The 72,089-nt window shown below is 34.3% G+C and overlaps 1 protein-coding gene across 1 annotated transcript; it reads left to right on the plus strand.

Annotated features, from left to right (window-relative positions):
• Nucleotides 1-6,551: 6,551 nt before the first annotated feature.
• On the plus strand, nucleotides 6,552-37,966 carry LOC131053800 (agamous-like MADS-box protein AGL11). Its single transcript, XM_059213640.1, has 6 exons — nucleotides 6,552-6,662; nucleotides 11,881-11,948; nucleotides 32,164-32,225; nucleotides 32,318-32,417; nucleotides 32,523-32,561; nucleotides 37,521-37,966. The coding sequence occupies exons 2-6, from the start codon at nucleotides 11,895-11,897 to the stop codon at nucleotides 37,524-37,526; spliced, it is 261 nt and encodes an 86-aa protein (XP_059069623.1). The 5' UTR covers nucleotides 6,552-6,662; nucleotides 11,881-11,894; the 3' UTR covers nucleotides 37,527-37,966.
• The last annotated feature ends 34,123 nt before the right edge of the window (nucleotides 37,967-72,089 follow it).

Below are 72,089 nucleotides of genomic sequence, written 5' to 3' on the forward strand. Positions count from 1 at the left end.
CTTTCGACACCATTTGTTCTTATGTGGTCCTAAGGGGTGCAGATGTGTCGTAAGGGGCCTTGTGTGGTCCTAAGGGGTCACCCATGTGTTAGAACACATGTGTGAACCCTTAGGACCAAATAAGACCCCTTGCGACACCATTTGGTCTTATGTGGTCCTAATAGGTCCTAAGGGGTGCACATGTGTCGTAAGGGGCCTTGTGTGGTCCTAAGGGGTCACCCATGTGTTAGAACACATGCGTGACCCCTTAGGACCACATAAGACCCCTTCCAACACCATTTGGTCTTATGTGGTTCTAATAGGTCCTAAGGGGTGCACATGTGTCGTAAGGGGCCTTGTGTGGTCCTAAGGGGTCACCCATGTGTTAGAACACTTGAGTGACCCCTTAGGACCACATAAGATGCCTTGTGACACCATTTGGTCTTATGTGGTCCTAATAGGTGCCAAGGGGTGCACATGTGTCATAAGGGGCCTTGTGTGGTCCTAAGGGGTCACCCATGTGTTAGAACACATGCATGACCCCTTAGGACCACATAATACCCCTTGCGACACCATTTGGTGTTATGTGGTCCTAATAGGTCCTAAGGGGTGCACATGTGTCGTAAGGGGCCTTGTGTGGTCCTAAGAGGTCATATAAAATAGTTATATACACCTTAGGATGTATACATACACATACATACATACATACATACACCTTAGGACATGGTATCAGGGGTTGTGTGTGGTCCTGAGGGGTCACACACATGTGAACATGTGTGTGACCCCTGATAGCATGTCCTGAGGTGTATGTATGTCCTAAGGCGTATATAATTATTTTATGTGTATTTATGTATGTATGTGTACATGTACATGTAGGTATGTACATGTATGTGTGTATGTATGTATGTAGACCTATGTATGTATTTTTATGTATGTGTATGTCCTAAGGTGTACATATAATTATTTTATATGTATGTATGTATATGTATGTATGTATGTATGTATGTATGTAGGCAAGAATGTATGTTTGTGTATGTTTGTATTTAGGTTTGTATGTATGTGTATGTATGTATGTAGGTATGTATGTATGTATGTATGTAGGTTTGTATGTATGTGTATGTATATGTGTAGGTATGTACGTACGTATGTATGTATGTATGTATGTATGTATGTATGTATGTATGTATGTATGTGTATGTTTGTGTATGTATTTGTATGTATGTGTGTATCTATGTACATATATGTATTTATTTTCTAATATTCTAAACTAATATGATAGAATAAATACAAAAAAAAATAAAAAATTTTAAAAACTTAAAAAAAACTAATTTGCTATCAAAAATTTCTATTTCTATTAAAAACTAAAACAAAAACAAAAACAATATAAATTAATATGATAAAATAAATACATTTAAAAAAATAAATAATAAAAAAGGTACTTACCACCGAAACCATTCTAGCTGGATCTCTGGGAATTTTTGCGCCCTCCTGCTCAACTCCAAGCTGCTCAATGCAAAATGAGGGGCTTAGGCGGATTTCGGCTCTTATATAGGGCAAGGGGGTTCCGACCCTTCCGACCGGAAATACCTTGCCATGCGAGCGCTATGTGGCTGCCAAATCAGTCCAGTCAGAAGTGTTCTAGTTGGAATAGGCATTGTTATCCTAAAGTGCGACACAAATCCGTACGATCACCCGTATGATAGCATCCGATCATCAAGTCAATACCAACTGACCAAAACATACTCCAAAAACATCAAATCAAACATATTTCATTGATCCAAACATGATGATAGTATCCAACTGATAGTCCCTTCTGTCAGCAACACTAGTTCTTCTACCGGTAACCAAAATCTGTATCGGTAACCAATCATAACAGCTAGTGTTAACATCAATGACAAAACATCAATGCAACACATAATCAATTCCTTCATATTGCCAACAAACACAACATGAAAAACACACACCACTCTTATGCCATGTGCAACCAGAGGGTGGTCCTAACCCACTATTGGTCACCCATCCATATGGGCAAAAACTATTCACTCCACTTATCATTGGAATTCATGTGGATGATTAGTTGAATATACGACAAAACTTATTTTTTTGTTTGTCATGAAACTATTGAGGTGGCAAGGATTTGTTTTAAGTCAATTCACATGGTACTCCATGTAGAGCCCCAATATTACCCCACTCCACTATGGGCTCCTCTCCCCTACCTTCAACATGTGAATGAAAATTTTCTCTTTACTCATATTCCCACTTTCATTTTTTTTTTAAATTTATCACATGTCAATAAGCCTTGAATGCGTGCCTAAGTTTCCTTTTTGATATATTTTTTCATATTTCCTTTCAAATAGGGCACTTGAATTTTATAAATAAACTGGGTGGTCGTCTTAAAATTATATGCTTATATATGTATATTTTCCTTCATTTTTTTAAGATGCATATGCATGGGTTTTATGGAATTGATGTTAGGAATAGTGGATATTTAGAATATTAAAATTTTGGGATAAATTTTCAAAGTATACAATTAATATTTTGAATATGAGATTTGGAATTATCATGAATTTGATGTTGCAACATCTTCTACAAATAGAAAACTTGAGGATATGATTGATCATGGTTTTTGTTACATTTTCCAATTATTCTTGCATGAATTTCCAATTGCTTTAGAAATATATGGATATCATCTATGATCATCATCCTTCATGTGCAAACAAATTAAGTACAAAGGACTTAGAAGCACATATGAAGTGAGAAAAGTATTATATCAAGGAACTCAATTTAGTTTAAAATTTACATAATTTAGAATTATCTTTCCTATTCATGACATATTCTATAAAACTACAAAAGTGTTCGCTAGTAAAAAAAACAATTATCTTTGGCTGGTTATTAACTAGACACACATATTTAAACTAGGATAGATAAATTTGGCATCCACAAGGTTTGATTGAAACGTTGCAAACATGGAGGTTAGGAAAAGGATGCTCCAATGTTTCAAGAAGACACTGGGTGTGTTGCACAAGTGTCAACACTAAATATTTAAGTCTATCTTAGAACCTTTAATTCCTTCACTAAAAGTGTTTGCTTGAGTTGGACTTTGTTGCCATGAAGTTTTTATGATGTTTTTATGAATCACACTCTCAACATCCATAAAATTTATATTTCATTCATCACATAATTTTTATCACTAGTCTAATGCTTGTACTATTAAAATTTTCTCTTTGTCACAATATCTCGTCTAATGAAAGTTTCATACAACCCTAACCCATCTTTGTCATTTCAACATTTTTTTTATACATTGATAAATCTCAATTCTCATCACTTAAGGGTTCGATATCTACAATGATAATATTATATTAAGCATAAGTTGAATTTTATTTTCTCACAAAATTAGCATTTAAAATTATCACACTTTTAATAAAAAGAAAGTACTTTTCAATTAAAAATTTCACACATAAAACATACTATGTGCATTGGTTAAAAATATAGAATTTGTCACAAACACTAAAAAACATATGAATAGATGACAAGATTTTAAATGTCCACAAGACTAAAGCCAACCCATAGAACGACCAACCCTTCAATTTCTACCTTTTAAAATGCTTTTGATGATGAATTCCCCCATTTTCAACCATCTCCCAAAACTTTTTTTTTATATATTAAACTACTTCTAAATTATTGTTGCTGTTTCTAGATTAGAATGTTCGAGAGATCTTTTTGCATCAATGTTCCAAACCACACTATGTGATCTATCATCAAGATGATAATATAGATTTTTTTTGCATCAATATTTTGGGCCACACTTTATCATTATCTGGATGATAATAGAATGTGTGATATTTTTTTGCATCAATGTTTCTGACCACATTTGGTAATCCATCATAGGATGGTAACTATCTCTTTGTGTGAGATTTTTTTTGCATGAAGGTTTCGAACCACACACTATGATCCATCATTAAGATTATAACTATCTCCTTGTGTTCTCTATCATCATTTGATAATGGATCACGAAACGTGGTTCTGATCCATCATCAGGATTATAACAATCCCCTTGAGCTCTCTATCATCATATGATGATGGATCTCCTAGTCCAAAACATTGATGCAAACAAATCTCACAGATTCTAGGGGAAAGGATCCAGTAGTTGAGTGTGTTCCAATTCTTGTGATAGAAGTTGTTGATTTAATGTCCAACTTTTGTACAACATTGCACCAATAGTTGTATGATAAGTGCCAATAATTGAATGAAATATACGATTTGTTGTGAAAAGTAACCAATCATGTGATGCCACATCAACTACACAAGTATTGGGGCTTTTTTGCACACCTATTGGTCTCACTTTTTTTTGGGGCTGTTTTGGACAACTTGACAAAAAACATGCTGATGTGGTATCATATTTGATGACGTGGCCCTGAAACCTTAGTAATAAGCAGGGGACTTGCCAAAGCTACTGTAAAAAAGTCGGAGTGATTTGAAATTTCCACGTAAGATTTTGAGAAGCGTGAAATTAGGGTGCACAACTAATGGATCCTCTCCCCTAATCTAAAAACATCAACAACAATCACAATAAATTGTAAAAATTTGATATCATTAGTTACTACAAGTTACTCATGCAGGGGAGAGGGACCAGTAGTCATTAAGACTAACTTCGTCAACATGTAGCCGTCACATGGAATATTGTAAGACCTCTTTTTTTTTTAGAAATGTAATATGGACACTATCTACAACTAAGGTTTGAAGGTGCGACTCATCATGCAAGTCGTCAAAATAACACGTCTAGTGCGAAGGGTAAAAAAAAATGACATTTTAAAGATTCAACCAAAACTTAATCTAAAAATCCTTAGTTGTTGAATAAAAAAATATCATTTGTAATTAATATAATATCATATTTTTATGTAAAATATAACTTATATGAAACTTAAATGGACCAAATACCTATTAGTAATCATAATTGTGTGTTATCTCTAACTTTTATATCCAACACTAAAGGACCAATAGTTGAACACAAAAATAACATATTATGATATAAAATAAAACTTATATGAACACAAAGGGACCAATTGTTGAACACTTAAATCTTTGGACAATCCCTCACATTTCATGGAGAAAAACAAGGTATTTATTGTGTTCACTTTTTATATTTGTGATAGGACAAATTAATAATATGAAATACTCCAATGCATATACATTGCTACCCCAATAGTTGTACACATAAGAATAATATTTTTACACTATGATAAGAGTACTTGTTTAAGTGAGCATCTTATTTTATAAATGACACACTTATAGTGGATAGCTATGATATTTTATTTGAAACAAAAAATGATCTATTTCACTTGTTAATTAATGTATTTATGTCTTTTTTATATACATTTATGGGTTCTCTTATGTTCAAGTATTGGTACATTTTGATCAACATTTGGTAATTTTTTTATTTGCTTGTGGATTGTTTATTTAGATTATATAGTGGAAGAGCATCACTAGTTGAGCACCCTAACTTCACGCTTCTCAAAATCTTACGTGGAAATTTCAAATCACTCTCAATTTTTTACAGTAGCTTACTTGGCAAGTCCTCTGCTTATAATTAAGCTTTCAACACCACATCATCAAGTATGATGCCACATCAACATGCTTTTTGCCAGGGTGTCCAAAACAACCCAAAAAAAAAGTGAGACCAATAGGCGTGTAAAAGAGGCCCCAATAGTTGTGCAGTTGATATGGCATCACCTGATTGGTTACTTTTTACAATATTAGTACATTTCTTAACAAAAAAGTGATATTTTTTGTTTCAAACAATAGGTTTTATTTGTTCAATTTTTGGAACAAAAGGTATCAACAACCCTCACAACAATTGGTACATGCTCAACTACTCGTGCTCTTCCCTTAGTATAAATGTGTGGCAAGACTAGATATTATATGCACAATTGCTATAATGACTATTGGAACCCGTACAACTACTCGTCCCTCTCCTCTATCTATTTGACACCCAAGAGAAGTGAAGTTTGTCACGTTATACGAGTAGTACTACCTACAGATGAACTGCAGCATCTACAGCAAATTCAAAATAATGAGCTAAGCTAGAAGCTGATCTGGCTTTAAAAACTGAACAAATTCTAACTACGCATGGGTTACTTTACAGGTGCAGTTTGTATTATTAGTTAAAAATTCCCACATGCTACGGAAGCACGATTATATATATATATATATATATATGTGGTTCTCACTGCTTCAAGATCTTAATGGAACACTGAGATTTATTGGTTGTTGGACAAATCTTTCAATAAGTACACGACATCATTTTACAGCTGTTGACTACTAGGAAAGGGTGAAGAGATGTGCATTGAATCTTCACATCCATATCCTACCAATAGATTTTGTGCACTTGAATTGCAGCATTGAAATCTGCAAAAGTCCTATTCACCTCATAAACATCGTGGTGCAAGGAATTGAATTATTGCTGTTGACAGGATTGCAGTTGTCACAGTCTTAAGACTAGACTAAAATGTACAATTTGTCGGTCCTCATTTCTCAACAAAAATCACTTTTTTTTGTAGAGACAATGCAAAAACTTTTATCCACTTATTTCATTTCAATCCATCTCTCCAATAGCGGCAGTCCTGCAGGAAAAAGAAGAATTCCCACTGTTAGAGCATTTGAGAACCGTTTCCATCATTTAACAGGTACCCATTTTTGTCCACTGCTAAATGAGTCTGATTATTATTATTTTTATATGGTTACCATTTTGGGCTTTCATTGATTCAGCAAAATAAGAGAATGTGATTGGAAGAATCAAATCGAGAAATTTTTATGTTTACCATTTTGGGCATTTTTTTTGATTCAGCAAAACAAGAAAAAATGATAGGAAGAACAAACCAAATCGAGATATTTTTATATGGTTACCAAAATAAGAAAAAATGATAGGAAGAACCAAATCGAGAGTATTTTTTGCACTTGAAATGAAATCAATAAATGCTAAATATAACAAGTTGAAATTTTTTTGATCTAAAACAGTTTCAAAAAGTATCTGGTTTGACTATTGTTATTTTGAAAAATGCTTCTGTTTGCTTTTCAAAATGATTGAAATCTTACCCTACAATCTCTGCTTAAACGTTCTTATTATTTCTGTTCTGGGTTATCATAGTTTACGAAAAGGGAAGGACTTGAAATGCAGCATGCTCTAGCGACGTTCATATTCCGTGAATATATTATAAGAGTATTTTTTTATCAATGTTTTGGATTAGATTTTATAATCTATTATCTGTATTTTTCTTTCTTGTTTATTCATTTGATACTTATAGTGAAATGTGATAAAAAATATTACTAAAAAGATATTCACATAATATAATCTTAAAACATTTAACTATAAAAATTTAATATCTTTAAATGTTTTAATATGATTTATTGCTATATGAGTTTTAGGCCAAGAATGTAGATTTTGTTATGGGAGCTTAACAACCAAGATAATCATATAATTTCTTTTGTAGTTTCTTAGAGCTTGAGATTGTTCTTTCATTTTATATATCGAATTAGAAGAATGTTTAAAAGTCAAAAGAGAATATATAATATGCTATTGTAAGGTCAAAAAACATATCTTCTGAAATTATCTAAAGTTAAATGAATAAATTAATTAAATCGAATTGATTTTAGATATTAAAAACTGAATTTGATAAATGGATTAAAGTGAATTAGTTGAGAATATAAATTGATATGTTTTGAAACTAATTGATACTTAGAGTTTTAAGTATCATGGAATTCAAACTTACATGATTGAAGTTGTGGTGGATGATAATAAAATAAATTTTAAGACTATCCATGATTAGAAGGCTAAGATAACAAAACCTAAGAAATTGGGAGTTGGGATAAAATTGCAATAGTGTTCCTACCTTGCAAAACTATAATCTTGTTTGATGACTGATTTTGTCCAAGGCCAAATTTGATCCTCAAACTTGAAAAAGTGTTTGCTTGGTGCTATCTAACTCAAAAATAATGGTGCTACTAAGAAGGTCATGTGAAATTCTATACAACTATATTACTTGGGGACACGTCCCCGGAATATTTTTCAGGTGTCCCTGTCTCGGGGACAGAGAACTCCTAGGGGACGTCCCCATAAATTCTGCATATATAGAGTGAATTTTGACAATGAATTTTAGAAGCAATTTGACTTTGACTATCAATTTAATACAAATTTGCAATAAGAACTTTGCTGGTTCTTATATGTTAAGGTTCTATGATGTATATGTGCATATTTTATCTATGATTTCATATGAATATTTTAATTTTCCCTATTTTTATATAGCCGTCCCCTAGCCATCCCCAAAATTGACAAAAAAAATCACCGTCTCGGAAATGCATACCCCTATCCCCTGTCGTCCCTGTTCCAGTCCCCGTCCCGGAAACTCGGGGTAACATAGCTATACAATGATGTCAAAGTATGCTAACCTCCCTTAGGCTTTGATATAGCTCCAAAGCGAGTCAACAATAAAGAGGTAAGATGATAATGGTGAATGTTGAGTGCATTTGTAGATAAAGATGTTCATTGTGAACCTACAAAATATTAGAGTTTGTTTGTTGTGTAGAGTTGTTTTCTTACTTTGATTTAGAGTGATTGTTTGATCTAATTGGCGTGTTCACGTAATTTTATAAAATGATCTAGGGATGATTTCTCTAAATACATGCTCTATATGCACAAATTAGGCCTTTTAGGTATCCCCTTGGAGAATAATCATGTTTGCAAGCTAGTTAATTTTAAGGATCCCTTCAAAATATAAACTTGTGTTCAATTTGGCTAATTCTAAATGGACCTCCTTAAGAAACATAAGGATGGGTGCAAAGTAGTGCAAAACAAGAGGGGAATATGTCATGATATGGCACTTTTTGTTTATATTTTATCGTTTGGTGCATGTGTAAAATTTAGTGATCATATATATTGAAGTAAAAATAAATAAAATAACAATGTCATAAAGCATGCGGGTCTTTTGGAAATTGATTTGCTTGATCAAATGTGTTTTCTCAACTTGTAACATATTTGCAAAGATTAAATATATGAAATTAGTAATAATACATCCTCTTTTATGTTTATTACTAAGAAATGCACATGAATTGAGGGCGTGATAGGGAAGTGATTTCATGTGTGAAAATAGTGTACAACAAAGTATGATACATAAATACAAAATTTGATTAGAGAATACATATATAAGATGTACTTCAAATATTTGTGTGATCAATGTGTATGACAATATGAATGAAAAGATGCCCCTTGCATTTTTTTCATTGTTGATTATGAACAAAATGTAGAATATTTTTAACGAGAAATAATTTCTTTCCCTTGATTGGTAATATGAAGTGAAATCATGAAAAGCACACAAACATAAATGGCATATGTAATAGAAGAGATTAACCAATATGTTTATCTATGTTGATATGAAGTGAAATCATGAAAACCACACAAACATAAATGGCATATGTAATAGAAGAGATTAACCAATATGTTTATCTATGTTGGGTGGGTGTAACTTGATGATGCCAAAAATTGTATTATTCAAAGTTATGCCCCACATGTGCTTATCCATTGGAACATCGCGTTACATATATAGGATGTTGTATGATCATAAATGATTTATCTATAAACTTAAATTTTGTAAAGTAATGCCAAGTGCGATCTTTACTTTGAAAAAAATGGTCTAGATGTTATGTTATGGATTTCAAACCATTTCTTTACAATATATTAGTATTGTAGTATTTGCTTGTATATGTTCCCATCATGTGTAGTATTTGCTTGTGTATGTTCTCATCATGAATATCGTTAAAACATGTGTCAATTTTTTTGATAAGATATTAGATTTTATGCTAAATGGTGTGATAAACCTACTTGTAGTGTGTCCATGAATGTGGTGATGAGAACATAAATGTTTAGTCTTGAAATATCGCAAGATAACCTTTGATATATAAATTATCTTAACATGAGGTAAACTGATGAGTTTTTGTCAAGTAAGAGATATATCAAAATGACATGTGAAGGATCCTCCAGTCTAGTGAACTCACTAAATTTTTTTAGTTTGATGGTTCCTTCATAATGATTACTATGGATGATGTTTGATCCATCCTTGTTGTCCTTATTAACTAAATTTATCTTTGATGACAACTCATGGTAATGAAGAGGCTTGCTAGATGATGTGAAAGATCACACATGTTCTAGTAAAAAAAGTTCCTACCTTTATAAGCTACAACACAACTCAAAACTAAATGATAATAATTCATAATAAAATCTTTGATATCTAAACTTTGAATCTCATTATCTAGTAATATGAAACTCATGTTAGAAATCATATCTTTGAGCCTTACTACATAACCCTTTAGTTTTGTCATGTTCTCCTTGGTTACATTGTGGTACTCGATCTATTGTTATCTTGGGATCGTTATTTTTTGAAAATTCTCAATAAAAGAATTTTTAAATCTACAAAAGAAGACATGAAGTGTGAAGTACAATAATATAATTGTGATAGATCTATGTAAGCGCATAATGACTCATGTTAAAAAATATTGAAATTAACTTGTTCATATAAAAGTATTCAAAACACATAGTTTTGAAGGACATTATGTGAAGCAACATGGATCACCCCTACCATCATATTATATGAAATTAGGTTACACAAACACAATTATTTAAGGATAATCCAATTTATGTTATACTAACATATTATATAACATCTAAATAGTATAATCCTTCTTTTGAGAACTTTGAAAAATACTAACATGATTTTCCACATATTACAACTTATCATGAAGATGCCTAGATGGTGTTAAATATATTGGTTTGTGTAGAAACGATAATGGGCTCAAAATACCATCATTATCATGTGATATATTTATGTGTATGAATACCATGTTAGTGGAGGAATATGTAAGAATTTGATCACTAAGTGTTTACACATTATCCTCACAAAAGCCCAAGGAAAATTGTATATCTTATTTCTGTTCTTCCAAATTTATTTGTAAGCGACAAATTTGTTTATGGTGACTTATAAGTGGGGAGTTATTATAAACAAGTATTAATAGTTTTCAAAAGATATATCATAAGAAGGCATAAAATGATTTGTAGGATGGTTTTAGAGTGAGAGCAATGCAAATGTTCTGATATATAACTTGAAGATGTGAGGAGAATTAATGCAAAATATCAGATGCGGTATTGGATGTGGTTGCCATTATTGAAACAATTATAAAACTGCATCAATTTGTGCATAACAAATGATTAGCAATGTGATAAATACCAACATTCCCCCCCTTTTTACATTGATCCTAAAACTTGCCCTAGGGACCCCCCCCTTAAGGCTTACACAACAAAACTTATTGATTACATTATATGAATACATATTTTAGAAGATCTTCTCGTGAAGAAGCAAATCCTGAACCAAGCGGGGCTCCATCAAGTTGTCTCTTGACGCTCAGAAAGGTGTAGCTTTGAGCTGTGTTCTTAAGCTCTCTGTCTCGAACTCTTGAACCATACAGTCTTGAATTATTCAACAATGATGACTCTTTAATATTTTTTGATAACACACTCACATCTCACTTCTTATTTTATTACCCCCCGTTCTCTCTCTCTCTCTCTCTCTCTCTCTATATATATATATATATATATATATATATATACATATACTCGGTTCCCTAAGAAAAAGTGAAATTTATTGTACAGATCGTGGAGTGTATATTCATATTCTTAGTTATGTATACATTTGAAGTCCAAAATGTTTGTCCTATCCTAAATAATACAACAATCTTACTATGTGGTTCTCTTTATATTTGAATTTTGTTAACTATATTTTGTTTTCTTTATAATTATTAAAAATTATGTTTTTGAAACATGGCGTTAATTTTAATGATTAATGTATTATTTTATGTTAGATTTTGTTTCAAGGATGTCTTCAAGCTACAATAGGCATTCCAATGCTCCAAACAATAATTGTAATGAGGTATGTATTATATATGCATTTTCTTAATATATTTTTTAATAATTAAAAAAAAGTTTTGATGATAATATAAAAATTAGAAGGGACATTATAATATTTGAATGTGTTTGTAAGGTATTAAAACTTAATTATAATTTTTGTACTTGTGTGTTTTTGAAAGGATTGCGAGATGGACCTTAAGTAGGTAAGGTTAGTTTTGTCTAAGTGTGATTGTGTGTCTCAAATAATGTATGCAAATGTTATTTAAGGTTAACTCTAGCCTAGCAATAATTATCAATCATTACACTTGTGTCCAATAGTATGACAACAAATTGGGAACACAAACTTAGAAAACCAGACTTAAGAGAAAAGAAAAATGATTTGTAATGTATGCACCTATGGTTGACTGTTGTCATTACATTGAGAATCAAGACATCTCAAGTAGTTGCAAAACCCATTTTTGTTAAACTATTAGTTTAGAACTTTGTTAAGCATTACAAGTGAGTCAACAACTTGGTCTTGCTTAGTGATTGAATCCTATATATTAGAAGCTTGTACAAATTTTTTAAATGCTTAGAAACATCCTCTTAAATAAAATTTGTAATACATGCATCTATGGTTGAGTGTTGTCATTACATTGAGAATCAAGACATCTCAAGTAGTTGCAAAACCTATTTTTGTTAAACTACTAGTTTAGAACTTTGTTGAGCATTACAAGTGAGTCAACAACTTGGTCTTGCTTAGTGATTGAATCCTATATATTAGAAGTTTGTAGAAAATCTTGAAATGCTTAGAAACATCCTCTTAAATAAAATTGGTATGAGAACATGGCCAGGACAAAACAAGAAAGTGGGATAAACTAGTAAAATATGTGGACAATGATCAAAAGTCACCCATCCCTTTTATTATATTTTAAATCACATTGAAAGATGACCAAAATGTTCTTTACACCTTTCCAAAGTTCCTTATCTAAATTTATAATTTTGTATCCACCTCCTATGTAAGAACTCATTAATTCTCTCTTGAATCTTTTCATTTGCAAGGATCTAATAATCTATAATTACAAGTTCTAAAAGAAAAGGGAGATAATCATCAATTTCTTTTTTTCTTGTTCAACACCATCTAACATTTTCATAGCATCATCTCTTATTCAGGTAATGGAATGTGTACAAGATCTATTATTAACAATCACAAAACTATTGATTTTAGCAATACACAACAGAAACAAAAATAATAACAAACACAGTGAGCCTAACCTGGAATAGAGGTACGACGAGGAACCTGGATCTATAATTTGGTACAGAAAGTGTTGGATATAGGTGTTGAGCACCCTATTCTAAAGGTGTCTGCAATTGGCAGAGGTTAGAAGGAATGCAATTAGGAGGCTTTGATATACATATATCCCATGAATCCAACCCAAAACATCAGGATAGGCGCATCCAATAGATTAGGCTTAGGTTTTTTGCCTGTTCAAAATATATCACAAACTATAAAAATTGACTCTGCATTGTTTTGACATTCATCATTAGATATAAACCTACAAGCACAAAAATGGGGGTAAAACATTTGTGTTGTATAGGTGGCATGGGAGGGGGAGTTTTCTCAATGGAAGAAGTTATATATTGTATAATTGGGGAAATAATGGTCTCTTGAGAATTGTAGGTATGTAGGTGGTTACGAGGAGAAGATTAATTTGGAATAATGCATGAAGGGGACAACAAAATTTAAGGACTTCTTGGTGCACAATTGTCATCGATTGTTAGAATCTTCAACCGTTTTGTTGGAAGCCCATGTTTTGCCTTCATATTGTTTAGCTACTTTTTTGTTCTCTAATACTATTTTTTTTCTTTGGTCAAATATTTTCACTTGTCTTTTCCCCCATTCTATTCTCAAGAGTGGCTTAGAATCAATTTGTTCATTTCTATAAATAAGATCATTATCATTTCCATCATCTCTTATGCATAGATTTTGTAGTTCGTACACGAAAATAGTGATAATTCATTCTCTCCTCTTATGTAGCATATATGATCTTTCTTTTAATTATGACTATTTATTAGCTAAACCACAACTATTCATTAAGATTTTTTTTTCAAGTTAGTCTAATTATAAAAATTGATAATGAACACATCCCAATTAAGTGTTTGTTCCATAACAATAATTAGTGTACAAACACACAAAAACCACACAAGGACCATATCATTTAGATATATCCCATGTTCATAGAATGATTGGCTCAGACATGTATTATTTAGAAGAAGGTGATGACTTTAGTTGCACATCATAATTACAAACAATGACTAGTTTAAGCATACACTGCATATAGATAGTGTGACTTATTTACATGCATCATGCATATACATAATATTTGTCATATAGTGTTACTAGTGCATGCACCCATCACATAAAATAATATAAATTACTTCAACATCACATGGTCTCATGAAGATCAATTGGAAAAATAGAAGTGGATGCAAACTGTCTCATGCATCATCCCATCACCTAGTTAATTAAAACATTGTTAAAATAATAATTCTATGTACTGTTAATGGTCAAATTAGTGTTGTTAGACATCTTAAATGTCTACAGTAGCAGTTAGTTAGTTTAATTAATAGCTATAATATTTTTCATTACTATAAATATAATCTTTCCTTCAGTTAATAAATAACTAAATTTTTTACTTGTTCACTTCTTGAACATGGTATCAGAGCTTGACGACTAAAAATTTGGTCTTTTAAAATTTCGAAAGGAATTTTTAAAGCTTTTGAAGATCATTTTTTTTTGCCCTAAAAATTGTGAATTTTTTTCTAAGGAAAATTCGAGGGTTTTTGTTTTTTGATTTTTGTGAGTCTTTCTCATGAAAAAATGAAACCCTTCTCTACAAACTCGTGGTTTTTTTTTTCTGAGGAAAAGCCAAAGGTTTTTTTCTAGCGTCAACTCTTCAAAAATCGTGATTTTTTGACGGGATTTTCTATGCGAAGGGTTTGTGTTTTTCGCGTCTGATTTTCTGGGTATCCTGAACAGGCCAGATTTTTTTTTGGGTTTTTTTTGTTGCGTGAAAAAGGTTTTTTTTTGCTGCTAGGGTTTTTTTTCAAAAATAAAAAATTTGTCACGTGTTTTTCTGGGTTTTCCAAAATCTCAACTGGGTCACTGTAAGGTTTTCTGGGTCTGCAGATTTTTTCGCCCAGGGTTTCTGCACATTCAACTAAGTTTTTAACCCTTCAATTCAAGTTGAAATTGTATTCTGATTGCAGATTCGTGGTGGGTTTTTTGAAACCTCAACTGGGTGACCATTAGATTTTTTTGGGTCTGCAGATTTTTTTCGCCTAGGGTTTTGACTCTCTTTCAAGGTGAAATTTTTTCCGGTTGCAGAATTGTTGTGGGTTTTTCGAGATGTGATTTGGGCTGCTTTCAGATTTTTCTAGGTTTATCGTTTTCTGTGCCTTGGTTTTTAAACCTGTGGATTTGACCCTTAAGTCGAAAAATTATTCTAATTACACATTCCTTGTGGGTTTTTCGAGAGCTTTTCTGGGTCTTCCGATTTTTTTTGCCTCGAAAACCGTGATAGGGTTTAAGTTTCTGCCTTCGAGTCTAACTTGCAGAATTTTTAAAACCCTTTGTTTTCATCTACTGGTTTTCGTGCCTTGGAATTTGTGCGTTCATTAGGTTTGACCTCGAGGTACGTGATGGCATCTTTGATGAATATAATGCTCGAAAGAAGCCAAAAATTCAACGGTCGCAACTACAACACTTGGAAGCAGCGTATGTAAACTATTTTTGCGTTTCGATATCTTGATGCAGTTGTTCTAGGCACGTCTCAATGCCCAACCACTGTCGGAAAAGATCAGGACAAATGGGATGAGCGCAACCATGAAGCAGTCATTCTCATCAAACTCTCTGTCATAGACGAGCAACTACCTCAGGTACTATCCGACAAAACAACAAAGGAGATATGGGATCATTTGAAGAGTCTCCATGAAACCTCTGACAAGAGCAGAGCATTCTTTCTGAAGAACATTCTCTTTTCGATTGTGATGGACAAAAGGACACCTGAGTAGGATCACTTGACCAAGATCAAGGACATCTGTGACCAACTTGAGGCGATTGGTCACACAATGGACGAAGAGGACATAGTCGTCATCACTCTGAAGAGTTTGCCACAATCTTATGAGCATTTCATTAAAACGATGAATATAACTTCCACTAATGTCGATTTGAAATTTTTCGAACTTTGTAACAGCTTTTACAACAAGATCAGTGGCACCAACAGTTTGGAAGCAATGTCAGTTCCACCTCCACCGAGCAAGCGTTCTCCGCCAAATCTTCTTTGGAGAACAAAGGGAAGACTTAATCTTCTCAGCCGAAAGGCTTTGGTTCTTCTCAGGACAACAACAACAAGAAGATCGTTGATTGCAATTATTGTTGTAAGTTTGGTCACATGAAGGCCGAGTGTTGAATTTGATTGGCTTTTGAACAAAAGAAGAAGGGAGGGTCTCAACAGAAAAGAAAGCAAATGTCGCCGAACACTTTGAACAGAAAGAATTTGCTTTCTATGCTTTTATGGCCAAGAGAACAACAGATCCAATACACTCTTCTGCTTGGTATATTGATTCAAGAGCTTTGCGGTATTTTACTCATCGTCTGGATTGGTTCACGAAATTTGAACCATTCTCGGATTCAGTAATCTTCAGAGAAGGAGAAGAGTACACAGTTGCTGGTAAGGGCACTATCCAGATTCACCAGGAAGTAGAAATTTAATTTTTCTTGATGTTTACTATGTTCCAGGCATGGAACATAATCTCCTCTAGGTTAGTCAGATCATGAGGCACTCTCCTAAATTAGATGTTGTCTTCAGTTCGTCCATCTGTAGCATCGTTGATAGGGAGACTCATACTAAAATCGCAATAGGACTTGAGGATCATGGTTTGTATAGACTTGCTGATTTCGGCGATTCTTAGGAGCACGCTTTGGTTGCTAGGAGTACATCCATCATAACACTTTGGCATCAACATTATGGGCACTTAAACGTGCACTATCTCTCTCAGTTATATCGGGAGGGTTTGATTGCTGGTCTACTTGAGAACCAACCTCAAAATCATGGAGTTTGTGCAACCTGTCAAGCTGGGAAGCAACATCAAACACCATTCTCGAATGGTGATTCTTGGCGAGCCTCCAAGGTCCTTCAGTTGGTTCACGCTGATGTATGTGGGCCAATGAACACTCCATCTATTACTAGTTGCAGGCACTTCTTGTTATTTGTTGACGATTTCAATCATAAAATGTGGATGCATTTTCTGAAAAATAAATCAGACGTGTTTAGTACATTTCAGCAATTTAAAGCCTTAGTTGAGAAAGAATCCGATTCTCAGATTGTCACTCTAATGTCAGATAACGCATAATCTCATAAGTAGATCATATTTGAAAAGTAATTTAAATGCATCTCACATAATGCACCATGTGGGTTCCATCATTTTCCCTATCTATTGCCACCTATGATGACATGTGAACATCCCGTACTGCTTGTTTATAACATTGGTAAGGGCATAAGCATAACAATATGCATAATACTTGAAGTTATTTACACAATTACATAATGATCAAATAACAATCAGAGGTAAATGTGACACTATTTTATTCATCTTTGTCAGCTATAAAAAGGAATGCTAGTGCACCCTATACTACATAATAGCTTCCATTCGTTTTCCTTAGTCTTTTGTATTGTAAAAAAATGGAAGAGCACAAGATTAAATAGAAGATCAAATAATTACCATAGATACAATAATATAGAAAATTTATTATTAATTGCTTTAGATGGTTTTCCAATACATTGCATTGGATTTTGAAAGACTTATTTTCCAACAAGCAGCTACCCTATGGGAATAACTTCCCCAAAACTATCTAAATAATTTTTTTTAAACTATAAAGTATAAACTACCCATATTAATGTAATATCCAACATTTCCCCTTTATTACATTAATCTAAAGAAACGTAGAGTATTGCAAGGTTGATCACAAAAACCCTTCTGGAGACTTTGACGAAGTGCCTTCACCAATCCTCCTCGCTGACCCAAGAAACATTGGATTTACCTCATCAATGGATCTCCTTACTGTAGAACTTGCAAACCTCTCCACAACAGGAGAGAACATAAAGTTTCCTCAACCTCCTACACAATGTGACAGCAACTTTTCTCCAAAAATCCACATCTCCTCTGAGTGTGTCAAAATGACTCCTCTAGAGCTACATATAAGAGAATAACTTTCCTCTAAGAGTCGACATTTCATCTGAGTGTGTCACATGCCTCCTTTGTTGTACAAAACCTCAACCAAATGTGAATACATTGAATGCATTCACAAGAATCTCGTGATGCTATGCTCCCTTTTTTTTCTTTTCTTTAGGAACACTCATAAGCAATTGTAAGATACTTGGCCTCCTCTTTTATTTAGGGACACAAATGATGTCGAGCCCCCTCTTTTCTTCAGAGACACAAACGTGAAAACTGAAAGGTGCTTCCCATATAATGAATCATCTCTCAGTGAGAAGCTAACTCGGGATGAGTGATGTCCTCTTGCCTCCATTTCCTCCAACCTCTGATTTACCATCTTTTCAAATCTAGCCATCAACAAGTATACCATAGATGGCCCCAACAATTGAAACAATATGTGTAGCCATAAAATTCATCACGATTTTCATTAGAAATTAAAATATATTTAATACATCTACGATAAGACTATCAAGAATTAATTCCCTTCACTTTATCTTGTAAAAAATATTCCTCTTATTTTCCTCCTATTTCAAAAATTCTTATTACACCTTTAATTTAAACATTGCATCTACTCTTTTTCAATGAACTATATATCAACACCTTCATTAGATTCATTTCCCCAACCAAACTGCGAAAGTTATTTCAAAACCCTAACTTCTATGCAACTCTTGCCTTCAAAAACAACTATCTGATTGTGATTAACCATCAAATCAATTAAGAAAAATAAAAGAAATTATGCAACCCGCGTGTAGGAAGAAGGATTTTAAAATATTAAATCCTGTAGATTAGAAATAGAAAAGGCACATAACGTTCGAAATAGAAAAGGTTATTGCAATTTTATTTCGACTGCAATCCGCAATTTAAAAAATGTTTCATCATATCTCCATTCTTCACAGCCACAAGACAGATAATTGCTCTGATACGTCACAAATAAAATGATATAAAAAATATATTATTGATTGTTTTAGATAGTTTTTCAGTACATAACATTGACAAGCAACTTACCTACAGGAGTAATCCCACATGTATTGGCTATAATGATACGAAAGCATGTTACATTAGTAATAATAATTAATAGATAAGGTGCAAGTGTAACACACCACATAAGACCATTTATACGATTCTCATGACTTGTTGAACTATCAAATTAGTGGATTTTGATTTTTTTTCACCCCAAATCCATTAACAAGTATTAGGCATCCTAGAAGGGGTAATTCTAAGTATTATCCATATCATAGAAGGGGTAATTCTAGACATATATCACATATGGCTTTGGTGATATGCAACTAAACCCTTCACAACATGGGTAGTACTTTGCATCGGCCACCTTTGAGATTCATGTGATAACCAACTAATGTCCCAATACAACGTTTAGGTGTTGGCTTCTGTTCCTTTCATGATACTAGTAACAATCGGTTAAACAACTTAAACTCCTCTTCTACCACAAATAGGATAGCTGGTAGCACTCTTCACCTTTGTGCTATTTGTGGAAGTTGGTTAATCTCGAAGATATGATGTTAGACCATGGCATCTATCGCTTACACTGACATTTTGTGTCAAACTTGGTTCCAATGTGGGGTTCATCTTATAGCCAGTATATATAATCTACACATCATAAGGGTTAACAAATGCTAGTCAAGTAGATCTAGATATATGTCACAATCAAATTATCAATGAATTTATATATAGAATTTTAAAGTTTTTGGATCAATTTTTTTGATTAAGTAAACATAGGAGAAGACTCAGACCCATTACATAGCAGCTGTCAAGACAAAAGAAATGAAACTCACAAACTGTAATACCAGAAACAACAACGAACACCAAAGAGACGTCCAGCTAAGGACCACCTGAGAAGCTACAGTTTATCTAACAGCTGGATGCCTTTAATGGCCTGCCACTCCTTGTTGACGAATTTCAACTTTGATTCAAAATTCGACTCTCCGAGAGGCAAACACATGTTAACACATTAAATCCACACAACTTAGTCTCTAAACAAGGCATATAAAAAAATAATACCAACTTAAAAAGTAATCAAATCTACTCAGGTATTTGAGAAGACATTACTATTTAGACAAATATTGACCAACTTTAGTAATATATACCAGTTTCCTATTTCAAATTATATAGTCTCGTTTATGGTACCAATCATAAATCATATCGTACTTTTTTTCAGTAAACAGATACAATTTGGTTTAAAAAACGTCATGATTTTCGTATAATAAGAGGATAAGTTGAAAATTACAGATCTCGGCCATGCTTGACAGAATTAACTACATCTTTCATTTTTAGGTCGGAGATATAACATGAAGGTTAATCAGTCGTTTTGAAGCAAGATTAGCTTCATTCAAAAATCAGACACACAGCTAGATTTTGTAGACCATCCGTACTCAATAAAAATAAACATTGTTTACACCATTAGATCCTAACTTGTATCATTATTAGGTGCAGGTTACCCTGATTTATTCAGTCATCTAATACAAATTCAATCTCAAATTGAAACAAGCTGAAAATGGAGAAACATAAAAGTTTAATAACGCCCCCCAAAACTTTGGAGCTATCCCTTATATACTCCTTACAGGCTTGTGTCATAGGGGGCATCCTTCACTTAAGGACTACCTACATATTCTATTCACTTCCAAATAGAATTGAAGTTCCATGTAGGTCTCCAAATATTTAAACTATTAGGACGGGAACATGGGCTTTCTCAAATTAATATAAATTTTACAAACATTAGACAATCATTTTTTTTCACATACATCAACAAGGTGTAACCCTCGAACATTCTCCACCTTGATAGATAGTTGACAACTCTATATCCATTACAAAGACATAATAATAACTATGGTAATAATATTATGAGCCTATTGATCTTGCTTACCATATTGTGCCACCAAATATTCATGCACAGCCCAATTCTCTAATTCACTGACTAGATAATGATCGCACTTGCTGGTTCTAACTAAATATGTTCATAACGATCATTAGTCAATGATTTCATGTGGCAGAAATAGGTCTGCAAATCAACCCCTAAATTTTGGTGGCCAGAAGATGCATAAATACCACAAATTCACAACACGTCTCCCCATATTCAACATTATTTGACCAGCTCGCAATTAGACACAAATGTAAGATCTCTGAATTCAATGGACAATCCTCACAATTTAAGAAAGCAATACTTCCTTGCCAAGGCCTGGAGACCCAAAATACTAGTAGACACATTAACAACTTTAAAAGGTTTAATACATCATCTGATCACCAAGGTACTTGAGCAGTTTAAAACCATAATTGCTAGGCAGTTATAATCTTCAGAAAGCTTCAAAAAGGAATAATAAAACTCAGAAAGGAAATAATAACAAGATGTGAGAGCAGTTTTTCCTGATACCAGTCTGATGTTTAGGGCAGCAGCCAAGATTGCCAATAGTGAACACAGTCAAATCCAACAGCATACTTATGCGAGGTACAGATCACCTAGATCACCTATATTGTTGTTCAAATGATTGTTTTGTCTCAGTCTATAACTTTCGTGATGGAATCATTCTCTGATTGTGTCAAGCAGGATCACTTATTCTTGGTTCTTTTCTGGCTTTGAGTTCTGTTTTCTTCAGAGCTTTGGACTCTTGTGGTGTATAGACAGGTTGGCTTTTGGGGTGATGGCACTGAATTTTGTTGGACATCTTTGGCTCCATCTTCAGATGCTCTCTTCTAGACTGATTCTCACAGCTTCCTTTATATCTAATGCGGGTGGCAATGTATTGCAATGTATCTGGGGGTTTGGAATGTCTATGGGCTTTTTGTAATGGGTAGATAGGTTTATGTTCTTTTGAGCAATACTGAAGGGTTTTCTTACTGGTTCTTTCCCTTCAGTGCTCTTTGAACCAGACACATGTAAAAATAAAAAAAAATCAATATAATTTTAATGGTCTCATCCACTTTTATCAAAAAAAAAAAGAAAAAAAAAGAAAAAGAAGTCATAGCCATAGTGTGAATAGGTGTGGGAACCATTCTATATTGACTTAAATCCTTGAACATTATTAATACCATATATCTTCAACATACTCAAACAAAAATCAGTTAAGCTTCAGATAACCCATATAAGTAATATAAGAACGTGTTTGAGTAAAAAATATAAATAATGTTTTGCCGACACTTAGAATACTACAGCAGTTTGTTGTAAGAGAGTATGACCATAAAATAATACCACATATTAGAGACTCGTCCTACAAATGTAGGAAAATTAGGCTCAAATAGTTTCCGTGACAAATAAACAGTGTAAATAAACCACTTAGATTTGAGCTGAGAATTTTGGGTGGCTGCTTGTCGAATTGCTTGAAGACAAAGTACCCAATGTCATGCCAACAATTGCAACATTTTGATCATCATTATTTAGAGGAAAACTAAAATGCCATGACAAAACATCCTAAACAGTTGCAATTCCATTGACCAAATGCTGAAAGAGATTCTATAAAAACTAGATGAGTATGCAAAACAATACTTTCTTGCAACGTAGTTTCTGCCAAATGTTAGTAGGACGGTTTTGACAGGATGCTGTCTGTATATACTTATCACTGGTCTGCAGCATAGTTCCTGCCAAATGATGCTATAATGCTGTCTTTATATAGTTCTCACTGGGCTGTAGCATAGTTCCTGTCAAATGCTGGCAGGGCGGTTTTGGCATGATGCTGTCTGTATATACTTATCAGTGCAATGTGTCTAGGATTGTATGTGGTTTGAAATCTTTGATGGCTTTCAACCAGTCATGCAGAATGAAATTTACAGAGTACAGTTTTTCATGTTCAGATGTTAAAAATTGATAGTAAACTGAATGGACCAATATTTTTATCAATTGCCTAACATTCTAAGTTATAGACCGTATATGCATCAAAGAATCTAAAATTCTGTGTTTTGTTTAAGCTTAAAAATCTTTAACACTGGGTAGTAGTAAAAGCCTTCTTCGATAAATTTTGTATCTGTTATGTTCGAGGTTCTTTTGTACATACTCGGCGGATCAGAGAACCTTCAGGGACGTGACCTATCTAGTAAGCTATGATTCCTGTCAATATTCCTCAGTTGGTCAACTTGGAGCAACTTCTTAGCTTGATAACCCTAAATTTAAACACGTTAACCCTAAATTTGGGGAGAAACATTGGTAATATCTCCTTAATCTGCAATCACCCCAACGGATCTTCATTAAGGAAAAACCTTGGAAACGTTTCCTTAATCTGCAAAATAAAGTCAGATAATTCTTGTATCTAAATTGAATTTTCCTTAACTCTCCCTATACAAAATGAAATTCACGTTTATACTGCGCCTAAAATCAAAATATTCTTTACCATTTCTTTCTTTCTGAGTGGGATTACTTATATGGTACCTCAGTCTGTAGTAGAGTGGCGCTCAGTTATGCGCTAAAAAATGGTACCATACTTTATATAAAACGAAGTCTATTGTGCGTCTCAGTTGGGCGATTTAAATCTCCATGGCCTCCCAACCAATGAACAAATTATCCTTCTTATCCATGACTGTGTTATCCAGTTTTAATGGCCGCAATAGTACAAACTGTAGTAAATGGCTTTTCAGGTCCTTTCTTTAGGGCTGTTTGTGCAGCTAGTGCCGTCCTCATTTATTTCTCTCTTTTCGTGCCTTTAGTATGACCTTTGATTCTATAAGAAGAGATGTTTGTTTTATACATTTTATAATGTTCTTCTTTATGAATTAATATATTAGACTTATAAAATAATTTATCAATAGATTTAAAATGAATTTGGATTCTTAAATAATGATTTTGAATTATAGTAATTTTGTATTATGGTGTAAGCATATCTCAATGTGTTCATGGAGTCTTCACTAAAATTGGTGGTGGCATTGGAAGCTTGTTATTTATGTCCTTATTATAGCATGGATCCACGATATTGACAAGCACCAATAATATTACTATTGAAGTGGGTATTAGAATACTCCCAAATGAATTATGAAACTTGCATCACCTTAAACCATGCCATCAACGAATTGCTTGATGTACCTATCATTGCCAATAATGGGATCCTTTAAGGGATGTGACAAGTATATATTTTTTTGAATAGTAGGAAGGGATCACTTAAATAATAAAATTTATAGCTCATCAACATTAAAGCAATGCTTTATTTTACCACATGATTCATCAACCTCCAATCCACATCACACTAAGCCGACCAACTCAAGCCCAAACTCCATAGCCACATGTATGTGTCACTAGCTTAGCTGTAAACATATGACATCTTGTTGTAATGTGACAACGTAGGAGCCAAATATTGAAGTCCCTAAAAACCAACAAACCATTGAGGAAGGTCATAAAACCTTAGGTAAGGTAGATCAATGGTTTTGACCCTATCAAGACTTCATAAGGTTGAAGATTTCTCTCAATAAACTAGGATTTATTCTCAGTCCTAGGTGTGACAATTGGCATTATGTGGACACCATCACATAGACCAATACAATAAAAACCCATAGAGCTTTTTGAAAACATAATTGGACCATTTCACAAGCTTCCTTGACTCTCCAAGCCTTAACGATGATGTCAAATCCCTCAAATTGCCCCTCTAGGATCCTAAAAACCCTATTGGACAAGTACACAGGACTAGGGCACCCACAAGGGACTATGCACACTAACATGATACATGCATGCGAGAGGGAAACTAGTGCAATGCGCCTTAGTCCTCTAGACATTCTAGTGTCCATTTAAGGCACTAGTGCCCCTAGTAACCCAATTTCACATTGTCTTCCTTTGTTCCACATTGGTGTCCTGACTAGTGAAAATATCGAAGTTGGGGATCAATCCCGCAAACACCACAGATGCATTGAGTATAAAAAGAACCTTGTGAATGCCCAAGAAACTAAAAAATGTTAGAAAAGGTAAGGGAACAAAGTAGGCAAACTACACCCTCAAATACTAGGCACTAACGACGTGCACAAGGAGAGATGGGGAGTGAGAGATGCACCTCCATAATACCCTAAACTCTTGCCCTAACAAAGAACCAAGAACTACCACACTTGGACACTTTACAAGACTACAAAACATGGTTTCATATTGTCTGAATCGGACCCAAATTGACTCTAATCCACTCCAACCTTTACAAGAACACTTGACAACATCATGAGGTGACTACAACACCTTCCTAGAGGGCACATGGCACCATTAAGTTTATTTTAACCAGAATTGGAAGGTTCATATACATGTAACCATGATACAATTTTGAAAGGTAAAGAAGGCATGCATACAACATGTGTTTGATAGCAATATCAAAACACACAAGCAACTATAATTTGTAGCATCGTAAGTTGCAATTTATTGCTTATCTAGGGCCTATTTTGGCATTCTTGACCTTTTGTGCTCGACATGCTTGATACAACCCAATTTAAAATCCCATTCCAACTTCTCCATCCCATTTTAGACCTCAGGTCCATATTTGGAACTATCTTGGAGGAAAAATTTCTCTTGAGCATGGGCCATTCAAGGTGCCATGCTCCCCCATGTTTAGCACCAAATTTGTACCACTTAATAGTTAGCAGGGTTAAGCGGGAAATCTCTACCTGTGATGGTTTGGTTTGTGTTTTGCACCCCAAAATTCTTTGGAGAAGTATATAAGCAAGGTATCCTCCCTCGTTTTGGGTAGCTAGACGATATAAAGACGAAAAAGGAGACAACAAAGGATAATTCAATTTCAAGGGCAAGAGAACAAGCATTAAGACATTGGAGATTAGGAGTAATTTGCAAATCTATGCATTTGTTCTAGATTTTATGATCTTTCATTCCTAAAGTCAAGTTCATTCAAGTCAACGTCGACATCTTCATGAGCATTTCAACATCAAGAAGGTTTATGATGGTACACGCATTCCATTTTCAGTTCTACCCTCTACTACATATCAACACACTTTCAATTCAAGTTCAATTCGATTCAATTTCAAGGTTAATTTCTAAAACTGGGGTTTGACTTAGGAAATTCACTTTCTAATCAATATTTCCTCTCTTTTTGTGTTGGAATAGATGACAAACCAATAAAAACAAGTGCAAAATGAGCAGGAGGAGAGCTACAATTTGCAATTCATTGGAGTTGAAATTGTTAGGAGTGGGCCAAGCAGACCGCCTTAGTCTCGAGGAAAGGTCAAGTATATTTCCTCACTCCTTCCACTTCTACCTAAAATTTAGATTGCATGTTAGTCATAGTCTACCATGCTAGTCCTTTTTCTAAAATTGGTCTCCCAGTTCTCTGTCTTCTCATACATGCTAAAAATTGTCATTTCCATCTATTTGGACCTACTTCTTGCATTCTTCAATTACAATTTGCATAGTCATATTCCAGTGACGGTGAAGGACCACTAAATTCACTCTGTGCTTAGATTATTTAGAGCCTAATGGATCATTCTCCTTCCAATATAATTGGTAGGTTGGAAAATAGATTCCTTGTTTGCTTGAATAGATTTGTAAATCCTATTTTCCCCACCTTACATAGTTCATTACCATTTTCATTTGATTACATCATCTTCCATGAGGAGTGTCTAATATACACATATATCAATATATATTGGATCCAAATATCCATAAGATTAAATTTATAAGAATTGATATGAACATAATAAGAGTGTAAGAGAAAAATGGTAGTAGAATGAACTTGATGTCATCCACGAAGCCATGACTTTTGGTCCTTGATGATGGTTATCAAAGCCACCTGACCATGTGGAACTTAGAGGTTCACCCCACCATGCTCATGGAGATAATTGCACGACCCAAATACTTAAACAATAATATGTTGAACTCAATCCAGACCTTAAGCTAGTTTAGCTGTAAGCCCTTAAACTTTAAAAGTACAATTATCTTATCTCTACAATAATGAAACATGAAAAGACAAAACAAGATACACAAGAGAACACTAGATTTATGTGGAATAATTGATTAAAATGTTTTAGACTCAAGGCCAAGGTAGCTCACTGCTCCTAATTTGAATTTGCACGACTAAGGTGCATAACCTTAGGAAAAGATACTATGGACTTGCATTACTAAGATGCACAATCCTAGGGCAAGATACAAATGGACATGCATTATTGAAGCTCACTTCTCTGGGGCAAAATACAAATTTGCACAAGATACCAAGAGGACATTTTGTCTTTCAGTGTGCACAAGCAAATGATGAAATGAAATGAACAAGATCTATGAATCATGAAATTCTCCTTGAACCACTTTGTCAAGCGAATAATATCATGGCAAATATAACTCATACATTCACTACATCAAAAATCTCTCACACTGATGAACATGATCATCAAAGCTCAACACAAATTGAAATTTTCACTTCTACTTCTTCACATATGTTTGTACATTATTCAATTCACATCAATCCATATCACAACAATACACACATTTACACATTTTTATTTATTAGCTTATCCATTGAAACCCTCAACTAGGTTGGTCAGAAACATAATCTATATGAATTACACAAAATTAGCCACAAATGGAAACTAAACCAAATACGGTCCCACTCCAAGATATAAAGGGGGCCAAATACATCACAACACGTCTGTCTAATTCGATTCCAATGAATTGCACACTCTAACACATCCTCCAAAGTCAACATCAAACGTACTATGTAGATAACCAATAAAGAAGGTTAACCAATCAACCCAAAAAAATCACTTGATGTGGATTTTCACATGTCTCAGTAAGACCCATACCAACATCTTAATTTAACATCTAAAACATCTGTAGATCAAAAGAGTATGATGCAAATAAGATAAATCAACTGAGTAGGCCAGAGTCACATAACTAATCACACTAAACAATAAACCAACACATGAAATTTGAACTAGAACACTACATGAACCATATTAATATGTCGTCCAAGCCACGTCATCGTTGTCATCTTTTGAAAACACCTCATACTCACTCAACATCGCCTCCAAACAACATACTAGCATCTTAATACTCATTTCCGAACCACATACCACAACCACACAATTGAATAATTGCAACTTCTTCACCTTTGTCACCACTACACACAATCACAGACAACACAAACTCATCTTTACTTATGACATCAATGAAAACACCAAACACGTTTGACATCAATTATAAGCGACACCAAACAAGTTCGACATCAAATGATAACACAACTATATTTGCAATAGAATACACACAAGAGTATAGGCTTACATGCAATCCATCTACAAAGTATAAACAATAAACATAATCAGAAAGTAAACATCTCCAAAGGAGAGAAAAACCAAACATCTCTACTGCAAACAAATATATGCAAGAGAATGGAGTACACACCATACAAGCATGCAAAACATAAAGCATTGAGGTAAGAATACCACTCATCATCAAATGCAAGGTGACATATAACGTTGTGAATTGACACACATTGTAACCATATGATTATCAATTAAACAACACCAACGAAAATATACAGGGCTAGGTATTAGAGAGTAAGAGAGTCGAGTGTTATCACATAGCTGAAAGGGATGGCTCACAAAAAATTGAGTAGTCCTCTCATATAGACGAGGTGACTCAATTTTTCCCAATTCAACGCTCCACGAGAGAGCATATCTTCCCAAGTCATCCTTAGCCTATACAAGCGCTCAAAGCATGCAAGGGGCATCCAATTATCTTAGTTAAGTTTTATTACCCATGTTTTAATTTAGTTATCACTTGATTAAGTAACTTCCCATACCATGATTGCTAGTGTGCAACTTTAGGTCGGGCACACATTGGGAGCCACTCCCATAATTGACTCTAGTACCTACCCTAGGTTCATTGAAACCAAAATTAAACCACATCAACTTTAGAATTTGATTATTTAACTAGAATGAGCAAAATTCATAAAATAGGAAATTTTTTTTGATACATGAAATCAATATGATACGATATTTGTAATGATTCAATTTTGAAATTTCATACAGAAATACCTTTGTTTATAACATAATTTAACACAAAATATTCCAAAATCCACTTTCAAACACATCACAAATTTTCCCAAAAATGACAAAATGGTACAAACCACCATTGAAAAGTAGGAATGCCTTTTTGAATCATATTTGCCCAACATTGCATTTCCACAATCAATTTCGTAAATTGTCCATTCAATTAAAAATTTGGCATGGTAGCATTTCGCAAAAATAGTTTCCTAAAATTTCCTCACAACAACTTAAATACTCAATGGAATGGAATAGTTAGCATAAGAAAAATGTTCTAAATCTTTCATTGATTCATTTACAAATAATTTAAATTGAAACGATCGAGCATAAAGAAAGTTGTGAGGTTCTTACCTCAATTTTGCACCAAAAATGAAAGATAAATATCTCTAAAATCTTGGAAAGAGATCTCGAATCCAAGGAGAAACCTAAATGATTTTCCATCCCTAATTCAATTAAACTACCTATAAAATTTCTCTAAGAATATACTCCAAAATCTTCTTTCCAAAATACAAGTGTTGGGAGGGTTTTGAGAGCTCGAAAATCCCCCAAAAAAGCCAAGTATTAAAATGACCTAATTTTCTCAAATGAAACCCCACTCACAAATTACTTTTGGAAAATAATAAAAAACATATAAAGGAAATAACATTTTAAATTCCTCAAAATCGTCCATATGCCCTATTTATGAAAACGTCAGTGAAATGAATACTCATAAGACATATTTAATTTTAAAATATTAAATTACAATTAAAATCATTAAAATTCATTTCAACAATTAGAATTGACAATAATATGCAATTAAACACAAATATGCATGCACTTTTTATTATTCGACCACAAGAGAATCTTAAGGTATTTCATAAATTACAAAACACAGTATTCGGGTTTGTATTGGTATTCACATGGGGAATTACACAATAAGGTTCGGTGATAATTTTGGCCAATGTGCTATCTACTATTAACCACCATTAGGAAGGGTACGCACAAACCTATGTAGCCAGGTAAAGTCGATACTTAATACCTACAACCACTCAAGAAGCATCAATAGTACTCATGTATACATATATAAAATAGTTGAGGCACATGCAATTTACCAGATGGGGTAAAAATATTACATAATATTAATTTATTATATCTAAATAATTTAACATACATCAACATTAAATTTCACATTAGTGTTAATATCTCAAAATATTGTAAATTAAATCACATGATTATTTCATTACATGATGCATTTTAAATGCCAACAACATACTTAATTAACATTTAATTAATATTAAAAAAACTACCAATGGCGCTCAACGACTCTCCTGCCCACCCTCGTTCAAAATGCTTGGCAGATTTTGTGTTGGTTGCGTCCACTGCGTTGGTCTTTGGTTGTGGCCCTCTCGAGGCTACTTCTGATCTAATGGGATCGCACCTCCATTCCCCCCTTGTTGCTATTGATTCTGGCCCCTCTTGACCCCCTTGTTGATCTAGGCGACTTTGTTGATGATGCATTGCCTAATGGTGTCGTTGATTCTCAAAAAGGGTGTTGTTTTTGGAGCTAGGGAGACTTTGGCCCCACCAAAACCTTCTTTTGTTGGGAAACATAGCTTTGCTCGAATTGTCAAATCTATTGCCCAACCCTCTAAGGGATTTCGTCCTCTTCCCTAGCTAAGTTCTCCCCTGTGGTGGTTTGTGGGCAGGACATTGGGGATAATATCGAGTTCTACTAGTGTGGTGCCCTGGTGTGTAGATTCTTTGTATTATGACCCTCTCTACTGGATGCCCATAGTTGGGTAAGTGACTCCTGGAAGCCTTTGGTTGCTCATAATATTGAGCTCTTTCCTTGTACTAAAGGCTTATTATTGCTTCATTTTCTTCTTCGAATGATAGGGATTTGGTTTTGGGTAAGTTGTTGGCTTGGGGAGCTCACGCCCTCCCCATTAAGCCTTGGACAACTTCCTTTAACCCCCTTACTAAACCGCTAATTGTGTGGCCAATTTCGGTTCGCCTTCCAAACCTTCCACTTCATTTCTGGGAAGAATCAACTCTATCGACTCTATATCTATGGTCGAATTTTAGGAAATCATCTCCAATTACACCCTTAACATCATGTATAATGAGACCATGGTCCCTTAACATCATGTATAATGAGACCATGGTTTCTCTTAAACATACTCTTAAGACTCTTCTTTGACACCTCCCCCAGAAACACCATCTATTTACGTTGGCATGTTAATTTTAGTGGGGTGTTTGTTTTTGTTTCAACTCCGTGTCCAAAAAGATTTTGTGACAACTACCCAGCTCCTAAAAGAGCAACCCTTTTTCACATGACATTCCATTCACACACTTGCCTCTCAAAAGTGGTGAGGCTTCCATCCTCATGCAATTAATACACATCCTTTTTTTACTTCAGATTAAAGAAAATTGAAGGTTTGTTGTCCTTTGTTGATCTTCGAAATTTGGAGGATTACCTTCCTCATGTTCATTAATATTTTTTGTTCTTGCTAGTATTCCCATCACTGCCTTTTCCAACTCATTAGCCATCTTGTTCCTTTTCCAACTTATAAACATGTGTAATTTTGGAGTACTCAAATTTATTAATGAGTTTCCAAATCGGGGTAGTCATTTTTGTAGTTTCCAATTTGGAGTCGAATTATGTAGTGTCACATTAACTATTATTAGTGAGTCTCCTTCTAGATGTATCCGCCTCACATTCAGTTTTATACAACTTGTCAATTTGAGGAGAGCAACTTGAAACTCTACCTTGTTGTTTGTGTTTTTCTTTATCACTTTTCCACTAATCAAACTACTTGCTCCACTAATCTTTTGATGTGTCAAAATTGATTTTCAACCAACCTGCTTTCAAGACACTCCATTTTACTCTTTCCATTAGATTAAGAACAAGATCAACCTTCCTAACCCCGCAAACAAAATACTTATTTTATATTATGATATATTTTGATTTACTAACTAGTAAACTTTCTTATTTAATTTTCAATTGTTAAATTTTGAAATATATTAAGATGGGTTTCTTCCTATTTTTCTTTTAGTGCAAAGGCAAAGAAATTGTGGATCTTGTTCGAAAGATTGAAGAATCATATAGCTCCATATGGTAAATTTATATCGTGTAATTATAATTTAATATATATTTTTTAATATAAATTATTGTTTTCTAATAGTAAATGTTAACTTCATATTTTATAGTCATATGAAAGGTGAAAATATTGAGGAGCTGAATGTAAATGAATTGACGGAATTAGAGAATAAGATTCAAGCAGGAATACAACGTATTAAATCAGAAAAGGTATGAAATATTATTTTATAATAATTAATTAATCACATACCACTCTACTTTTTGGACCGCAAAATATTTATTTAATAATAGTTTCTAACATAATGATTTCTGTAGGATCTTCGTTTGAACGAACAGAAGAAGACAATAAAAAAGGTTAGACTCTTTATCATCTTATAATTTTTTTATTAAATTAATAGGAATAAAATTGTCAAATTTGTTGTGTATTATTTACATGCAAATATATATTCTATTCACGTTATTTATCTCATATTACATTTATTGAAATTTTAATTTGGACATATTATAATGAAAGATTTGTTTTCCATTTAAACAAAATATCTTGATAAAATAAAAAAATTGAATCTAAAAAAGAATTAAAATATATCTATCTTTAAATTGTTATTTTTTAATTTAAAACAAAGTAATAGAAAATGGGAGTTATAATGATTGCTAAATATTTTCAAATTAAAAAATGTATAAATAAAATAATTACATTTCAAAAGTACAATTTCTAATTTTGAAGTCATTATTTCTATCTTATTACATTTTATGATATATTAAAGTAATTTGAATAGAAATAAAATTATTTATAATATGGACAAGATATTTTAAGACATGTAAAATTAGTTAATTTGTTTTTTATATGAAAGCAATGTAAAGAATTATTACAAAGAAAAAGTAGTCAATAGATTATCTTATGGAGATTAAAATAGAGATAAATTACAATAGATTAAATTTATCAAATTTTCACAATCCATAACTGTATCATTTAATTGCTTCTTAACGTTGATACAAATAAATTCGCACAATTGAATCCACAAGAAGCTAAATGATAAAATTACATTAGTCTAGAACATGGTAAAGAAATTTGACCACCTCAAAATAACTCAACAAAATTAGATCGGAAACTTCTAATTATAAAATGAACTTATTTAAAACATAAAATATGTTCTTGATGTAGTTGTAGAATAATATTATTGTAGACTTCAAACTAGAAAATTTTATAAAAAAGTTAATTGGTAATCCAATTTTATTTAGAAACCTCCTCACCAACTATGAAAGACCAAGGTCTGAGAGTCACAACTTAGATATTTAGGTAAAAGTGGACCATGCTTGATAATAAGTTTAAATCCTACAAGTTTAATTTATTCTTTAGACCAAATAAATTTTCTCAAGGATCTTAGTGGTCACTTTACCAAGGCACGATGAACTTTGGTAGGTTTAATTGTTGAACATCACTAGATGTTGAGAGGGGGTGGGGGGGGGCAATGGGGGGGTAGGGGTGAATCAACATACACTAAAACTTAATAAGATTTAATCTTTTGCTAAAACTTAATTCCATCTAACATATGCATGAAACTAAAAGCCCAGAACCACAAAAGCAACCACACAAGAATACTAATATTTTTATACAGAAAACCCAAATTGGGAAAAACCACAGTTAGAAATATCTCACTATATATCTCACTATATGATAAGTTGATTACAATGTTTAGGCTAGAGACCAAGGAGCTCACTACTCTTGAGATAACTTCTAAAGCTAATGCACACAACCTTAGGGCAATATACAAAAAGGGACTTTCAAACATTGAAGATCACTTTTTTAAGGCAAGATACAATACATCTAATAAATATATATCAATAGAGTTGAACTATAAAGAACCACATTAATTGAAATGTTAATCACAATTCATAATTCAAAACATATAGTCTGTCTTCATCACTGCTTTGTAACACTTTTGAGCCACTATACTTCTTCACATATACTTCGTACAACACACAAACCTTATCCATCTCTCTTCACGATGAGTCAATCCTTTATATTCTAACTGCAAGCTCAAGGATACCAATTAGGTCAGCTTAATTAGGTGTAACGTGTAAATTCCAAATAGTATGCTAGAAACAAGATCCAATACAAATCTAGAAGGCAAAATGAGACATGTGAGGCTTCTCACCAAGTTAGCATAGCTTCTAGTCCATCCCGAATCATCGCTCATAGATTTACATGCAATTGTACAAACCAAAATAGTATAGGTCAGGTGCAAAATATAAAGCTGTCTAAGCACACTACCACAAAGAGTGCTTTCATATGCCCTAGATATAATTAACAAGTACCAATAATACTGAACAACATCACCAAAGTACTTGCAAGTATGGGAACACAATGCATTACTATATAGTGACACCATATTAGTCACATGACTAAGCACAAACTATGGATCAAATAAACCAACACCAAATCTCTAAAAAAATCAAGATACATCATTATAAACCTTTTAGAATAATCATGAATATACATCAACATGATCACATTGCTACTTCACTGTAACTACACTATACTAGGCCACATCTAAACCAGAGACTATAACTAAGTAGCTCATCTGAATCAACAAGTTTGACATCAATAAATACAAAAGCTCATCTTTGCAACATTAATACCCAAAAGTAATTGAAATCAAACATCTCTCCTAACTCGATTAGAGAGAATAATGACAACATCACAAAACCCTAAAACAAACAAATGCTGTCTTTATATTACCAAAAGAGAATTGGTACACATTTTGAAAGGCACAATAAAGACCATAAACTATATATACCTAGAATTATCTCTATACCCTATAAATCCTAAACTCTAAACAATAAAATTTGTACCTTATTTTAAACCATATATCCTATAACATAAACCTTTAATAAAAAAGTAAAACCATAGGCCCCATGTCCTAAATAATAAATATTATATGCTAAACCATATATTGCAAAATATTTACACTAAACCGTAAATCAAAAGTAAAACTATAAATTTGTATATTTTTCTTTCACACTTGGAAGAAACCTTTTTAAAAATATTCTAATATACATATATGAGAGCCAAAATATTGAATATATCCTATCTCCCAATATAGCTAGAGATACATGGTAACTTGATTCTATACAAAAGTAAAAATTGTAATATATCAAGCCTTCAAATATATTCAGCCATACATGATAATAGAATGGTATTAGAGGAAATGTGGGCTAATTACAAATATTACCAAAATATTGAATATATCCCATCTCCCAACACATCCAAAGATACATGGTATAGTGATTCTATACAAAAGTAAAATTTGTAATATATCAAGCCTTCAAATACATTTTGCAATACATGGTAATAGAAAGGTATTGGAGAACATGTGGGGTAACGACAAATATGACCAAAAGATCTCAAATTTATTAGAGGCATGGGTATTATATTATTATCATCACAAAATTTATTGAATAAATTGTAGAAAATCTAATAGCTAATAATGATAAATCACTAGAAGAGAAAATAAATAAATGAAAACATAAGATAATTGTAAGAATAAAAAATTGTAGCTCCCACCTATAGCCCTTAAGTATACATCAAAGACAATATTTCGCAAGGTACAAGAAGCCAACATTCTCAAATGTTTAGTTTTATGGACACTCTAAACAAGCTAAGATAATATCCAACCAATATTATATAATTGAAGCTTTTAAAAAGTTTTTCTAAACTTAGACTAATATGAAAAACCAAATTTAAAGAAAACCCATATTAAATTAAACATTATAAAATCAACTCAGAAAAAATAATGCAAATAATAAATTTGTTCAAAAAAATTAGGGAATTGAAAAGTGTAAGAAGAATGTATATGCCTTTTCCTTTTTCTAGTGTTTCTATTTTTATATTAGTTGGGAGAAAAGTCCAAAGCTCTACCATACTTTTAGCCAACTTATTAGATCAAGTGAATTTAAGCATTTTTAACTAAAAATTAATTTTGGTCAAACAAATGATCTTGCTAGATTTATTCTAGCTAAGTTAGATATATCTATAAATATTTCAAACTAAACCCACACATTGACAATGGACACACATTGAGTGGTTTAATAAGAGGGTTAAAGGATTTTGTCCATCGTTTGAAAGAGACAGTAGATACGTGAAGCCCATAACTTGCTCAAAACCAAATCATGACCAAGAAAAAAAATAAAAGTAATAAAATAACCCTTACAAGGGAAATGCTCATTGTTACCTAAAACTAGGGACTTCCAAAAATCCATCACCCAATGATGAATATTTAAGAGAGATGACCAAAGACCAAAGAATCTACACACCAACCTGCAACATTGGTAGAAGTCGATATTTTCCACCACATCACATAGACCACAATGGGGGAGGTCTTTGTACAAGATAGAGGATGAAGTTTCCTCTTAAAAGGAATGCAAGTAGTAGATCTGGCAACACAAGCAAAGCTTCATCCACTAGTATTATAAAAACTCTTTGGAGGAGGGACCCCAACACCAATGACACTAGATACAACAATAGTAGGGGGAACATCATCACAAGCCAAATCTACAAGAGTGCTAACACCGCAATAGTGGACTCAGAGACTATTGCACTAGGAGGTAAGGTAGGCACAAGCATAGCTAGAGTAGACCAAAAAATCCCACGAGCAATAGAGGTAGAACCATGAACAACTAAGGACCCCACGACAACACATCTAGAGGCATGAGCTGGAGAAGTAGCCAGATGTTTAAAAAAAATTCCTATTAGAGGAGCGACAACCTTTAAGACAAAAACAATCTTATGTTATTTATTGGATTTGTAGGCCCTTAACTAAATTATAATGTTAATTTTATACAAAACTATACTTAAATAATTATTTATTTTTTCAAAAACTACAAGCATAAAATACACATATATTAGATTACACCATTTTAAAAATTAAAATGTCACTTTTTCATGAGTCAAATTATACATTTGGACCAATATTGGTCGTTTATTCTATAAAAATGTGAAACAACTTTATATTTTTACTTGTTGGTTATCACTTGTAGATACAGACATATTAAATATTAGGCGACTCAATCTATATATAATTTAATATTTATGTATTGATGTTTTAAGTACACTATTTTCATTAAAATAATAAGCGAGTTGTGTAGCTTCAATACTTGTAGTGTTGTCTTATTACATGATTAAACATTGCTAGTATAAATGATTCAATTAAAATTTGATTATTAAACCTTATTATATTTAGTGATTTTTCATTCGCTTTAACTAAATAACATTATATTGGTAGATGTTATATAATACTTTATTGATCTATGCAGGAATAAGGAAAATCAGAAGGGTAGTTAATCAAAGACAATGCATATAGTCTATTTAAATGTATAAATATTTCCTTATGTAATAGAAATGTTGATGTTGAAACTCATGAACTCAATATCCAAATTAGTCACCATTCTCAATTCCCTATGTGATTAGACTTGTAAATGTGTCTTCTCTTGAGTGTTCTATAATTATATATATTCGTACATTTTTCTTCATATATGTAAATGACTAGATAGTCTTGTCAAAATGTAAATTATGATATTAAAATATTTGAACACATGATACTATTTTATCTGGCAAGTTAAATTAAGTGTGAAGAACATTGCATTTTTTAGTTAAAATGTAATCAGTTCGCATTTGTTGAAGTTAATTAGGAAATATATATTATCATAAGGTGAAAAGGTTATAATGTGGAAATACGAAAAATGTGTTATTTTATTATGAATTATGTTTTTTTTAAAAATTGAATAAAAAAAGTTCTCTTCCTTGAAACCTTAAATTGTATTAGATTAACTTATAAAATCTTAGATTTTGGTGTACATTGTGATTTTGTTCTTTCTATTATAACTAATATGTGAATTTCTTAAAAATTAACTATCTACTTGTTGAAATGTAATTGATTTGGCCATGCTTCTCCTTCAAGGGGTTAGAAATATGGGTTAATGTGTTTTCTTTAATTTTATTTATAAAATAGTGTTTCATTGTTGTAATAATTTAATTTAAAAGTGAATTACATAACTATGATGTTGGGTAGACTTGATTCATAAGGGTACTATTGGAATTTATTTGTAAATGCTTATATTGAAATACATGGAATTTCTTTTTAAACAATTACAAAAAATTTCAAAATTGCATTTGAGAGCAAAAATGTGTTGGTTTAATTTTTGATATATGGACATTTGGTATGTAAGGGCAATACTTTATCAACCAAAGCTATATTTTGTAATACTATTTGTATTTAAGACATTTTATAATTTTTTATGAATACTTACATTAATTAGAATCAAGTTTTTAGTATCACATTTCACCTCATCATATTTTGTAACGTTAAGCTATTCCTACTTACAATTGTAGGAATTGCCAAGTCATCTATGACATCATTAATTATTATTTATTGTGATTGGTATTTTAGATTCTAACATGTTCTTAGAATTTATGCTTATATTTTTAAGGTATGATTATATTTTTGTATGTTTATTAGTCACCTCATGTATGTATCTTATTCTTATAGTTGACTCAAACATGTACTAGAGTTAACTTCAATATAATAGTAACTTGTTCAACAGTGTAATAATAATTATTTAATACCTACGGTAATATTTGATGTAAGCTACACTTCATTACAGGTCCATAAAGGGTCATAAATAAAAGAAATACATTTAGTTCAATATCTATATTTAATGCCAACTTCAAAAGATTTTCAAAAGGAAATACATGTTTTCATTTAGGTGTGGATCCTTATCACATTAATCTATAGGTGTGCACATTACAACCTAACATATTGTATTGAAAACCACTTGATTATAAAGATGATTGGTTAATTTAGGGATAGATAGAATATATTAAAAGAGAGAAGTAGGTCATACAAAGAAAATTTTTATAGAAGAAATAAATTAAGTGAGATCAAAATAAGTAATTCAACTCTCATATAAATTCAACAAATTATATCATTTTATTTGTTGCATATTATTCCTACCATTTATGTTTTTGATTAAGGGAAAATAGGTTTTGATGTGCCCTTGAAACCCATAACAACATAAGATCAAAAGATAGCCATTAAATCACAACAAAAAGAAAGAGACAACAAACATAGAAAAGACAACTGACCAACAAACAAAAGGCCAGTAACAAAAAGACAACAAACAAGACCGACAGAGAAAAAACCAAGGATAGGTAAAGTTCTTAAGCAGCTTGGCAGCTTCTAGCTCTAGTTGCTCCATGTTCTCAGCAGTTCGCTTAATTTCCTCAGCTCCCTGCTTTGGCTTTTCTTTTTTCTGGTGCTCGCGTGAGTTCTTCTACCATGACTGGTCTCCTTATCTTTGGGGGTGTATGAGGTGATATCCCTAGAGGCCTTTTCCCCTTGATCACTATCAAGCTTGCTGATAAGAATCTTCATGCTTGCAGAGGTGGCCTTTAAGATCTTATGACTCTGCTCCCCAATCTTCTTGAGCGTATTCTCAACCCCTTCCAATTTTTTTTCAGTAGCCCTAGCTCTGTTCTCCAGGATTTGGAAGCTATTATGTTGTGCATTAATGATCTCCTCATAATTACTAATTGCTTTGGTAACTTCACTTAAACAATCAGGGAGGGAGCTAAATTTACCAGTGCCAATAGCTTCTAAAGCCTCAATTTTGCTGGCTTCCTGGGTTTGCTTGGCTTTTATGCTTTTTATTTCCTTCTGAACACAGAGGAAAACCTTGTTGAAGCTATCTGTGCCATTTTTGAAGCAAAGGTCAATATCCAAATGGGAGCCATCTTGGGCCTTGTGTCCCATAGGATCTTAATTCACCTCCAGATCCACCTCCTTCAAATCTGTACTCTTAGCTTCCTTCATGGAGGTGTCCTCCCCAGCCAGGCCCTTATCCTTAGAACCAGTCGAGAAGGGCAAACGGTTCTTAACTCCCACATCCTCATTTCTCAGAATTTTTCTTTTATGCTTTTGGCTAGAGAGGATTTTGACCTCCTCGCTGCCAGTCTCCATATCATCATCAGTCTCATCTTCCTCCTCATATCAACTTTCCTCATCCTCTCCCTTGTGCTTCCTTCTTGTCGATCCTTTACTCTGATCCTCTTGCCCTATTTTTCTTCTTCGCTTGCTCGACCCAGTGATATGGGGTTGGTCCTCAACATCAACTTCAGTGTCGTAACCTTCACCATCATCATCATCTGAGTCTTCCAATTCCTTGTCCGACTCAGAAACCTTTGTAATGTTCAAATGAACAATGGTATTCTTGATGTGATTGTACAAAATCACCATCAGACCCTCATGCATAGTAGGATTGGTTTTGGGGTTGGAAATAACATCCTTTATCCCAACATTTAGGACACAAAACAAATAATATGGGATGGAAATTTTCTCCTTATACCGGAAATGGTTGAGAATAACAAAATGATAGTTGTAAACCCTAGTAAATCTATCATCTAAAGTGATAAATTCCATAATAGCAAACAAAACCTGATGCCATATCAACTTAATTACCTTAGGGGAGTAGTAAGTGTGACTTCCCTTCGCCAGTCTGGCATTCTCCTCCTCATCCTTAGGGAATTTCTTCACTGCAACATTAGACAACTTCCTATCCCTATAGAACTTGATACCATCCATCGGTAGACCCATAGCCTCAGTGATCATAGTCTCATTCACCTTGACCTTCCTACTGCTAATGGTCAAGGTGTCCTTATTCCATCCCTTTTTGAAAATCCTTGTAATTTTTGACCGTTTCTCTTGCATTCTCTCCATAAAATCAGCCATTTTAGCTACTTATAGCACAACCCAGACCTGAGGACGGTCCTGCCATTTATCAATTTTGGTTTCCTCCGTCCTCTTGCGATTTCTTCCCATTTTCTTATCGATTTCTATCAATTGTGATTTCCTACAAGTACCACTCTTCACTATGAAATTTCTAATTTGTAGGGAAGAAACCACTAGAAGCCAATGGATATTTCTAATGCTTCCACTCAAAAAGGAAAAAAGCACCCACAAAGCATGCGAGGTGATCCAGCAATTATTAATGTACCTCCTTTTCGGCTGCATTCAAAACTGTTTCCTGATGCCACGACCTCCCCTATCATCTTGGGAAATGATTTCAAATCCGGCCTTACTTACCATGATATCTTTCATAATTTAAGATGTCACATGCCACTCGAGGGAGCTCCCCCTCGCTATTCCAAATCTTGATTTGCTCGCTCTGTACTGCCTCATTGGTAGCCTAGTCAGCACTCATGTTGGCCTCTCTGTAATCATGAGAAATGTAGAACATATCGAACCGCTCAACCATCTCCTTGGCCGAATCAATGATATTTTTAATTGTCCATTAGGGTTGGTGTTTACTAAGGAGGCAATTGATACTGTTTTTAGAATCCCCCTCCAGCCATAACAATTTGACTCCTAGATTGTGTGCTAATTTGATAGCTTGGAGGGTGCCCATATTTTCAGCCAGATGATTAGTCTGGTTCCCCAAGTGAAAGGCCACTGCCCCAATGCAAAAGACAACACCATTCTAGATAACTCCACCATAGCCAGCAGGCCCTGGGTTCCCTTTAACAGCCCCATCAAAGTTAGCCTTAAACAAGTCATTAGGGGGAAAAGACCATCTGGACATACTTCTTTTGATTTGGTTGGTATTGATGTCCATGTAGGCTGGAATCTATGAACAAGACTGTTCCAAAACAAATCCGTAGGTTTCGTGCCCAAAGGAAGACGCAGGTAAATAGATGAGGGCTTTCCAATTTGGCAACCAAGGATCCGAGCCATCTTATTTTGTCTGTCCTCCGGGGTGTTGAAGAAGAAAATAGAGCTTTTCTCCCAATTAATCGTTTGACTCGAATCAGAACTATAAATTTTGAGAAGGTTCTTCATAGTGGAAGCTTCTTTGATCGATGAAGTGCCCATTAAGATGGTATCATCAACAAATTGCTGGTGGGAACATGCTTTAAAACCAGAAGAGGGAGAGATTCCAAACATAAGCCCCTAAGAAACAAATTTTCTAATAAATCTACCCAGACATTCATCCAGAATAATGAAGAGAATAGGGGAGATGGGATCCCCATGCATGATGACCCTAGAAGTTTTAAAGAAGGGGGGAGGCACACCATTCACAATGAAAGAGAAAGGAGTCGATATAAGTTGGTCAATCAACTGAATAAACCTATCACAGAAGCTAAAAGCACCAAGCACCTTACCCAAGAAGCCTCGGTCCACACGATCATAGGCTTTAGACAAGTCCAACTTCATTAGGAAGCCTTGTTTCTTCGATTCCACCAGCGAGTGTATGTTTTCATGAATAGTAATGATAGTATCAAGGATTTGTTTGCCAGGAACGAAGCCACTCTGTTGGGGCGATATTATAGACGAGAGAATCACTAGTAGTCTGCCAGTAACCACCTTCGAGATAATTTTATAGAAATAATTGCATAAGCTTATCGAATGAAACTTATCCATAGAATAAACCCTCAGACATTTGGGAATCAGAACGAGAAAAGTAGCATTGAGTTCCTTTAAGATAATCCTAGCCCCAAAAAATTCTTGCACTTCTTTAACCACATCACATTTGAGAATGTTCCAAAAGGCTTGAAAGAAGAACAATGGGAACCCATCCGGACCTAGGGCTTTATTGCCATCAAAGGAGAATACCGCTTTCATAACTTCCTCCTTAGAAGGAATGGCTAGCAAAGCCTTGTTCTGAACATCATTAATGATGGAAGGAATGGTCTCTAAGAGGGCCCTCTGAGAAAGATCATCCATACCACAATCCGCTGAGAGAAGAGATTTGAAAAAATTCCTTGCTTCATTCCCAATCTCATCATCCTTCCTTGTTTCAATTCCACCAATCCTCAACTTTGAGATCCTATTTCCAGCCTTATGTTTCATAGAAGTCATATGGAAGAGCCTGGTATTTCTGTCCCCAACTTTAAGCCAAAGAGATCTGGATTGCTGTTTCCAAAATTCTTCTTCTCTTCTGGTAATCTTATGATACTTAACAAGCACTTCATTTTCCTCCCTGATAGACACTTCATTATATCCACTGGATTGGATTTTATCCTGTATTACCTTAAGCTCAAGCTAGGTTTTGGCCTAGCAGCAAAAAGATCCCCAAAAACCTCCTTGTTCCATTTCTTTATATTATCTTTCACGTGCCTTAATTTTTTCGCCATTCTATACATCGTGGTACATTTGACATCAATAGACCACCACTTCTCAATGGCCTTCTCAAGGTTAGGATGGTCCATCCACATCCTTTCAAATCTAAACGATAAGTTTCTTTTAACACTTATATTCTCAACAAAAAAAACCACAGGAAAGTGGTCAGAACTAATCCTAGAAATTGAGCACAAATAATGGTTAAACCAATCATTAGAAATAAGGGCCCTGTCAAGTATGACTTGAATAAGATCTTCCTCCACCCTACGGTTGGTCTAGGTAAAATTGACACCTTGGAGATCAATATCATGTAGACCCTTGTTATTGATAAAGTTCAACAGATCCATTCTACTTTCTAACTGAGAGGGGACACCTCCAAACTTCTCTTTGTCACAGAGAGGGGTGTTGAAGTCCCCCATGACCATCCACGTTTCATCCTTAAAAAGAGACCGAATGGTCTCCAACTTCTTCCAAAATTTACATCTACCGAGTCTATTATTAGGAGCGTAAATATTAGTCAGGAGCCATGAGGGGCGTAAATATTATTCCTACCATTTATGTTGTGTTCAATTAAAGTTTATATGATGATTGAATACTCTTTTATTAGATCCTTTGAATTTTTAAAATATGATATACTATTATTATTTATAAATGTTATTGTCTTGCATCAAGTATGCTTATATTAGTGTAAGTATTTTGCGTTAATAATTAATATACCTAAGGATAAGCCTTAAAAGTTCCCTTATACTAAAACAAGCATACATAGTGTATCCATTCTCATTATGAGACCTACTTTGTCTACTTAACTTCCTGAATGGGTTATAGAGAACCAAAGGGAAAACAACCCCATGTCTTAACTACCCCCATCTTCATTCTTTAATAAGAATAAATTGTATCTGATCACACATGTTGAAAAAAAATGTTTGTATGTTGTGTGTAAGACCAACTTTGTATATTTTGTTTATGTTTACAACCATATAAAGTTTCTATTAGTTCAAAGGGTGGGCCCTAGGATCCCACATGGTGTGGTGGTGTTCATAAACATTTAGATCACATAATAAATCATAACAGGAGTGAAGATGCTTCATGTGGTACATGTAGCCCATTTTTGTTTTATATTAAAACTTTTATAGGTATGTTATAATATCCAACTAATTAAGTTTTAAGTTGTGTTTATATAATTGGACTACCTTTGGAGAGGTTCAATGCTGTTGTAGTTATAAATTTATATCATCTTTGTATTGGATTATAGTTTATTCAATATGTTAGCAACAATCAAGAGGGAAGATTGAGAGTGGGGGGGGGGTGTGTGTGGGGGGTGAATCAGTCTTCACCGGATTCACAAATCAAACTTCTAAAATATAAACTGATAAACCACAATAATAACAGATAAGCAAATTAACAACACAACACACAACACCAAGATTTTGACGTGGAAAAATCGGTTAAGAGAAAAACCACGGTGGGAACCTACCCACAATAAGATGATACTCTGCAGTAGTATGTGAAAATATTATAATGGGGAATGCACATGCATTCAAGCACACTTCCTAGAGCTCACTGCTCAAAAGATATATGCCCGGAAGGCTACAACCCTTAGGGAAGTCTCACTGACTTACAAAATGATTTGGACTACAATTCGGAAGCAATGAACTATAATAATATCATCTACAAATGTCTGATGACAGTTCTGATTAAGCACATTTGTTTGCCTTGAAACACCAAACTCATCACACCACTTCACTGAATGATATATCCTTGTTCGCACATTTGCCTCTCTCTGATAATGTAGACACAATACCGACACCAAAATTACATAAGTATATCACCTATATATACAAATCATCAACCTTGATAACAAGGTCGACTAAACCCTCAACCCTTAACTAATAATTATATTACACGATATAAAGATCGACCACCGGACCAGTATTATGATTTACATTACATAGCATGGACCTAATTCAAATTCCTAAACAATTATATCCATCGGAAATCTCGCCAAGATCAACCGCAATACGCTACACCACCACAAATACTGCATAACACACAAATTATCACCGGTTCAAAGAAATCACCAAAAACTCACTCAACGATAAATGTGGATCGCCAAAACAAATAGGAAATGATTAGGAAACACCATTAGGCATGTTAGAATCATCTAGAACAGTTGCACCAATACCACTTTTTAAATAACAGGGCCCCGTTTTGTAAAAGTATTTAAAAAAAAAACCCTACAAACTCATTTTTGCACTTTATGTAATGGGAACCCATTACATTTAAATAACGAGGCCCTGTTATGAAACGAGGCCCCATTATTTAGAATTTTAAAAGAAAACCCGCCATGTGCCTTGGTATTTGGGTTGGGTAAGGCTTGGAATTACCAAACCTAAGCCTTGGACCTACAAGTACAAGGTTGGACTATGCGAGTAACAAAATACTAACTTCTAGCATATGTTTGATGCCCATTTTTACAAAATTATAAGACAAAATTAAAACCAATTAGAGATTTCATTGTGTAGATTCCAAATATATAATTTTTTTTAATATTTGATTATTTTTTCAAAATTTCAATTAATTTGTACTAGAATTGGTCCATAAACTTGAAATATTAAGTTTTCTTATTTATTTAATAAGTTTTTTGTTTCTAGGTATTTTGAAAAATAAATTATATGACATCAATCGATAGAGAATTATTTTCAATATTAAATAAAATACTTGAAAAATGATTAGCTATGTTCAAATTATGGTGGTCGTACATGAGGGGTTTCCAAAACAACAAATATGGACAATAGAAAATTAATAAAAAACAAATATTAAAAAAAAATAAAAAAATATCCTCATCAATCTTCAATGTGTTACAAATCTTTTCCCAAAAGGGTTTGAAAAAACTTTTATTTGTGTCAAAAAGTGGTGGTTGTACACGTGCATGGCATGGTCCTGAAACAGGCATTTTTAAAAACTGGTTTTTAGAAATCCCTTTTGAAAGCCAATTTTTATTATTTGGGTACTAAAATAAGTTATATATTTGAAAAGTAAACTCCAAGTGCTACATTTCGTAATATTGACTTTTTCCAAGATTCAATCTCTAAGTGTTTCAAATATTTAGGTCAAATGTGGAAAAAAACTGAAAATCGGGGAAAACACTTCGACTTTTTGGCCAAAAAGTGGACTCAACTTCTTGCTCTGACCCATAGCTAATTGCCTGAATGCTCACTGCAATTGAAAAGGTTGAATTGAGAAGGTTTGCATCTCCAAATGCATGAGATCAGTTCCAAGTTTAAGCTCAAATTACAAATCTCAGACTTTACAGAAGATCCGATTAGAGATCTCTACACCACTGTTCTGCAGCAGGTCCGATAAAGGACTATTGCACTACTGTCCTATAGTAGGTCTAGTAAAGGACTATTGCACTATTGTGATATTGATTACCTTCGTTGTCTGCAACTCTCACATACACTAATTCTTTTGCTGCTAACTATCTTCCGCACATCACACACACTCACTCTTGATCGATTGTCTCCATTAACCACTCATGTACATGTATATATACCAGAGGGTACAATTATAGAAAAGTGTGTCAGCCAAGCCCAACATATTATCGATAAGCTCATGTCAGCCTCTGCAATACTTCTACACAATTCCTTTACGTACTTTCAATTACCAATGCATATACTGAGATTACTGGAAAAAGGGCAAGGGTCATTTGGACCCAAGAGAATGGACCTAACGTCATAGGATTAAGCTCAATATCTCCAAAATGTAGACTCCACATGTACCAAGGACACCACAATAAAAAAAAATCAAAGAGATACTTCTGATGGCCATCAAAAATGCAAACTCTGGGATACATAACTGATACCGAGATCAACAAGAATTCCTAACACCATGATACCATGGTCAATGAGAACTTAATGGGACCTCAAAGGTCATCATCCAAAGTTCTCTTAATCACAAAAATCTCTTCAACATGTGGAGTAATCGTAACAAAGGATTTTTTTTAGCATCATTTGGATTTGTGCTTCTTCTATCATCTTTTGGGAAATTTAGAAAGAATGGAATAAGAGTTTGTTTCAAGGAAAGGTTGCTTAGCAAATTGAAGCCAATATTATTGAAACAATAAATAATTCTATGAAAAACTAAAGTTTGATAAAAAGTAAGTATTCAGCATGGGATGAGAGAATTAAGGAGTGTTGGGAAGGATTAATTATTTCCTCATTTGTAGGGTTAGACAAGTTTATTTGTCTTCTAATATTAGGAAGAATGTCAAGTAGAAGCTCCTAGATGAAGGCTAGATCCAAATTAATTTTGATGGGGCCTTAAAGGAAAACACGTTGATGGTTAGTTTTGGGTGTGCGCTCAAGAGTCATGATGGACATATGATCAAGTTGGTAGGTAAAAGATTTCGTCAAGCCATGAATAATGAGTCAAATTTTCAAGTAGGTCTTCTTGGTCTCAATTTGGGTAGACAATTAGTTTATCAGATAATGCACCTTGAAGGTGATTCCTATCTTGTGGTGAATGTAATTTGTTTAAATTAAGTTCAAAATTAGAAATTGAAAGGTTGGCTCCGTCAAATTAGAGAGGTGATGTGTTCACAGGATGACTTCACCATATCTCACATATTATATATGACACGATTGATTTGATGATTGAAATTGTGCTGGCAACATCAATAGTTGAGTGGTATACTTTGTACTAGCTTAGTGGCATCCCTAATGTAAACTCCCATGCTTCGCCTAGGTGGATGGGACAACTTTAATGAACCATAATGTCACTCTGAAAGGTTGGTCTGGAGATGGAGATTAAATAATGACATTGAAGTTATTTAACATTGGGCAGTGGGCTGGTATCTTAGTGTAGCATGTGGTGACCATAATGGATTTCTCCGTTTGTTAAAAAGTACAAAAATCAAAGATGGCTTTTTATGAGTACATGTCAGATAGGAGGCTAATGAAAATTTCACTACAAGGGTTGGGATGGATTTACATGCCTTAAGGTTGGTAATGGGGGATGTTTACCTAAGTGGTAATGGTTGATATAATGTGAATTCAGATATTGCTTTAATGTTTTTTGGTTGTGTTGCTTGACATGAGGGAAGCAAAGAAAATAGTGGAAGCTCTTATGACTAGGCTGGTCTATTCTTGATGGTACAGAGGCTTAAAGGGATTTCTTCAATGTGTCATTCCGGGGAGAGGCTTGATACTCAACATCAACATGAGGCCAAAGAATAGAGAATAGGACAACAACCCACTCCAAGTCTTTGTGGTGTGGGGAGTTAATATAGATTCAAATACTATAGGTTTGAAGTGTGTGTGGGAATCAATTTACTACACAGATGCATGGAAGGTGTGGGTATATATGATGACAATTGGACTAATACTCTGACCAAAGAACACATAAATGATGTAGAGGATGACCACGATGCACTAGGTAAATTTAAGAGAAATTCAAGTCTATATAATATATAACATATGTTGGTAGTCACTTTTGTAATCTATGTCTGTAGTTGGTATGGTTACCAAGGCAATATTTTCTAGATTTTTTTCTCCTTTTTACTTGTGGATGTGAATAGTTAGTGTAGTCACACAAATCTGTCTGGCTTAATTAAATAAATATTTGCTATTTATTTGATTAAAAAATCCACTAGCCACCAATTAATTAAATTAATATTTAATTAATTCATCCCCAAACATTCTTCTATTAATTAAATAAATTATTCAATTTATTTTAATTAATTCATTAAATCAAATTCCAATCAATTAAATAAATAAAATCTATTTATTTAATTAAATCCCCTTTTTCCTCTTTTAAATAAATTAAATAAAACATTTATTTAAATCATTATCCCCCCCCACTTGCATTTTCCTACAAATGCAACTTGCACACATTTATTGAAATAAATTAATTTTTATTTTAATAAAATCCTATTTTCCCTCACCCACCAAATCCACTTGCAAAATCTAAACCCCTTCTAGATTCTTCTAAACCTTTCCTAATTAGCCTAATCCATCCCCTAATTATTGTCACATTCCTAAGCAAAATGGAGTCACTTCTCAAAGACTCCAAAGTCTTTGAAAAGCATTTAATGCTTTGTGTGTTCAACAAATTAACCCTTAAAGTCTTCTAAGACCACTAATGGCTCTTACATGACCATTTATGGCTATTTCAAACTTGTCCCCCCAAACATTTATTGTTTTGACCATATTCATCCATTTCACATTTGCACAAGAATTTATCCATTGGATAAAAGCTTTATTCTTTGAATAAAGAGTTTATTCATTCAACCAACCTTGACTCTAAATCTCAAAGTCATATTAGGCATTTAATGCTTATTCTCTCCCCTCTCAACCTATCTCACATTGACACTTGTCATCCTGGGATTGGGTTGAAAGCCCTCACATGGATTTGAAATCATTCAATCCTGACCCTTGTTGAGATTACTCAATCTCAACCATCCATTGCTCCATTTTCCCTATAAATAGAGCTCATTCCTTCATAATCCAGATCCTGAAAACTTGTATGCATTTAAGCTATAGGCATTTTAAGAGAGCATTTTAGCATAGCAAACTCCTATATTGTCATTTTGGTTAAAATAAATCATTTTAGTATCAATAGCTTAATATTAGCTTCTTTATTTACATTTAGAGCAATATTTCAATCTCAAATCTCCATAAGCATCCATAGTGCAAAAAGCTGCTGAGAGCTACACTATTTTGGAACTTGGAGAGGAGAGGAACAAGGGAGAAGGAGCTAAGAGCATGCTAAGAGGCATTTGGAGATGCCTCATTATCTTTGTTTCATTAGTTAGAGATATTAGCATGATTTTAGTGTCTCTCTTGATATGCCTGTTTAGATTAGTTTTTGATTGACTAACACTAACGGTTTCTTGTGTGTTTTGTGTGGTTTATCTTAGACTAACCTTGTCCATTTAGCAGGGCATTAGTTAGTTGTTTGGGTGGAAGATGTAGTTGGTTGGTTTGAGGGTTAGCAGTAGCTTTTTTTGCATTTGACACTTACTGCTTAGACTCTTTGCCAATTCAAGGGATGATATTGTGAACACTTTTATATACATAATATATATGAATGTAGCCATACAATGTCACATTTAATGACAAAGTAAATAGATAAAAGAGAGATAATTAAATAATTAAAAAAAATATTTAATGAATGTCAGGATGAAAATAAAAAAATTAAATAATTGAGAATTATTTAATTCAATATAGATTTGGAGGGGGAAAATGAATTAAAAAAGAGGAAGGTTATGTTGGATTATTTACATGATAAAATTATTTAATTAATTTTAGAAGGATAATTAATGAGACAAATATTAAGAATGTATCAATCATTTTTAGGTTTCTAGACATAAAAGATTTTGATTAATTAAAGTATTACAAAATTGCAAGGACCTAAAGATAGAGCTATTGAAAGCTTCTAGACAAAAAAAAACCATGACACTACTAACATCTGGCTATAATATTGACTCTTATACCATTTGTTATAATGTACTTGAATATAAGAAATAACCTAAAATGTAGAGAAAATGAGATAAAGAAAGGGTGAAAAATAGGAAAGCCCTAAATGCACGTAAATTGTAAACCTACGAATAAATAATTGTAGGGCATATTACTAACACTAAATCTTAGAAGTGACTTGATAATTTTCCAGTGGAGTACCTATGGATTAAACACTATAAATAAACATATAATAATGTGAAAGACAAATATATAGAAAATGAGTGCACAAAAGTATTAAAATAACCATAGAATAATACAAGCCCATACCTTCTCCAACAATGTTTATATTTAATATAATTTTTGGTACATTTTTTTATTCCCTTTGAGTGGCCTTCACTTCCCTTTGCCAAAATTTATTTCACACAATTGAGAGTAGTATTATACTTGGTCTACATTGTTGTTTTGTTATCTACCTTAGAACGAATAATCTATTAAATGAAGAAAAATTAATGTGTGGTGTACACTACCCACTCTTTTATGGGTAGGTGCAAGCTTCGATATGGTACAAATTGAGTTTGTCCTTTTATAATTCTAAAGTTGGTTCTAACATATAATTTTTAGCTTGGAAGACATTACATTACCTGATTCCTACTAGTAAATGCTTGCACTTCCCACAATTAGATATTCAAATATTTTTTCTTGACATGAAGTTATATCAAAAGGCTCACACACATTAATCATTAGACTATATTCAATATTTGAGATGATTACATAAGTTGGCCCATAAACCCACCAATTCAAATAGAAACCTATTTATTCATTACGAGAAAATTTCCAACAACTAACCTATAACATTTACTAACATTTGTATTGTTAATTTATTCAACTTACGTTTGCTATTATTATAATTTTACTTTAATACTTTAATTTACTAGAATATCCAATTCTTTTTGTTATAGAAAATGAATATTTATATATGCATTTTTGGTTTTGTAAACAACCTAGAAACAAATTTGATAAGTTGTGATGTCATCAAACCCTATTGTTATTAAAAATAATTAAATGGAAAAATGTTATGCTTAGGATTTTTAGTTCCTCTACATTATATTTCAAATATTTTGTGTAAACCATTCATATATATATTTGACTTATTAGTTATAATGCAGAGTAAAAGAAATAAATGAACATCATACAAACCATAGTAATAATCTTCAAGATAAATGGATGCAAACCCTAAACCTATTAAGGGTTTAAAGAAAGATCTTAAATGTTATTGTGTCGACTTGAGTTTCATCATCATAACACTACCTGCAACATGTTAGTTTCACGGAATACAAAGGAAATGCTACAGGAAATCCAAATTCAACCAATAAAACTACATGAAATGAATATTAAAATAAAAACATTATTTTTACCTTCATGATTTAAGTCTCATTGTGTCCTAACTCCACTGTTTCTAGGTTGTAGATGATGTGCTCTCAGACAAGCACTGATAGCTTCCAAGATGGCATATGAAGAATGGAATGATAACTAATAGTTAACTAATACTATGTTATGCAATGCAAATGGTTTAAAGCTAAATGGTTATGCTAAATGAGAAAATGCTAAAATGCTAATTGCTTCAAGATTAAAACTCACGGATAAATAAGTTTACTCAAATTGTTAACTTGAAAACTCACTTGAAGAGTAACTCTTTCTCAACTCAAACTCCTACTTTTATAGACTTTTGAGAAGATAAGATGATGTGTCCTGGATCAACAGTCATGATCAGATCTACAAATTTGGATGACTGTAAACAAAGGTGAAGGTTGAGAGAAAGGGGGAAGGAGAAGACAAGTGTCACTCATCTCACCTTGACTGTGTTGCTGATGGAGGGAATATAGGGATGGTTGGAGAAGATTTAGGCATGAGAGGACAAGTGGACTCAAGTCCCTCCTAAGATATAGGGATGTTGGAGAGAATCTAGAAGAAGGTTAGGAAATATGTGTACGTACACAATATTTCATTTATTTTGGAAGTTGGAGATAAGTGGCTAATAAATGTTTTATTTATTTTAATTTTGTTGAATTACTTTAGCCACATGATGGATGAGTTGGCAAAGGAAAGATGAAGTGGATATGGAATGATGAGTTGGAAATGAAATTAAATAATTTAGAAATCATTTAATATTTGAGACTATAGGATAGAGGAATAACCATTAAATATTAGATATTTAATTGATTGAAGGAATAATTAAATATTAGATATTTAATGAATTGATTAGAAGAAAAGGGTAAATGAATTAATTAATAAAATATTTCAATTAAATTAATTAATAGAAAGGCATGAAATGAGTTAAATAAATTAATCTTTTCAAATTAACTATTTAATAGAAGAATTATTATTAAATAAATATAAAATATTTATTTAATTACTCATAGCCATTTTTATGTGTATACATTTTGCCCCTCTTTAAAATGACGTCGAGACAACATTATTTCAAAGATTAAATCAAGTCTCGGTAATGCACCTGATGGAGATAAAAATCCTGATTGTGCGCCCCCTCAAGAGATTGATCGTGAAATTATTGAAAAATTTGGATAAGCGATTGATCTCACGATAATTGAAAAGGTCCTTCAATTAAATTCATTTGTGAACAATAAAAAAAATTTCCCCATTCAAAAGCATTAATTACCCTTCCAAATGGTAAATATAAAATTAACCAAAGTTAATTTTAATCTCATTTGCATCCTTGTCAGCTTGTGGAGCGAAAATAATTGTCTTGGTGAGGTGGCAAAATGGTGATTCTGTTCGAGAACCATCGATTGGAGTGGGTTCGACGATATCAATGACCTCCTGACTATGGTTATCCGGTATGTACCTTATTCCAAGCTTGTTGTCAACTTGTCATACAAATTTCGTTGCTTTTTGGCACGTTTTAGGTTGTTTTTGAATATTTCGATTTTTGACGTTGCATGTTAGCGCTTTCATTTTTTTGGTTTGCACTTTTGTTTTATATGTTAGCGCTTTCGTTAAGTTAGCGCATATGAATGCTTTTTTCACACCTTTGCTTCTTATGTTAGAGCTTTTGTAGAATTCACGTTTTCGTTTCATATGTTCACGCAAATGTGAAAAAGGTTAATGCTTTTGACGTATTAGGTAGCGCTTTTGTTTAAAAGGTTAGCACTTTTACTTGGTTTAGCGTCTATGTTTAATAGAATAACGCTTTTGTTAAAAAGGTTAGCACTTTTGTTCCAAATGAATTTCATTGATTTTGTCCATGTTAAAATTCATTTTGATGATTTGATTTAGGCATTTTGATGCTCAAATGTGATTGATAGGTATTTGATTGATGTCTTGATTGATAGAAATTTTGATAATGTTGATTGATAGGATAAATGATTGATGTCTTGATTGATAGAAATTTTGATAATGTTGATTGATAGGATAAACGATTGATGTCTTGATTGATTGGTTTGTTGATAGATTAGCTCTAAGAAACTGATTCAGTTTCTGATGAAGAACATAATAGAGTTTGATTGAACTCATTGATTGATAGAAAACCATGATTGATAGGTTTTGATTGATTTGATAGCCTGAGTTTCTTTATATGAAAAGACGTACCAATTGTTGATATGATAGATAGATGATTGATGATTGATGATTGATGGAGATTAAATTCTCTTGTTAAACAGGAGAAACTTGATGTTCTCCAGTGTTAGGAGAAATTACCGGCCATGTTCCACTTAGTGCCAGAGCTTACACAGGCTGAGGTTAGACACATAGATGCCTGTGGATTACACCATTTATCATATATGCCTGATATTACTCATAATAGGGGATTGTTGACTGCCTTAGCCTTAGCAGAGAGATGGCATAGCGAGCATAACACTTTCCACCTGCCCACTGATGAGATTAGTGTGACACTTGAGGATGTCTACAGGATTATCCACATCCCCGTGACTGGTGAGTTAGTCCAGTATGATTTTTCTGGATCGTGGAGGGATAAAGGCTTGCAGAGCCATATTTGGTGATGAGAGCATTTCCAGAGGAGAGATTCGATGGGAGGATATGATCATGTATAACAAGACTCTCCCCATGATTCTTGTAGGTTTGATTGGGGGATTCATCTATCCAGACAGGAAATCTCGAGTTTTTTCTCTTGGTTGGGGTGAGATTCTTCAGAGCATGATGCAACATTGGAATCGATATGCATGGGGTGTTTGCATGCCTACTCATTTGTATCATGATCTTCATCGAGTTGTTTTTGATGAGAGCGCTAGTCTATCTACATGATGCACACTTTTACAGATTTGGTGCTCAGAACACATTTCTATTACTCGGCTTATCCATCATAGAGTTCATGGTGGGAGTCAGCCATATGTCTATTTATATGTAGGTATCCTTACTCAACATAAGCTGGGTAAGATGGAGTATTGGCGTTGGAATCTGGATTAATTGGATATCGTTATTTGGAGACCTTATATTGCCTGTGAGCCATGGATGGATGATGGTTGGGCATTACCATATATTATGTAGAGTAGATATCTCATTGATCATACTCTGTACATTATTGAGAGGCAGTTGATTAGTCACATTTTGAGACAGTTTGGTATCATTCACCACATCCCTACTGGTGTCACTATATATGCACGACGATACAAGGATAGATGAGATTGGGGACCTTCTTTGTCTTTTGAGATAGCACACACAGAGTTTCTGGCTACTCCTAGGGCGGCTTATGATTTGAGATTACACATTCTAGATCCCGGGGTGACTGCAGAATAAGCTCAGTTTATGCTTGCACACATGATTTTCCTTGTATTACTGATCCAACAGACCCTCCTCCCAGCTCAGGAGATGAGGAGGATTATTCAGATGATCTCATCATTAGGAGATGAAGACGAGGACGAGAGCTTCTCAGGAGGTCGAAGGTGATGGAGATGAGGGAGGAGATAGAGGTGGAGGCGGTAGGAGACCCAGATGGAGAGGAGGTCGATTGAGAGTTTGTGGAGAACCTTTTGGACCAAATGGAAAGATTGGGAGATTGCTTCCCATGGGTAAGAGAGATGCAAGACAGATTGGGAGGGACACTAGTAGGACAGGTATGAGATTAGTGAGAGGATTACCCTCTATAAGAGGAGGCAGGATTACTAGACTAGATGGGGGTTGTGGGAGAGGCATTGATTTTGGTTAGATTCATCTAGACCCTAGGGTGATTGCAGTTCATAGTGGAGAGGAGGATTCAGAGGATCATGTTTCTCTCATTAGACGATGGGTTTTAAGAGCTACTCGGGCTGAGATTCCAGCAGGTGGAGAGGAAGGTGGAGATCAGGGGATTTAGGGTCATGTTCCTCAGCAGGATGTGCCAAAGCAGGATACCTTGGATAGTCTCAAAGCATAGATAGATCAGCTTAGAGAACATATAGATCAACTTAGACCACATGTAAAGACACTCATGACAGAGAGAGACAAGGTTGTTAGGAGACAACAGGATACTCATGGTCTTCTTGCTCACATTAAGCAGGTTGGATCGGGCACTCTCTTAGCTAATACCGTTAGAGCACTAGTTCAGGATGAGAAGGAGACAACACACTGGCGACGATTATATGAGGATTTAGTCGCAGAGAGCCAGAGGGCAGGTAACTGTCATACCACTGTGAGGATGGATACTGGCCATGATGGAGTCGTGGGACCTCCTCAAAGGAGTGTTGATCGTGTGAGACAGGCATCTGGAGGATCTTCTCGCCCACAACCATAGAGGTGGACAGAGTCAGGTGGTAGTGGCACAAGACAACCTTGACTTGATTTATATTGATGAGGCACTTGTATTTTTGATCTGGTATCATTGTATACTTGGACTTTTTATTGTTTTATGATGATCTATATACTGACATGGACTCTATATGATGATCTTTTATTATTCATGCTACTCTATATGATGATGATCTATATGCGTTGATTACATGGATGATGTTATAATGATCTTTTCTTTTCTTTTCATGATGATGATGTTCTATATGATGCAATGATGATGAAATGAAATGATGATGAAATGAAAAATGCTTTTGAATTTTGATTTTGATGTCCCTGGATGCAAAATGAGAATGATTACTAACTTTAAATGATGCAAATGCATTTATCTATATGGTAATGCAAATGAATGATGATTTTTGTATATTTTTTATGTGTATCTAATGATTTTAAAATGCAAATGATCGACATGGAATATTTTTTATTTCAAGTTTGATGATTTTAAATGCAAATAATGATTACAAAGTGCAACTTATGGATGTTTATATGTAATGCTTATAATGATTATGAATCTAAGTGCAAAGATGCAACTAAATGATCTTAAATGGATAAAAGGAACTACAATGATAATGATCCTAATGCAAATAATAATCATGCTATACACATGATCATGAAACACACTTAATGGAATGCAAACAAATGCAATGATTAAATGCAACTAAAATAAAATGAAAGATGGTTGAAATGATTCTAAAGATGAATGCACCTACAATGATCAAATGCAAATTGTTTTTGTTTGTCCAAGTATACTCAATCTTTATTTATGACCATTGATATGTGAATGAAATAAAATGCTTATAATGCTTATAATGAATTCTTATAATGTAGATGAATAATGAGATAATTTAAAAAATGATCTAACTAAAATGATACTTCCATTCTTCATATGCTATCTTGTAAAAGTGCTTGATTTCATCATTGAGCTTTAAAATGTTGTAAGAAAATACAAGCACCTTGACATAATGATTCAAGCTGACCTGAGCATTTGTTAAATGGATTTTGATATAACAAGTTTATACAAGAAACTTGATATAATAAACCAAGCTGATCTGAGTATTTCTTGCAAAACAGACAAGGATTGTCTCCTTTCATGCATGACTTGGAACGTCCTCCTTGATCTTTTGTCGGTCATATCCTTAGACAAGTACATACCTTCATAAGAGATAAACCACATACAACAATCAAAAGAAAATAATCATGCCCCATCATAGCTTCTCTAGTCATGGACATCCTTGAGTTGCATAGAGTACATGATTAGCAATAAAATCAAGATATAAACATTGAATCTTGTATTTCATTCACATGTTCTCATGGTCATTAACTGATATAATCATCTTGATGAATGATCATTGATAATATTTTGTTACTTGTTGGTTTATTCCTTGTTTTCTAAGTTTCACAATTCAGTTACAAAATGTCTTGATCTTCATTGCTTTGTTGCTTGTTATATGTTTCAAAACCCTAGGTGTTTTTGGTTTTTTTTTGTAATTTTTCCGAATTTTTTGGATTTTTAAAGATTAAAAAAAAAATCACCTTAGCAAAAGGAATTAGGATTTTGCCCCCAGTGGAAATAAAAAATTATTAGGGATGCACGAATAATGATCAAGATCCAAAACATGGCAGGATACAAATGCAGATTGATTGATTCTGATAAAATCTAGGACAGTGACTATGATAAGTATGTCAAAGATTGATAACTGTTGGTAAACTACAAATTTCCTATTAAATGGTTCAAAGAAATGGAGGCTTAAGATGAAATGGATGAGCTTAGATAGATGGAAGCGATAGATGCGATAGGATGGAGTGAATAGGTGCGCAAAGCAATCTCATAGATGGAAGAACTCACTTTTTAGATAGCACCTGTTTACCAGGTTTTCACTGTCTAAATTTATTGCATTTTTTTTTCATATTTTGATTTTTTTCTCTGTTTTCACTATTTTATGCTCTCTTTTTTTTTTTAGGGATTTTTTGCTTTTTTTATTTTTACCGATATCTTCAGGACTTTAAATGCTTTTTATTAATTTTTTCCAGGACTTTATATCTCAAGCATATAATTTCTTGAGATGGATAGAATTGATAGGTTCATCAAACCAATCACCTTTAGGAGTAGATAACTTTCATGCTCCTGAGCCATATGCTACTACTATGACAAAAGGACCTAACCAATTTGGCTCAAATTTACCCTTCTTTTCTCGGTCTTGCTGATTTCTTGGATTCTCCCTTAGAAGTATATCTCCAATCTAAAATATGTGTGGCTTGACTCTGTGATTATAACTTCTTGCCATTCTCTGTTGATATACCTTCAAATGATTTGTTGCATTTTGGCAACGTTCTTGAATCAACTCAAGTTCTTGAAGTCTAGAGACTCGTTCTTCTTCTTCTGGTATAAGACCTTTCAAGGAAACTCGTAGAGAAGGTATCTCTACTTCTATTAGTAATATGGCTTTTGATCCATAGACTAAGAAATATGGAGTTGCCTCTGTTGGTGTACGGATGCTGGTTCAGTATGCCCAAAGAGCAAGATTTAGCTGAATGTGCTAGTCTTTTCCAGCTTCATTAATTGTTTTCTTCAAGATTTTCAAGATAGTCTTGTTTGATGCCTGAGCTTGACCATTTCCTTGTAGATAATATGGAGTATAAAACCTATGTTGGATATGGAATCTCTCACATAGTTCCTTCACATCTTGATTCTTAAATGGTCATCCATTATCAGTGATAGTGGTCATAGGAACTCCATAGCGACAAATTATATAATTCAAGATGAACGATGATATTTGTTTTCCTGTCACTTTTATCTAAGGTACTACTTCAATCCATTTAGTGAAATATTCAGTAGCAGTCAGAATGAACTTATCTCCATTAAAGGATGAAGAATTTTTCTTACCTACCAAATCAAGGCCCCATTGAGAAAATGGCCATGATCCTGCTATAGGATGCAATTCTTGTGTTGGTTCATGAATGAGATTCCCATGGATCTGACATTGTTTGCATTTCTTAGCATATGTGAATGAATCTCTCTTCATAGTAGGCCAATAGTAACCCATACGAAGAAGTTTCTTAGCCAGTGTTAATCCACTTCAGTGTGTGCCACAAATACTTGCATGAACTTCATTAAGAACTTTCTCAGATGCTTCTTGTTCGAGACATCTCAATAAAGTGCTATCTAGACCTTGCCTATATAAGGTGTCAACAATAATAGTATAGCAGGATGATTGATGAATAAAATTTCTTCTGTGATTACAGGATAGGTTAGGAGGAAGGATATTCTCTTTTAAGTATTGTTAAGTTTTGTCGTATAAGGATTGATCGGTTCTCGATATATGGAAAATCATGTAGGTATGCTCAAATTGAATTGTAGGGTTTAAGATATATTCCACCAAGAATTCATAATGTTGTTGATTCTCCTGATTCTGCAAGAGAGATGCTGTTGTAGCCAGTGCATCTGCTGCTTTATTCTCATTTCTTGGGATCTAAGTGAATGGTACTTCTTCAAAGTGTTCTTTAAAATCTTCTACCAATTGTTTGTAGGGCATGACCTTGTCATCCTTAGTTTGATAATCATTATTTATTTGGTTGATGATAAACTGTGAATCACCATAGACATGTAATTCCTTGATATTCCAATCAATAGCCATTTTGAGCTGAATAGTCAATGCTTCATATTCTGCAGTATTATTTGTGCATGGAAACCGCAATCTATATGATTTTGGAATTATGTGTCCTTGAGGTGTGATGAACAAAATTCCCACACCTGATCTATATTGTGTATAAGAACCATCAAAGTACAACTCCCAAAATTTTGTACTTATTGTCAAAATGTTTGCATTAGGAAATTCAATGTGCAATGGTATGTCATCTTGTAAAGGTGCTTCATCTAATTGACTAGAAATGACCTGTCCTTTGATAGCTTTTCGATCAACATATTCCATATCAAACTCACTTAGTACCATAACCCATTTTGTTAGTCTCCCTGTCAAAGTTGACTTGTTCAGCAAATACTTTAGTAGATCTATCTTTGTTATCAGTTTCATAGAATGAGTCAGCATATAATGTCGCAGCTTCTGAGTTGCAAATACAACTGCTAGTCATGTCTTCTCTATTGATGTATAATTCAATTCATAGCCAACAAGTGTTCTACTGATGTAATATACTACTCTTTCTTTTCCTTCTTCGTCATGTTGTGCTAAGAGAGCTCCTAGTGATGCATTTGTTGTTGCGATATGAAGTAACAATGGTTTCTCTTTGATTGGTGATACAAGTATGGAGGATTCATGAGATATTATTTGATTTGCATAAAATCCTCTTCACACTTCTGATCCCATTTGAATGGAACATTCTTGTGTAAGAGATGAGTGAATGGATGACATCTATCTGCTAATTGAGAGACAAATCTTCTGATTGATTGCAATCTTCCTTGTTAAGAACGTAATTGACTTATGTTCCTAAGTGACTCCATTTCCATGATAGCTTTGGCCTTTTTTGGATCTACTTCAATTCCACAAGTTGATATAATGTACCCAAGAAGTTTTCTAGAGGTTACTCCAAATGCACAGTTCTTTGGATTTAATCTTAACTGATATCTTTCAAGCCTATCAAAGATCTTGCCCAAGATGTTCAAATGTTCTTTTCTTGTATGAGATTTTGCAAGTATATCATCTACATAATCTTCTATAAATGTATGCACCATATCATGAAAAATTATTGTCATAGCTCTTTGATAAGTTTCTCCTGCATTCTTAAGCCCAAATGGCATAACGTTCAAGCAGTAAGTACCCCATGCACAGGTGAATGTTATCTTTTCTTGATATCCAAGGGCGATTCTTATTTGATTGTATCCTGAGAAACCATCCATTAATGAAAACATCTCATGTCCTGTTGATAATTCCACAACTATATCAATATTGGGTAGTGGGAAATCATCTTTGGGACATGCCTTGTTCAAATCTCTGAAATCAGTGCAAACTTTATGCTTTTATCTGGATTTCACACTGGAACAATGCTTGAAACCCATTAGGGATAGGCAACGGGTCTTATGAAATCCACATCTAATAGTTTTTTAGCTCAACTTTTACAAGAAGAGCAATGTGTGGATGCATCTTCCTTAGCTTTTGTTTAACTGGTTTTGCTTTTAGATCCATATTGAGATGATGCATGATAAGATGTAGATTAAGTCTTGACATGTCTGCATAGAACCAAGCAAAATTTATCTGTCTTTGTCTGAAGAATTCTATGTATTGTTTCCTCTCTTTATTTGATAATGATGCAACAGAATGAAGTATCTTGGGATCCTTTGGTGTGCCAATGTTTATTGCTTATGTTGGTTCTATTAGAATACCAGATCTCTCTTGAAAAATATATAGAGAGGATGTCAAACTTTCCATCTTCTGGTGCCTCAAAGAGGTTTTTACTGTCAGATATGTCCTTTATTTTTCCTTTTGATTGATCTAGTGTTGCCATGAAATGTTTTTCAACACTAGGTCTTTTTCCTTGTTTTATTTCAATTTTGCGACTAGAAAGTTTTGCATTCTCCTGACTGCAAGAAATGTTACTTGATTCCATGATGGAAGATATCTTAGGTGTTATGGGTTCGAAAGCATTAAGATACACAACTAAGTCATGGTCATTGGAAAAGACATCCAATTCAGGGTTTTCTAGGTTATCCCAATCAATTAGTTTTGGATGAAGAAGGGGTAAGTCATAGTCATCGTCATTGTTAGGTGCTTCAAGGTTCATGACATAATAGTCATAATTTGGTGTAGATTAGGTAATATCATAGATAGAAAATTCTTGAGGATAGTCTCTCCCAAGTGTTCTCCAATCAGTTATAACAAAATGAGTATTGGTATTTTGTAGTTCACACTCAAGTGACTCTTTGACTGATGTTTATCCCTCAAACGAATGGATTATATCAACACACACATATTTAACACTGCAAGTTCCTTCTTGATTAATTTTAATAGATTCATTTGTATTTTGAAGTTGACATACTTGTGCACATGATATAGAGGATTCTTTTGCTATTTTATGTCTTCTCTCGAACTCAGCTTCTTCCAGACTAATAGTCAATCTTGCTTGACTATCTCTTAGTTCTTCCATGATTCTTCCATACCTTGGTACATATTTCTAATCTTTTGATAGAAATCAGATATTTCCTAATGCTTGATCAATAACTATTTGTGCTTCTTATGGTCTTACTTCTTGGTCTTTTTCATCCTCTTTCTTTTGTTGTCTTGTATATGCCTCTTTTCTCTGGATTATGAGTTCTTCTTGTCTTCTTTCTAATTCTACCATTTGTTTTGTAAAAGACAAGTCTTCATTTGTGATATCTGCTTACTCTTCATTTTTTTCTTCACTTGATACACTAGATGATACATCTAGACCTCACTCGTAGTCATTTGAATCTATCTCTGAACCATTGTCTAGGATTACACCACTGTACCATATAGGAATATTTTATGGTGCAAATAGTTCTTTGATTTCAGCCACCTCTTCTTTCATTGCTTGTGGAATATCTTGTTCAGATTTTGCATTTTCTTGTATTCCTTGAACTTGTTTACAAGATTATTCTTCTCTTTTGATTGCAAGTTCTTCCCGTTGTTTCTCATATTCTTCTTGTTTTTGCTTATTGGCTACTATTTTTGCTGTTTGATATAACTTTTCTTGCCATTGTTCTTCTTTAGGGACTAATTTCTTTCTCCACTTTGGTTGTTGATAATTATGTTGCTTTTGATTTGATTTTGGATATCCAAGTCCTGATTTATCTTCTTTAGATTGTGAGTGAGGACAAATAGGTTCTGAAATACCTTGTTGTCGCTTACCAATTGGTCCTTTTCCTTCATATCCCATTTTTTGCATGATCTTATAACCATTGCCATATTTCTCTATGGGAATATTGACTTCTGCAACTATTTTGATTAAGTAAAAACAGGTATTTGAAAGGTACCCGAACCTTTTACAAGCCAGGAAAACAGAAATGCTAAAAAAAGTGCCTGATCACTTCAAAAAGTCAAAATGAACCCACCGGAAGGGCACAACTTAATACATCATTACATAAAACTTGGAATAGACAGCAAAAGGAAAGCAGAAGATAGCAAAGAGATAGAACCAAGGACAACAACTGGAACTAAATACTATTCAGAATCTCCTTAGCGTGAACAACCATTTTTTTCATGTTGTTCGCTGAGGTCTTCATATCCTCCAGCTCACGACCTTCGATGTCGACCTTATTGTTTATGTTGGCTCTAGTCCTCCTTTCATGACCCTTCTTGTTCACCTGTTCTTTATCACCATCCTTCTCTGCATTATTCTCATACCTGTTGATACAGATGTTCATGTTGTCCACCGAAGATTTAAGGATTTGGAAATTTCGATCAGCAAGCTTCTTGACGCTGTGCTCCAGCTTGTCAATTCTGCTACCAAAATCTTTCAGTTTGTTGTCCATTTCCTTTCTATCTCCCATCTCATTGACCTTTTTCTCCGTGGCTAAGATTTTTCCAACCATACATTCAATAGCTTGCACATTATGCAGAACGACCACTACCTCTTTAACATGCTCCGCCAAGGGCTTGTCACCAACTGTAATTCTTTCCATGGCCTGTGTATCAGTTTTTAGACTATTAATATCCTTCACCAAAGTATTAATGGTCTCACAGAAAGCCTTAATGGTATCTTTGTCACCACTATCACTTTGACCCCCTTTTTCCTCATTATGTAGACTAGTGGTATTCACGGTCTCCACGGTTTCCAACTTATCCTTAACTGGGTTACCCTCCCCTTCTTTGTCCTGACTATCAGTCCTCTTATTGTCATCCTCCTCCTCCTCAAACTCAACCATAACATAATTGAGATCAGAATGGCTACCCTTTTTAGTATTCTTTTTTTGAGCCTTCTTTCCAAAGGCTTTCCCTTTCCTCTTTTTAACAGGTTTTTCCTCAAGAGAATTAGTTTCAGAGTCCGACATTTCAGATTCCACAATAATCCTCCTCTTCTTGGCCCTAATCCTCCTTTTTTTGCTAGTTTCTTCCGACTCTCCCTCGGTCTCAGAATCAAAGTTGAAACCACTATCCTTACTTTCCGTAGTCTCATCTCTGGCATTTTTGCCTTTAATAGGCTTTTCAATGCACTTCCCCTTTAGCATTTTATAAACCAGGACCATAAGCCCCTGGTGGAGGGCATGATCGCCTTTAGGGTCCTTCTGGATCTCCTTTATAGTATGATCCATTGAATAGGCCAGGTAATAGGGAAGGCTAACCCTTTCTCCATGACGGAAATGGTTAAGAAGGACGAAGTGATGCCCATAAGCCCTAGTAAACCTACCATCTAAGGTAATATATTCAATAGAAGCAAATAAGACAAACCTCCATGGCCTGCAAATTCTCTTCGGGGAGTGGTAGTAGTTGTCAATTTTGATCATCTTTCTTCTCTCACCATCCATAAGAGGAAACTTGTCTGCAGCTTTATCTGATATCCCTCTGTCCCTGTAAAATTTCATACCCTCGGTAGTCATCACCATGGCCTCAGCAATAACCTCTTCGTCTACATTCATCATATGTGATCCAATTAGAACTTTTCCATTTTTCTAGTTCTTGATGAAGTAGCTGGTAATTGTGGGGTCCTTCCCATTCAGTCATTCCATGAAAACATTGAGACCCCCTTGTTGAAGGATACTCCACACTTCTTCGTTCTTTCTCCATTCAGAGCAAGAAGCAGGTTCAAATCTCTTCTTGTTTCCTCCCATTTTTCCAGCACCTTCCTTGCAATGCCTTCTCTCATTTTGATAACTTTTCCTCTGGTTTTTGTGGTTATTATGTAAGAGCGCCCATAATCCATGCCAAATAATGATGATATGACACCTACTTAATAGCTCATTATCTTCAAGCAAGCCCTGCATCAAAAAATGTGGAAAGGTCATTAGAAATAATGATTAAAAGTACCACGTTGCCCTGTATAGCTTCGGTCTTGATTGAGCAAAGATTTCATTTCACTTGCAATCTCCATTTCACCATAACTAGTGATGATGTCTCCCGATTGGCAAGCCAGGTTGGCTGCCCAGTCAGTGCAAGAGTTGGCCTCCCTATAAACATGTGTAAAAACACACATTTCAAAATCTTCGCTGATTTTCCTTGTTGCTTTAATAGCATTACTAATCGACCATGATGATGGGAATTTCATATTTAAACTTTAGTGCATTTGGCTTCTTTGGCAAGGATAATCCCATGATAAGCCGCCATGGCTTCGGCAACATGGTTGGTCTATTTTCCTATAGGAATACATTTTATGATTTTACATATTCGCCATTCATCCCTTAGGACCACTCCACATCCTGCAACCCCTGGGTTTCCCTTGGAGGCCCCATCAAAATTGATTTTCATCCATCCCCTAGGTGGACTGATCCATATCACTCCCTCTCTAGGGTTACTCTGGATACTCTCTTGAGCTTTTAATCTCCATTTTTTATAGACAAATTGATCCTCCTTAGTGTTAGGATTATCAATACCACCTATAATATTCATATTTTCCACTATGCTTCTTCTTATTTTTTCAAACACAATGTTAGCCTTAGTATTCTTTTCTCTGAAAATTCTATCATTTCTCTCTTTCCATATACCCCAGCACATGTGTGGTAAAGCAATTCTCCATAGTAAGGTAGTGGTTCTATTTTTTGAAGGATGTTACCATGACTTGAAAATATCCTGAATCGAGTTGGGGAAGCTCCAACTGATATTGAATTGATCCAGACAACTTCCCCAAACATCAGTTGAGAAGGGGCAGTGAAAGAGCATATGATTTATTGTCTCATCATTCTGCTTGTAGAGTGTACAGAAACTTGGTATGCCGATACCTCTTTTTCTTATATTCACGGTAGTGAGAATTTTGTCTTGGAGGGCTATCCAAAAGAAAATGGTGATCTTCGGGGTAAGGCCTTTCACCCAAGCTTTAGCCCAGCAAGGACTTTCCATGTTATTATACTGTTGATGATAAAGAGATGCCACAATAAAAGTACCACTAGCTGTGAGTTTCCAAATTAACTGATCTTCTTCTTCAATCCTCACCATTGAGTTCATGACTTTGTTCAAACTACCCAAAGACCGATCCACTTGAGATAAGTCTTTCCACTATCCATCTTTCCAATAATCCTCCACCTTAGTTCCAAATCTTTCCTTGCATTGGTTCTGATATCTGTTCCACTCAGGGTTTTCATTTAAAGGGATCTCCAAAAGCCAAGGGTCCTCCTAGAACTGAATAAGATTCCCTTTCCCTAACTTCCATTTTGTACCTTTGATAATTAAGTCTCTAGTCCTAGAGATATTTTTCCAAATATTGGATCCAATTGGGATAATCTTCACTTTGAGGAAACTTTGAAGATTTGGACATTGGCTTTTATATTTTTTGTCCCATATTTTTTTCCACTCTCCTTGATTTCTATATCCTCTCCAAATTTGCTTGGCCATAAGGTATTCATTTATGTCTCTTATTCTTCTAAGGCCCAGACCGCCTTTATTCATAGGCTTATAGACCTTCTCCCAAGCAATTAAGTTCATTCTCTTCTTCTCCTCAAACCTTGTCCATAAAAAGGATCTCTGTATTTTTTCAATGGCCTCAACATACTTAGTAGGAATCCTAAACAGACTGATGGCATAGAGAGGGATACTTTGAAGAGTGGTTTTTAGCATTTGAACCTTACCTGCTTGACTAAGTAGAGCTCCCTTCCATCCAGACAACTTTTTATGGAATTTATCCACCAAGGCTCCCCAAAAGGTATCTGGAGGATCTTGACCTAAAGGGAGCCCCAAATAGGAGGCAGGCAAGCTACCAATTTGACCACCCAGAATGTTACTAATTTTAATCCTCCTTCTCTCCGAGGTATTGATAAAATAAACAAAGCTTTTAGACCAGTTTATAAGCTGACCAATAGCCTCTCCATAGTTATCCAAAGCCTTTTTTAGTCTTCTAGCGTCCTTCACAGTGGCTTTTCCCATTATTATAGAATCATCAACAAACTGCTGATGAGAGCATAATTGATCTGCCGAAGAAGGATTCAAACCACAAAACTCCCTTTTCTCAACCAGTTTTCCAATACATCTCTCCTAACATTCTGCTATGATGATAAAGATCACTGGAGATAGGGGGTCCCCCTGCCTGAGACCTCTTGAGGCTTTAAAGAAAGGAGAGGGGAAACCATTCATTAACACAGAGAAAGTAGCCGAAGAAACAAGTTGCCTGATAAGGCCAACACTCCTAGGATTAAAACCAAAAGCAGAAAGAACATCCATCATAAAATCCCAATCCACTCTATCATAGGCTTTAGAAAGGTCAAGTTTCAGAAAAAAACCTTCTTTTTTAGAAAAGGCAACAGAATGGATGTTTTCATGAACAGAGATGATAGAGTCCAGAATTTGCCTTCCCAAGACAAAACCACTTTGTTGAGGCGATATAATGGAAGGAAGCAATTTGAGAATTCTGGAGGTAAGGACCTTAGAGATAATCTTGTAGAGAGAGTTGCATAAGCTTATAGGTCTAAAAAGATCCATTGAATCTGCCCCCATCTTTTTGGGTATAAGAGCTATAAAAGTACCATTAACTTCTTTCAAAAGTTTTATAGCACCAAAAAACTCTTTCACAGCTCTGGTAACATCATCTCAAATAATATGCTAGTACATTTGGAAGAAGAACATGGGAAAGCCGTCCGAACCTGGGGCTTTGCTGCCCTTAAAGGACTTAACAGCTATCAGAATTTCATCATGGGAGGGAATGGCAGTTAAACAATCATTGTGATCTTCCCCCAGAATGGTAGGTATACTGTCCAGAAGTTCCCTTTGGGCCTGTATATTCAAATTCTGATCCTTAGCAAGTAAATTAGAGAAAAAATCCATAGCAGCCTTGCTCATTGAATCATCATCTTCAACATATCTGCCATTCACTTTAATCTGTACAATTCTATTTATGGCCTTATGTCTAAGGGTGGACATATGGAAGTATTTAGTGTTCCTATCCCCCTCCTTTAACTAGACATTTCTCGATCTTTGTTTCCAGTAGGTTTCCTCTTTAGCTATTATTTCATGATATCTCATCAGAATAGCATCTTCAGTGTTTCTAGACATATAGGTATAACCATTTTGCTGTATCTCATCCTGGATTTCCTTAAGTTCTAAGAGGGTTGTTGCTTTTGAGGTAAAGATGTTCCCAAAGCAATCCTTATTCCACTTCTTGACATTATCTTTAACATTCTTTAACTTTTTGACCACTTTATACATGGCATTGCCTTCAATACTGACCTGCCACCAGTCCTTAATCTTACTTTCCAGATCTGGGTGTCTAGTCCACATTTTTTCAAATCTATAAGGGAAATGTCTCCTTCTATTTTTTACTTCAGCCGTTAAGGTTATAGGGTAATGATCTGATCCTGCCCTTATGTGAGAAGATAAAGAACATTCATGAAGATTAAACCAATCTAAGGAAAGAAGAGCTCTATCCAGTCTAACCTAAATCAAATTCTCACCACTTCTTCGATTAGTCCAGGTGTATTTGACTCCTTGCAACTCCAGATCATGAATGGCATTATTGTTTATAAAGTCCATTAGGTCCAATCTGCTATCCAGATTAGCATGACTCCCTCCCTTTTTCTTATTTTCCTTCAAGGGAGTGTTGAAATTTCCCATAATTATCCATCTGTCCTCAGCAAACCTTCTTCTCAGCCCAATAAGATATCTCCACATCTCGCTTCGTCCAGTCTTAGTGTTAGGAGCATAAACATTAGTTAGGACCCACGTGGTGCAATTATTAATGTGCTTAAATCTAATATAGGCCAGGTTGTTGTCCTGAATTAACACCTCTCCTTCTATATTGTTTTTGTTCCAGAATGTAACAATTCCTCCCGAGGCACCTTCTGAACTACCTCCACTGACTCCTCCGTTTTTGAAAATATTCAAACTTTCAACTTTATCTTTCACCATCTTAGTTTCTTGAATCAAAAAAATGTCAAAGTTTTTGTCTCTAATCATGTTTCTAACTAAATTATGTTTGTGAGGACTATTAAGTCCCCTAATATTCTAGAAGATGATTTTCATGGATTTTTAGAAATACCTGCCTCAAAGATGGTTCTTTGGGTACCATCTGCTAAATTCCTGCTTGTTTCCAATGTTCTTTTTTTGGCATTTGAGTGTCTTCTTGGAGAAGTGTGTTGCGCTCCCACATCACCAAGCCTAATTCTAGTGTTTCTAGTTAGCGTACTATTTACTGGGTTATTGTTATTATTTTTCTTTTGCTTGTTCTTTCTTTTATCCTCTGTTACTTCTTCATCCTCCTGCTTTGATTCATTCTTCCCCAGTGCTTTTTTTATGTCCTCATCATCTCCCCATTTTGGATCTTGTTCCTCTGAATAGGCCAACTTTCCCTTTGCTGGGGTGGTTAATGAGATTTCCGATAGCCCTTGGCCCAAAATGGTATTAGGTTGGGCCTCTTGGAACCAGTCTATTTCTTTATCTTGATCTTGAGATTTTGAGACAAGGTTGAAGTTATCTCCTTCCTCTTTATTATCTATGGGTTGTTTATCTTCTTTCTCTACCTCTGTCTTGTCCTCTTTCTGATCCTCTTGCTGAGTGTTGTCTTTTTCTTTGTGTACTGAGTCCTTAACACCTTGTTCCAACATCTAAATCTTTGGTTCATTACCCACTTCACTGGTGATTTCTTCCTCAACCCTTACTATTTGGGACTGCTTGTCCTGATTAGGATCATTGGAATCCCGAGCTTTTAGTGGCTTGTCCACTTTTTTCCAAACCTTAGTTTGGATATGGGGTTTATTCTCTATAGATGGACATTTTTTAGCCCAGTGTCCGACTTTTTTACAATGAAAACAGGCGAAGGGGATTGTTTCATAAACAATATTCTGCTTCCACTTCCCCAGTTTTGATTCTATCTCTATTTCCTCTGGCAAGTTCATATCAGGTCCAACTCCAACACAGATCCTTGCATAGATCAACCTTCTTCTAGAGGCCATAATCTGATCAATGGCGATAAGCTCCCCGAAGGTATTGGCAATTCCTACAAAAACGTCTTCCTCCCATAATTCCATTGGGAGCCTAGGGAGTTTGACCCACACCGGGACTTGGGCCAAAAAATTCTTTCCTTTCACTACATTAGGGTACCACTTCTGGATGTACATGATGTATTTGCCTATTGCCCAAGACCCACTACATAGAATGTTTCTTCTATCCTCATCACAAGAAAAGGAGAAGGATAGACAACCTTTGTTAATTGCTACCAAATCAACCTGACCTTTTAGGTTCCACTTTCTTTTGACAAATCTACGAACTATTTCTATGTTAGGTCTAGATCCAAAGAAATAACCAATCAAAGTGTTTTCCATTCTAGCGATGTTTTGATCAATGATTTGGTCTGGAACAACAATAGCAAACTTTCCCTGAGACACATTCGAGTAGTTTTTAACAGGAGGCAATGAGGACTTACCTTTGGGCTTGACCCCAAACAACGAGGACCACTTACGTGTCTATCCATTAGGACCCCCTTTAGGGTCTGTTGACAAAAGAACCTTTTCTGGGAGATCTTTACCTTCCACCGTGTTCTCTGAAACACAAGTCGTTTGCTATCCTTGGGCTCCTTCCGAGTTGCGATCTTCTATTTTTGAAGTTTGAACCTGCCCTTTCCCACTCTCTATTGCTAATTGCTCTTCACGTGGTGTTGTTCCTCCCCCTAGGTCCCCCAAGATCACGAGATCATCGGGGTCCTTACCATCCAAACCTCCTCCTTCAGCAGGAATCTCTGAATCATCTGCCGCATGTTGTCCCGATGCCGATCTAGAATTCCCGCTCGAATTTGAATCCTGGAACCGTCCACCATCCATCCCACTCTCACTTCTGCAACTATTGCTATAGTTTCATTTTCATCTTTGTACAACCAACCAAGAATGTCCTTGTCTTCAATTTCTTCTGCAAGTGTTCCAGCTCTAACAAATGTCCCATTAAACATTTCTTTTGATTTTTCTGAGATCCGTGGTTGAACATTTGTAGTCTTTCCATATGATTTAGGTGAAAGTGGCAAATTATGCAAAAAATATTTTCCCATTCCTTCATCATTTAATTTGAGATTTTTCTTGAAGTTTTCCCATAAGGTTTCTTGAATTTATATGATAGGATATACAGACTCTCTTTTATGTGGACCTCTTGTATCTTGTGTTGACTTCAAATTATTGCAATATTGGCTGGAGTTTGCAATTGTAGTCACCTCTTGTCCCTCCTAAGGAAACTTTACACATTGGTGATATGTAGAAGGAATTGCTTGCATGTTGTGAATCCATGGCCTTCCCAGAAGAATGTTATAAGAGAGGTTCAAATCTAAAACCTGACATAATGTATTCCTTTCCATAGGTCCTAATTTGATTGGTAACACCTTAGTTGCTTTAGAAGAACACTCTTCTTCATCATAAGCCTTAATGGTTGTTTTCT

The sequence above is a fragment of the Cryptomeria japonica genome, chromosome 10, assembly GCF_030272615.1.
Source record: "Cryptomeria japonica chromosome 10, Sugi_1.0, whole genome shotgun sequence".
Classification (NCBI taxonomy): Eukaryota; Viridiplantae; Streptophyta; class Pinopsida; order Cupressales; family Cupressaceae; genus Cryptomeria; species Cryptomeria japonica.

Excerpts from the sequence above, each read along its gene's own strand:
- LOC131053800 (XM_059213640.1), top strand. The coding sequence starts at position 11,895 with ATGTCTTCAAGCTACAATAGGCATTCCAATGCTCCAAACAATAATTGT. Across the intron at positions 11,949-32,163 it reads CAAACAATAATTGTAATGAG|TGCAAAGGCAAAGAAATTGT; the intron begins GTATGTATTATA and ends TTTTTCTTTTAG. Across the intron at positions 32,226-32,317 it reads GAATCATATAGCTCCATATG|TCATATGAAAGGTGAAAATA; the intron begins GTAAATTTATAT and ends CATATTTTATAG.